Source organism: Argentina silus (assembly GCF_951799395.1).
Source record: "Argentina silus genome assembly, chromosome: Y".
In the NCBI taxonomy this organism is placed as follows: Eukaryota; Metazoa; Chordata; class Actinopteri; order Argentiniformes; family Argentinidae; genus Argentina; species Argentina silus.
In genome coordinates this window covers 8,991,881-9,063,969 of record NC_139654.1, presented here as the reverse complement: position 1 = coordinate 9,063,969, position 72,089 = coordinate 8,991,881, and the positions used below count along the sequence as shown (strand labels likewise).

The 72,089-nt window shown below is 44.7% G+C and overlaps 2 protein-coding genes and 1 long non-coding RNA gene across 4 annotated transcripts; 1 reads left to right on the top strand and 2 right to left on the bottom strand.

The window, feature by feature from the left end:
- Positions 1-2,026: 2,026 nt before the first annotated feature.
- LOC310823871 lies at positions 2,027-3,269 on the bottom strand. Its single transcript, XR_014554983.1, has 3 exons — positions 2,804-3,269; positions 2,391-2,693; positions 2,027-2,162 (listed from the first exon to the last, which is right to left on the bottom strand). It is a non-coding gene; the product is annotated as an uncharacterized lncRNA (long non-coding RNA).
- Positions 3,270-6,233: 2,964 nt separating this feature from the next.
- Positions 6,234-10,428, bottom strand: LOC310823870 (single-pass membrane and coiled-coil domain-containing protein 4). 2 transcript variants are annotated; one of them, XM_083696752.1, is made up of 2 exons: positions 10,302-10,428; positions 6,234-7,422 (listed from the first exon to the last, which is right to left on the bottom strand). In XM_083696752.1, the coding sequence occupies exon 2, from the start codon at positions 7,279-7,281 to the stop codon at positions 7,102-7,104; it is 180 nt and encodes a 59-aa protein (XP_083552878.1). In that variant the 5' UTR covers positions 7,282-7,422; positions 10,302-10,428; the 3' UTR covers positions 6,234-7,101. The 2 variants fall into 2 exon arrangements, with proteins under 2 accessions (XP_083552878.1, XP_083552879.1); XM_083696753.1 differs by having other exon boundaries at positions 10,306-10,324.
- A 38,746-nt stretch (positions 10,429-49,174) lies between these two features.
- LOC310823868 (protein phosphatase 1D-like) lies at positions 49,175-71,373 on the top strand. Its single transcript, XM_083696750.1, has 6 exons — positions 49,175-49,806; positions 63,150-63,378; positions 65,206-65,330; positions 66,263-66,444; positions 69,516-69,740; positions 70,513-71,373. The coding sequence occupies exons 1-6, from the start codon at positions 49,275-49,277 to the stop codon at positions 70,912-70,914; spliced, it is 1,695 nt and encodes a 564-aa protein (XP_083552876.1). The 5' UTR covers positions 49,175-49,274; the 3' UTR covers positions 70,915-71,373.
- The last annotated feature ends 716 nt before the right edge of the window (positions 71,374-72,089 follow it).

Sequence of the window (72,089 nt, the reverse complement as noted above, 5' to 3'; positions counted from 1 at the left end):
CTTTAATCTGATGCAAACTACTACTGGAAACCAGTGAAGGGTGCGGAGGAAGGGGGTGACATGGGGGAATTTGAGGAGATTGAACACCAGACGGGCAGCAGCATTCTGGATGAGCTGCAGAGGTCTGATGGCGGAGGCCAAGAGTGCATTGCAGTCATCAAGGCGGGAGATCACAAGTGCCTGGACCAAGAGTTGTGCTGCTTCTCTCCTGAGGAATGGACGTATCCTTCGGATGTTGTAGAGGAAGAATCTATAGGAGCGCGCTGTCGCTGTGATGTTCGCCGCACAGGACAAGTGGTTGTCAAGGATCACCACAAGATTCTTGGCTGTCTGGGAGGAGGTCACAGTGGAGTTCTCTACTGTGATGGAGAAGTCTTGGAGAGGGCAGGCTTTCCCAGGGAGGAAGAGCAGCTTAGTCCTGTTAAGGTTGAGCTTGAGGTGGTGGGCTGACATCCAAGCAGAAATGTCTGCAAGACATGCAGAGACACCCGTCGCCACCTGTGAGTCAGAGGGGGGGAAAGAGAGAAAGAGTTGAGTGTCATCAGCGTAGCAGTGGTAGGAGAAACCATGTGAAGAAATTACAGAGCCAAGAGATTTGGTATAAAGGGACCCCAGTGGTGAGGGCGCGTGAAGAGGACAGCGACCTTCTCCACATCACCTGATAAGAGCGATCGGCCAGGTAGGATGCAAACCAGGGCCCGTATCCTTAAAGATTCTGAGAATCCTCTCAGAGAGCTCCTAACTTAACCTAAAAATTCCTTGCCAGGAGTTTTAGCTTAGAAGTGATTCCAGAACATTTTCAGTGAACTCTGAGCCAGGAATGGATGAAAAATCCTATCTTAGTGAGGGGGTGTGGTTGACCCCGTTGCTAGGTATGAGTCATCATTTCAAAAGCCGTGATTGGTTGATCCTACAAGTTTGATGAAAATGAACTTTTGGTGATAATGAGCAAAGGATGTACCCTCAAATCAATAAACATAATTATACACTCTAATCTTATGCAGACTATAATTGTAAATAATATTTCACATTCAAGAAAATATCTGGAAAATGAATAGTAAGCTGTAGGGGTTATAGCCTAACATTAGAATCTAAAATATGTGAAAACTTAAGCTCATTACACCCTGTTCAAATAATGATTTGTGTCTCATTTGCTCATATTAATATCCTAGCTGGCATATTTTGTACTTTCACTTCCATATGGACCCCATTGAAAACAAGATGGCCTATCTCAAGGGGCTGTCCTTAATGAAGTAGAAATTGCAACGTTACAACTCAGTGTGAACTTAACGAGGGTAACACAGCTCAGCTTTTAACAATGTCTGTGATTGCTGGCTGGTCTATTTATGAAGGCTTGTTAACAAATATCCTACAAACACAGAAAATGGAGAAAAAAAGGAATCGCAAGCCGAACTGGACTGAGGAGCAAGGTTTGTTGCTGGCCCAGTTGGTGAACGAACATAAAGGTATGTTACGAGGAAAATTTGGCCCAACTGTCACTAGCCAAGGCAAGAGGCGCGCCTGGGACACAATATCCCAAACAATCAATGCCTCTTTTCCACTGGTGGTGCGGACAGGCGACGATTGTGAGAAAAGGTGGTATGTGCTGCAGTCCAAGGCAAAATATGAGATTGCAGCACACAAGCGGGAATCCTCACTCACAGGTGAGCAAAATACTATGGCCTACCACATAATCTGGCAACTTGCTCCTGCTGGCAAAGTTAATTTACATGCCTAAGTACTGTGTTCATTGACTGTTTCTTTCTAGGGGGTGGACCACCTGCAAAGCGGCTGTCCCAGGTGGCCGACACTGTCTTTCAAGTCCTGGGACACTCTGAGGTCAGTGTCACCGGGCTGCCAACAGGCATTGACACGTCAATGATGCAGGCCCTTGAAATGCAGCAAAGGTAGGACACAGGGTTATTCATATCAACAGTGTTTATTCATTGCAGAAGCCATTTCATGTGTTATCCATGCTCATTGTATTAAATTAATTTAATCAAAACAATAATTAAACTAGGCCTATGTATTTCTGTAGCATGGAGCCATCACAAGAACCGGGCCCATCAAGTTTGCCGCCTGAACCATCTGCAGCTGCTACTCAGGATAGCCCGGCGGATCAAACACCATTCCCATCCGCAGCACCTGCTCCGTCAGCATCCCTGCTGGAGAGAAGATTGCAACTCACAATTGATGTGTTTGAACAACAAAAAAAAGTCCTTTCCCTTCAGGAGGAGTACTACCGCCTTAAAATTGAACACCTAAAAAATAAACCATTTAGAGATTGTGTTCTGTGTCTTGCATTTAACAATTGCAGGTGATGTGCAGTAAAACTGTGGTAGTTCTTAATACCATCACAAGTTCTCAAATGACATGGGGCTACAGCTTGCCTGAAATGTAAATTTGTGAAGTTTGCCCTGTAAGGCAGTCCACTCTGGGCTAGGTTCCCCTGTGGAATGTGAATATCTTCTTCACCACCATCCTCATCGTTGTCTCCATCCTCATCCTCATCGCCATCCTCCAGAGGTTCTGCAATCTGTCTAACCTTGCAAATATTGTGTAATATTGCACAGGCTATGATGACTTTGCTGACTTTTTCAGGCCTCAGCCGCACCTCTCCGTGGAGAACATGAAAGCGCCTCTTAAGCTGGCCTATGCCACGCTCCACCACCGCTCTTGTTGTCTTGTGGGCCCTACAATAGAATACAGACCTTTAATTATTTGATGGAAATATTGCACTACTTGGATGCTCTAACATATTGCTTGCATTTCATTTCCATGATTTTTGTATTGTTTGGCTTACCTGTTATAGTTTAGTTGGGGCCCTTGGCGTGGCTGGAGGTAAGGTGTAAGGAGCCATGGTTTGCATGGATAGCCACTGTCCCCTAACAAGTGGCAATTAGCTGGCACATAGCGTCTCTCAAAAAGCTGTCTGATGCCACTCTCGGAGAGCATTCTCGCATCATGTGTGGAGCCTGGCCATTTAGCCACAATGTCCAAAATCTTCCAGGCCGCATTGAACACTATTTGCACATTGATGCTGTGGAAATTCTTCCTGTTAACAAAGACAGCCTCGTCCTCTGATGGCGCAATTATTCTCACATGTGTTCCATCAATTACACCCACAACGCCAGGGAATCCTGCAATGTCCATAAATGCCCTTTTATGTGTGTGTAAAGTGCGGGCATCCAGCGGGAATGAAACAAATTGTGTCACAATATTAGGTTGTGACAAAGCTGTCAGTGTTTGGGTGATGACTCTGCTGACGGAGGATTGGGACAGACCGAAGTCATCACTGTTGCATTTTCCCTGTTGCCAAATACCTCAGGGTTGTGATTACTTTCTTCTCCGGTGTAATAGCGTTGTGGCGTCGAGTTGGTGAAGTAATTGCATCTCTAAGGAGATCCACCACAAACATGATTCCTGCACGATCCAATCTGTAGCGTCTCAATAATTCCCTGTCATCCAGTGTTTGCAGGACATCTCTCCTGACTCCTCTGTTGGCCATTTTGTGCAGCTGCTTAGGGTAACTCCTAAGCCACTAAAAGTCCTCTTCCCTGCTCTTAGCAGATCTCGCCTTAGGAGCCCTTTTAAGCGCTAGGACTCTTGAGGAATAGCTTTTATATTAACTGGGATTTTCGTGTCACTTTTAGGGGAAATTCTAAGAAAACGTCATGCCTCTGAGAATTTTCTTAGAATTTGGCCGCTAGGAGCCACTTTTTGCACAAAAATTCTTTAGAGATACGGGCCCAGGAGAGTGCAGAGCCAGAAATGCCCAGCTCTGTGAGGGTGGAGAGAAGGATCTGGTGGGTTTACTGTGTCGAATGCAGCGGACAGGTCCAGAAGAATGAGAACAGAGTAGAGGGAGGAAGCTCGAGCAGAGTGGAGGGTCTCCGTAATAGCAAGGAGAGCAGTCTCAGTTGAGTGCCCAGCCTTAAAGCCGGATTGGTGAGGGTCAAGGAGGTTCTGAAGGAGATAGTGAGACAGTTGGTTAGAGACAGCACGTTCAAGGGTTTTAGATAAGAAGGAGAGAAGGGATACCGGTCTGTATTTATGGACAGCAGGCGGGTCAAGAGTTGTTATTTTGAGAAGAGACTTGACTCTGGCTGCTGGGACAGATCCTGAGGATAGAGAGGAACTGATTATGGTGGTAAGCAACGGAAGGAGGTCTTTGGAAATGGATTGGAGAAAGGAGGAGGGGATAGGATCGAGAGGGCAGGTGGTTGCACGCTTGGATGTGACCAGTTTTAGAATATCATCAGGGGAGAGGGGGGAAAGAGGTGATAAACCAGAGACAGAGTGTAGCGCAGTATATCCTCTCTTTGCATAAAATGGATCTATACAGCTTCTATAAGTGTTTTGGGGAGAACTGCTAAGAGGTTTAAATCATGCAATTCTGCTCTTAAATCCATGCAAGCACACATGCACACATACAAATACATCAATTATACCAGTGCAGAGCAGTGAAAGTAGATTGATAGATTGTGAGAGGAGGCTAATTAAGCCTGTCTTTCTTTAATGACGAGGAATGGGCCATGTTTTCAAAGGGCTCTCAAGAGGTTATTTTACATGAGCCCTGTGCAGTCTATCCGCTGAGAAATTAATTTTTACAGTACTTTTCTTCCGTCCATCTGTAACAACAGACAAACTCAATTTCAATTTACAGTAGATTGTCATTGTGTCTCTTATACCCTACAGAAGACCCCTTGCCATGAAGGACATCTCCATGATACCACAAAGTTAATGAGTTGACAAAGGAGGGGGAGCAAGTGCCGAGGAGTGAGGTACTCAAAATCACTGCTCATCCAAGGTAAGACCGTCTCCTTGGCAAATCGGGTGCACATCTGCTGGTTCTCTTGTCTCCTTTAGTCCCTGATTGTTCATAGAGTGCTTTCAGTCAGACAAGACACTTGTGGCATCCCCATTGGGTGTGGCCGAGGAATGCCCCCTGTCCTGGTGGTAGCTAAAGTCCCACCTCAGGAGCCATGAAGTCACATCGCAAGCTAGCTGCACATGTAAGTATTTACAATGATTTCAAATACTATTTGAACCCAGGTCTGATCACTACCCTCCTTGCTGCCACACTCTACACCCTGCTACAAGCTCTAAGACCTGTTGAAACTACCAGAGTGCTGTAAACTGAGAGGGCTCACTGATGGCTGTGGGCTCCTGTATTCAATCACATACCAATTAGCTGGGAGCAAACTGGGACAAGAGACCACCCTGAGGAACCACCATGGCGCCACGGTAACAGACACAGGGCAAAGGAGATAACAGCTGAGGCACATAGGAGTTGGAGTTTATGTCATGCCTTTAGCCACCAGGGGATGGAGCAACTGCAGGTGAGCAATGGAGAGACGATCCTGAAGTTATGATCATGTGGTCCGAGTGGTGTTTCAAACTTTTTTTTGCCCAAAAAACATAATGTGAGATACACAGATTATATGCAGGTCAGCACAGATCTTCTCAGTGCCTGGAGAAACATTTAACCTATCAATTTGCTATAATAATCAGATATTCTGCTGACCTACATAGAATTTCAACACACAAAAAAAACTCTCTTCCTTGAGGTCTGTCTCTACACCCTTTATTGGTGGTGTGTAGGTCAACTGTATTTGTGCTGCAAGTATAGAGGCCGTAGATATGAAGCTTATGCTCAAGAAAAGAAAGTTAGGGAAAGCCATGGTTGTAGTTACAGGTTAGTTTCTCAGTTTACTTCATCTTGCAATTCTCACCCACTCTTCCAATACCAGTCCAACCAAACCAAATTCCATACCGGTAAAGCTCTTTCTCCAGGAAGAGGACAGGAGGGCAAGGTAGCTTGAGAACTGCTTCATCTCCCACATCCAGCAGTTGCACTGGGACACGAGCAGAACCATAGAGCTCCATAGTGCCACTTAGATGCAAGTAGGGGCACTACATCCCCAAGGACTCATTCAACTCAAATAATGTATTATGTAATCATGTTGTGTCTGTCCCATCATGTCACCTGTGTTTGTCTAAGTGTGTTTGTTTGAAATCTTTTTATAATGTAGATTTTACTTGTGGGCATGAATCAAATTAAGTCATGGCTATGCCAAGGGGATGCTAAGGGGCACCACTACCCTACTAAACGTCTGCACATGGATGAAGGTACAGTACACAATGCAAACCAAAAAGAAGAATTAAAAGACTCATGGTTTTTTTAGCCTTTATTAACTGAAACAGGACATTGTCAAATGTTTTAAGGCACATTTTCACATCTGCACAGATGTCATACAAAGTCAATAACTTAATGGTACAAAGTGTTTCGCACTTGGATTGTACATGGAATACATGGTGTCATTGTATCCTGTGACGCATAAACATATTTCCAACACATTTACAAACATCCCATTCAATCAATCAGGATTAACTCCTGAGTTGCCTTGAATTATTAGACCAATTTCTACAGGACCAATTGCTAGCATGTTTGAATACTTTTTTCTATCGCACATAGTTTGATGTATACATTCCAAAGACATAGCTTGAAGAAGTGCTAGCCAGAGAAACCAGTTAAACGCTTGTGATAAGGCCCTTCTCATCTGACCATAATCTTAAAACACATTGCTCAACAATGCAGTCGATTCATTTGTTGTCACACTTTAAAATGCTTCGACCTTTCGCCTGATTAAACACATCCGTGGTCAAACTTGGCAAGCTGTCCATGTAGTCCTGGTAAACATGAAATTGAAACTCTTAAAACAGCACCAGAGCCAATATGAATCCTACTGCCATTAGAAAATGAAGGAGAGTAGGCTACTGTAATAGATAGTAAGTTCTGCCCTTGAGCCAACATGGCTCTCTTTGACACAAACATCTTAATCTATCAAAAGACACAGATAAAGCCACTAGTTGTTATTCAATTTGATTGTTTTGCAGTTAGGAGGAATCATCATTTAAGACAAATGGCTGGTGAGCTGATCCGTCTGGACCAAGCACACACAGAGGGGGAGAAAGGGAGGGATGGATAGAAGAGGGCCATGGGGATGAGGGGAGAGGGGGCGGTCATCCTTTGGATGCAGCGTATCTTGGTTTATGAGGACCCAGTCCTTGATTGAGTGTATACCCCTGGGGCCTATTCTACTCGATGGCTCCGGGCCTGGTGGCCACATAGACAAAGACCACAATGAGCAGCACCACCACGGCCAGTGTGGGCAGCACCACGGTCCCCACCTGTTGCCGGGCCTCCTGCATGGCCTGTTTGCGCTCCTTCTTGTCCTTAGATGTCTCCTTCTTCGGCTTGCCCTTCAGCTGCCTCATGGCGGCTCCCTCCCTGGGCCCCGGGACACACCAGCACACTCAGCTCAGCCCAGACCCTCTGCTCGGTCTTCCACAGGTTCACTTCTGCAATCCCCTCGGGCGGTCCACTCACTCGCCAAGACCACGGCACGAGGTCACCACCTGTGACCAGAAAAAGAACAAGAGTTCAGGCAAAAATGTGTTCGTTAAATCAGAAGAGAGTCCATTTGGATCACAATTATAAACAATCTACCACACTATCGGTGTGGTCAGTTCTTATAATGCATGAACTTTGTGTCATACATCCTCCCCAGAGTTGTATTGACATTTGAATGAACTAATAAATTACTCTCCTATCTTTCATCTCCAGCAGTGTTTCTTTCTGAGATTCTCTGAAGCAATGACAGCTGTCGCTATGGCAACAGAACACAGGACAGCGCAGCAGTATAGTACACAAAAAACAAGCTAGTCAGTGCAAATAGACTGTTATTAGGTAAAGTATATCTACGTGAAAATAAAAATCCACATTTTCAAAACCAAAACCAGTTATTTATTTTTTTCTCTCTTTTCACAGCCGTCCTCATGTAACCGCGTAACCGTCACAGCCCTACAGTCAGTACACATTTTAAAGTTGGATTGAGTCGTCAAGCTTTAAAGAGGAAAGAGGAGATACAGTGGCTTTGGAAAGTATTCAGACCCCTTCACTTTTTCCACATTTTGTTGTGTTATAGACTCAATTTAAAATGTATTAAAAAAAAATATATATTTTTGCCATCAATCCATACACCCCATAATGACAAAGCGAAAACACATCTTTTGAAATTTCTGCAAATGTATTCAAATTGAAATACAGAAATACCTAATTTAAGAATTCAGACCATTTGCTATGAGACTCTTAAAATTTGCTTGGATGCAAAAATGTTGCCAACAAATCACTCAATAAGTTGAATTGAATTGAGTCCATCTTAATGCAAGAATAGTTGATGTGATTTTGGAATTAATATCTTTGTTTTTATAGGGTCTCTGATTTGCATAGGAATCAATTACACACTGTGTGGATCAGGTTGTCATTACAAACTGAGCAAATGGAGAGGAACAAAACTGCTCAGGAATGCTACCCTGAGGCCTGAGGAGACTAAATCTACAAAGTTGAATGGCGGAGAGGAAAAAGCACAGTCGATGGGACAACATCATCTCAGTCACTCTATAAAATTGGTCTGTAACCAAGTAACCAATCCCTTAATGGAAAATAATTTTCTCATATCCATAATTGTGTTTGCAACAATGAATTCAAGTGATACAGCAAAGAAAGTGGCTGGAAATGTGTTTATTTGGTTTTTACTACAAAGCATTACATTTAGTGCAAATCCAGCACATGCAATGTAGTTTCCGCACCATCCGTCGTATGAAGAATAGTGGTAGCTGCATCACGTTATGGGTATGTTTGTCACTGGCAAGAACTGGGGAGTTTGTCAGGATCAAGAGAAAATTATTAACTTTATACCCGTCATTACCCGAAGCCACAAGAGAAAGCTCCAAACATGGCATTTCCACTTCTTCGTTTACAATTATGCCGTTTAGCCAATCACCCTCTGGTTTACCTGCACACTATGCGGAAATGCGGAGTGCCATGTTTGGAGTTTTCTCTTGTGGCTTCGGGTAATGACAGGTATAAAGTTAATTTGTATTAGTATTAAGCAGCCTTTTGGATATTTTATGCTGCCGGGGAAAATCTCAGAGGATGGAGAGTACGTGGACACCTTCAAAGCTGACATAAGTGACGCCGAAACAGGTAAGGGTACTCTTGGTTGACTTAAGTCGCAAACTCCGGCAAGCCAATACCATGACACTCGGAGTGTCGCATCTAAGCTACGTGTAGTTATGCTGGTTTGAGGGTGAAACCCGCCGGGAAACCAATGACAATGCGGGAAACGTGTTTCTGACGGCGTTGATAGTTTGCTCCACCCTGCTCTCCTCCAAAAATATAGCAGCAGAGTTATGACTGAATGCTCTACTACTGTGGTACAAGCCCAAGATCTTGTTTTGGATCTGCAGTGCATACAGACTAATTTGTATAAATTAGTAAAACATTTTAAATGTAAAACATGAATATGTGCACTATACAGTAGTTTGGGTGGTAACTCACCGTCAAGCATTAGTTGGATTATCCAACTCCATGTCTACTACTACTGACAAAGAGTTGGATGGCCTTCTCGACTCACCCATTACAGTTAAACTTTCAACAGGATTTACTCCAGACATTTGAGTAAAGCCCAATATTTACGTAAGTAAAGTAACCATGTAACCATGTCTGGGCATTTATGACGTTGATCTGCACATACATTTTACCACCAGAGTGGGGGGGGGGTAATCACATTTCAAGCGCCCGTCGTCTTCAGGTTGTCACGACAACTACAAGGTATCAAGTGCCGTCATATCGTCATCTTCTAGTATCAAGAAAAAGTGCGGACTGGTCTGGTCTGTCCGACTGCCCCCAGCAATTCCTGGTAACGAATAACACTAATAAACGTGTTAACCCACCTTGATTACTTTGCGTTACCCCTCTCCTCCCCCTCTGTTCTGTCCTGTCCACCACGAGACAGCATAGGCTGGAAAACAAGCCGGTGATCGCCTATACCTACCATTTATTGACATGTTCGCGAAGCATCAATACCAATACTGTCGTTCAAACATTAAACAAAGTGCCAGCCCACGACACGTCAGTGAAAACAGCGCAGGAAGCATGTCGGAGCGAGCTACTAGTCTGACAAGCGAAAATGTAAACAGATCAAGCTAGCAAGGTGAGGCTGGGTAGCAAGTATTAGTATACATTTGGAAATATCTGGCATATCTAACGATACATTTGAATTAGCTAGCAAGCCTGTCCAACGTCAAGAGGGGAGGCATGTTTGTGATTTTCTTGTTTTAATAATCCCTAACCATGTGGTCACGAATCCAAGTGCTCGATCATGTCATGGTCAATGCGCTGTACAACTCCAAAACGAAACTAGTGTTGGCTACTTCTCAATTATTTTACTTACCTACTAATTCAACAATATCCGCGTTTTCGTCAAGGTACTTGTCTGTTTCATACAAAGCTTTTACTCGTGTGGTTCCAATTGAGTTTCGTCAGGCTGCTGTTGCGCCGCAGACCGCCCTCTAAACAGCTATGAACTCGGAGATTACGTGGCAACAGTTCACTTAGTTTACGCACGGATTTAAGTCAAATAGACTCAACAAGTGCGCCCCATAGGGCCGGAGCGACATCACAGTCACAAGACTCCGCTGTGCTGCAAATGCACGTTTTCTTGCCACCTGCAGATGGAGTGAACGGTCAATTATGGGTCCACTTCACTCCTGAGCAACAGGTACAGAGTACGTATGACCATGCCATGTACATCTGTGTTCTCTGAGCTCCAATAGTGGAACTCCGCCCATTTACTTCCGGTTAATGTACATTTTTGTACACGAGGATGGCTCTTTACTCTGGCCATACAGCTCAAAGTGGCCTATCTGGCTGGAGTAAAGAGCCATCAACATTTGCAAAGACATCGCTTTAGACTCAAACTCACCTGATATTCATTCTAGAAGTGTTGCCGAGTAGAGTGGTACCAGAGATTAATTGAAATCTTTGAAAAATAGTTTTGTACAGTCCAGTTTATGCAAATATAAATAGGCATGTGCAAAATTACATGTAACTGTTAATACACTGCACATATCTGTACATACTGTACATATCTGTTTATACTGTTCATACTGCATTCCATATTTATTCTGCTTATTTACTCTGCTTTAATGTTACTGTTAATACATATATACTGCTTATACTGCACTGCTTATACAGCTCATATGCTGCTTATACTGTTCATACTGCATTCTATATTTATTCTGCTTATAATGTTACTGTTAATACATATACTGCACTACTTATACTGCTTATTCTGTACTACTTGTATATATTGTTCACATTGCTTTTTTTGCACTTCTGGTTAGACGCTAACTGCATTTCGTTGTCTCTGTACTTGTACTCTGCACAATGACAATAAAGTTGAATCTAATCTCGTGTAATTGCACCAATATGGAGCCAAGTGAAACTACTAGTATTGATGTGTCAGGTTAGAAGCGTAAGGCGTGGCGCGCAGCCATCGAACAGGTTATAAACGTACTTCCTGTTTTCATGTGCAATCCCTTTCTCCATTGTTGAGACGCTGTTTGCCTGGTTCTTGCAGCCCGTGCGAGTATTATATTGTCGGAAATCTATACCCCGCTCTAGGGTGATTCTCGTATTATGCCGAGTAAACTCAATGGCAGTTATTTTGTAGGAGTAACCTTAATTGGTGAAGGAGCAAAACGGACAGGCAGGGTATGCTTGATGCAGCGCTACACAGGTATTTTATAAGACTGTTTGAGAAGGTTTACTGTCATCATGTTTGCTGCTTTAAGTGTAATGTTTTATGGCAATATGCCATGCGCAGTGTAACTTACTGAACGTTGTTCAACTGCAGTGCCTGTGTGCGGGTCGTGCGTCAAGCCAATGATGTGATTGACCGTAGCATTGCCTTTCATAGTGGATGAGCTATTAGCTTGCACACACACTGATATTAACATGTATATTGTCTAAATTGAGTGGATGTCTTTAATATGCAATTGTTTCATCAGTTTCTGTGAATGTATTTTGTTGCTGGTGTTAATAACATGTAGTATCCAATCTTTGAGGTATATGGCAGCAGTAAATAGCCAGCAACATTTTCAATGACATCACTCTAAATTCAAATTCACTTGTTATGCATTCTGGAGGGGTTGAGGAGTAGAGTCGTACCAAAGACGTATTGAAATCTTTGAAAAATAGTTCTGTACAGTCCAGTTTATACAAATGTAATAGGCATGTGTAAAATGACATGCAATTCTACCAACATGTACATTTTAAAGCTCCAAATTGTATATACTTCTTATTGTGTAATTTGTGCTTATTTCAGCAAAAATAAGAGAAAATGTTGTGATACCATCACTTTCCATTCATGTTTTAACTCCCGCTTTTATTTTGAAGCCACGAAAACGGCGATAAGCGAAACCGGAAATCTTAATGGAGCTAGCTGGAGCTTTTTAGCGCTCAGGGAACACAGATCTGTTCCACACTCCATCGGAGGAGACGCATTGACGTAATCGCGTAGTTGCTCTGTTTTGGTCTGGAACCTGCTCGCGAGCATCACCCTTTGGCCAATCATCCAGATCAGAGTAGTACACTCACCGGCCACTTTATTAGGTACACCTGTTCAACTGCTCGGTAACGCAAATATCTAATCAGCCAATCACATGGCAGCAACTCAATGCATTTAGGCATGTAGACATGGTCAAGACGACCTGCTGAAGTTCAAACCGAGCATCAGAATGGGGAAGAAAGGTGATTTAAGTGACTTTGAACGTGGCATGGTTGTTGGTGCCAGACGGGCTGGTCTGAGTATTTCAGAAACTGCTGATCTACTGGGATTTTCACGCACAAGGGTTTACAGAGAATGGCCAGAAAAAGAGAAAATATCCAGTGAGTGGCAGTTCTCTGGGCGAAAATGCTTTGTTGATGCCAGAGGTGTGAGAAAACGTGTTCTTTATTTGAAGGAGAAGACAAACTACTTCTTACTTTTAGCTATTTATTTATATGTCAGAATTCCAAACTTGTACAAGGACCACTTTTGGCGAAGAAAATGTAGTAGAATTTAAGTAATGGTATTTTGAAATAACATACCGTTAACCAGAGCTGTTGATTCATTCAGAGACTTTATTCACAGAGAAAGAAGCCGGGTCAGGTTTGCAAAGTTGAACACCTTCCACTTTCGTTACCTGTCCTTTTATAAACATCACGCAGGTCAACGCCCTTCATTCAAATTCCTGTCTACTTACACCAATGTCTACTTACAACCATATTTAAGAACTACATTTCGTCATCCAGGGGCCACTCCCACCTGACGTGGCGTCGGTCAGTCTGTGGAGAGGTCAATTGACCTAGGCTGTTTACAAAAGCCATCTGTCCTGGCTGTTTACAACTGTGTTTATTACTCATCTATCCTGTTTCTGCAGCTTTGATCTATTGTACTCCATTGTGTTCATACCCTCTAGTCAACCCCCACTTATCTGATCTCACCCCTCTGAGATGTTCCAGGACCATCTGGTGTCCTTGTGACCTTTTCCCCTAGGTGTGGGATTACCAAGGCTAGTATTTGTCTTTAAATTTACTATATATTCCCCCCTTTGGGACTTAATAGTCCCACATCCTATATTAATGAGTTGTAAATGATACACTAATAAAACATACAAGTGATTTCAAGACAATATACATAGGCAACTCACAGAAGTAAACATAACCTGTATGGCATCAACAGTATGACATTCTATTAGCTCCTGGGGACACGGCTCCTTTACAGGTGGGGGCGAAAAACCCATCCTTGTATTTGGGAAAATTCCCCCACGGTTCTCACCTTATCCAATCATCATTGAGCAACCACTTTACAGGTCTGCAAATGAGCACCCGTCCCCATGAGCAACAACTTAACTACATTTAAATGATTACACAAATTGTTAATAAAAAGTAAAACAACACACAACACATCAATCTATAATGGGACTTTATGTCCAACACAGGGGACCATTCCCTGTCTCTGAACCATGGCCATTCCATTGTGCCTCTATGCATACATTCAACATGGTCATTCTATCAGTACTACACACAATAATTGTTACACATAACACCTTAAAACACATCAATGTCCATTCAAGTTGTCAATATTCCAAAGGGAATATAGTCCTTGTATGGCCAGGGTTTCGTCTTCCTTGATGATTGAGCCATGTTCCTCCCAAGTAGGTGTAGCTGTTAGTGCTTGCTAGTCCTGGCTGGGAGTCTAGACGATCTCGTCATCATCGGATGAGGGGCAGAAAACTCACTGCTGCCTCCCCAGTCGAGAACAGGATATAGGTCTTGTTGTCCTCTCATTCTGTTGAGTGCCATCGGAGCTATCTCTCTGGTTACACTCATCTGCTTAATTGTGCTCTGTATAAAAAAGGATCTCCAAACAGGCATTATACAACAAAATATTAATCCTAACACTATAATCACTATCACAACCATTATTCCCATTCTCGCCAACATTCCTCCCCATGATCCTAGGATGTTGTCAAACCAGTCTAATTTCCCGAAGTCTGTGCCCTCATTTCTTCTGTGCTCCTGTACGATCTCACCCATTCCTTCGTCTTCTTCTCTGGTTTGCCTGAGTTCTTGCCTCGGGACCCTGGTGCCGTGGTTCAAGTGGTACCAGGTTAGGCTACCTCGGACTTGTATTGCAGTGGGGGTGGCTCTCACTACCTCGTATGGTCCCTCTGTCCTTGGCTCGTTCCACTTCCTTCTGAAGACTTTGATGTACACCTGGTCTCCTGGAGTTCTCGGATTGGGCAGGGGTGTCTCCGGCTCCAGCTGCTTGTCTTTTTTCTGTGAACATATAACTTTGTGTATCTCAGTTAATCAATTCATATATTGTTTCAATTCTATCTGGCGTTGTTCAAGCGGTGGTCCTTTGTAAGGTCCTCGTATTGTTAGCACTGGCATGGGTCGACCCGTAAGCATTTCATGCGGTGTTAAATGCGTGTTTCTGTTAGTCTGCATGCGATAATTCATTAATACAAGTGGCAAGGCATTTACACAATTAAGCTTTGCGCTGGCATATATCTTATTCAGCTTTGTTTTGAGGGTACCATTTATTCTTTCTACCATTCCTTGTGATTGTGAATGGTAGACACAACCCAATCTTTGCTTTATTCTTAACTGCTGTATGACTTGTTTCACAGTTTTCTGAATAAATGCTGCACCGTTATCTGAGCTAATCTCATTAGTTATTCCAAATCTGGGTATTACTTCTCTTGTTAAAAATTTAACCCCTGTTCCTTGCTTCTACCCATCTGCTGAATCTATCTGTAACAACAAGCATGTATCTTTTCCCAATGACCTTTTTTATCATGTCTACATAGTCCATTACCAAATTTGTAAATGAAATGTTTTTAATTAATTAATCTATAAGTTTAAATGCATTTTCTACCATTGCCTGTACATAGGGTGCCCAATACCCTTGGATTTTTATCTTTCTCACAACTTCCCCCCTTGCGCAATGGTCAAAACCATGCGCACTAGTGATCAAAATCCCCAGTAGCATCGTAGGCGCCACTACAGTACCCTCATGATCTCCACATTCCTGTAGAGTCTCCCTTCGCCCCCCTTCGGAGCCACATGGATTGCTCAAACGGCACTGCAATCCGATGCATGCGTATCATATCCTCTAGCTGCGTTATTGGTTCTATTTAATTGATTATCTGACTTTTCTTTCATCTGAACCTGTTGTTTAACCAATATGGCTATTTCCTGTGGTATATATTATTTTTATGAATTCCTTATCCGCAGAATGTTTTCCCAATGGGTTACTTGTTTCTTTCCAATTACTTTTTAATGTGGTTCTCATCGTTGGTCCCAAGACTCTTGCTCTATACCCTTTATTTACCATTAATGACACATGAGGAGCAGCATTAGGTATATTATACCATTTTTGTACGAATTCTGATTCATCTATTTGTATAGCTGCTCCCTGTTTTCCCCCTATAATATATTGTGACATTAATGGGACAACCAGATTTTTGGTTTGCTCCTGCCAGATTTGTTCTTGGCAGGAGTTGTAATTTAAGTCAAATCGTGGTCTTTTTGCATCTGGCAATTGGGCTTCAATACATTTTCTCCATCTTAACCAATTTTGCTCTATTTCATAATTCATTTCCCCTAACCAGTAATCATTTGTGCTAGTAGTTATTGGTATTTCTTATTGCCATATTATCTACATATACACCTTCTGGGGAACACCAAGAGATTCACAGATGACCAGTCAGAGGTCAGTATGGGCAGGGTTGTGGCTCTGTCTCCTATCTTCTATTTGAACCTACAGCATTGGTTCTTGATCAGCTTCTGTGGTTAATACTGGAAGCTAGTAACCATAATTTAATCCCCTATATGGATTGGCCGGTCCTTGTGGAGGCCTCTGCTGCTGCTGACCATAGCCCTGTTTACTATTCTCCCTCTTCTTCCATGGATTAGTTGTACAATTCGTTCGGTTGTGTCCTGCTTGGTGACATCCCCAGCACACACCTGGTGGACTTAGTGGGTCTGTCCTTAGGACTCTTCCTTGGGGTCTCTGTCCGTCCTTCCCTGGCTTAAACTGCTGGGGCTGCTGGGTATACACCTGAACTACAAGTACGGTGGGTTGCTCTTGTCCCTGAGGTCTCAGCACTGGAAGTGGTTCTGGTGTGGCTCTGTATGGAACTGGTTTCTTGGTTTTGGCGCCCATTACGCCTTGTGCCTTCTTTTTGTTTCGTTTTGTGAGTTCCCCCAGCTGGAGCTGTGTTAACCTTTTCTGGTCCTCCTTTTCTTGCTCCTTTAGCCTTGACTCATCCTTGTGTGTTTTGGACGTGAGTCCCACCACATCCTCTAACCCAGTGTTTTTCAACCTATTTTGAGCCACGGCACATTTTTTACATTGAAAGAATCTTGCGGCACACCACCAACCAAAAATGTTACAAAATGACAACTCTGTAGCCTGATACAATAATATCCGTAGACTCATCAAGTTGCAACGCAAATTTCCTACTGATGCGTATCTTTCCCAAAACATGACTTTCGATGTCTGAAGACATGTCATCAATACGCCTGGCGATTGTGTTATCTGAGAGCGGGACTTTAGCTCTGTCTTTAACCGCGTCAGGGCCGAGCATCTCGTTGACAATGGCTTTGCAGGCAGGTAGTATTAACGTCTCTGCCACAGAGTGGGACTTTTTTGATTTAGCTACGAGTTCAGCAACTAGGTAACTAGCTTTGAGGGCTTTCTCATTTACCTTTGTGGTTTTTCCTCATAAAAGTTGCCTGTTTCTCTGTGTTTTCACGCAGGCGAACAAAATAGTCCATCGGCTTGTTTTGAAGCGACGGGTGTTTCGTTTGGAGATGGCGTTTAAGCTTGCTTGGCACCATGGCGCTGTTGGACAGCTTCTCGCCACACACCAAGCATAATGGAATCGGTGTCGTCTCATCCCCGGTGAAAGTAAATCCGAACGAAAGATAGCTTTCGCTGTATTGCCTCAAGCTCACCGTCTTTGCTTTCATTTTACCACCACTCATACTAGGGCCTTTACCTGGGTCAGAATCTTGTCCAGGGCCCAGTTCGGAGTTTGCATTTTTCCTTTTTAAAAACTTCTCCATCACTGTCACCATGACCTGTCGCATGCGTCACTAATTCTCTTGTGTCTAAGAAGGAACGAGGCAATTAGCTACCTGCTGCCACCCGGACGAATATTACATTACTCTGCCAGTCACTATATTACAGCACAGACACTCGACAATGGCATATTATTTGCAGATAATAATTAATAAATGTTAATTAAAAAAAAAAGTGAAATTGGATAATTTCTCACGGCACACCCAACGATCTCTCACGGCACACTAGTGTGCCGCGGCACAGCGGTTGGGAAACGCTGCTCTAACCTGCTTTTCACCGGAGGGGACATGGCATCTACCACTGCAGTTCTAAACAGAGTTGTCATCAGTGGGTCTCCCTCTGGGTATACTTCAGTCTCTAGTTTCCACTTCTTTGGTTGCTGGTGCAGGTATGTGGCAGGATCCTCAGTCTCTCCCAGTGGTTCTCCCTTCAGGGTCTTAATATCCAGCCTCTGTGGATACTCTTCTCTCAGGGTTGTCCACATCTCATTTCTGGTCTGGTCAAATGACATCCCATCGGCTCTGGTATTGCCCTTTGCTCCTTCCAGTCCACAGCTTATGAGAACGTCTTCCATCTTTGCCACCCCCAGTACCTTGGCCAACAGGGCTATGAGGTCTCCCACCGCCAGCAGTTTCCCTGCAGTCTCTTCCTCAAGGCTTCTAATCCCTTTACTTGCTCCATCATGTATGTTAAGTAATCCGCTAACTATTCCCTGCACATCCTGCATACCCCAGGGCGCACAGTGTCCTTGATTTCCTTTTATCAAGATGGGGCAATGATATCTATCTGGGTGACCTATCTTTCCCCTATCCCTCAACTCTCGTTCAGTAGTCCTGGATCTTTCCTCATGTCTTCTCCTAATATTTTCTTTCCAGTCACTAATTATTTCATCTATTGTTTGTACTTGGTCTATCTCCCTCTGGCTTATCCCAGACCTCCTCTCCTCCTGTTCCTCGTCACCGGACCTCGGGTCATCTCACGGGTCCCCAGGTGGTTGCTCCCTCATCTCTGGGTGTGCTGTATAGCTGTCTCTCTGTTCGGCGTGCGCTTGGTTTAGTCCTCTTGTCTTGACTCTGACCTCCACCCACCTTCTTCTAATCCTGCATAACAATCAAGCTCTATGGGGCTTCTAGATCCCCTTCTCACTTCACTTCTCTTCTTTTAACATTGTTCAAAACAGAAGGAGAAGCAATTTCAACATATCTATTTCTCTCTTTCTTGAATTTACTCGAGTTTTGGGGTTTCTTATCAGTGTTACCATTTCCTTACCCACTGCAACATCAAATGTCCCTTCTTTTGGCCACTTAGTATAATTCCTACTGGTTAGTTTTTCCCATTTTTCGGACATCTCTTTTATTTGGTTATTTAAAAGAGGGTTTTTATTCTCTAATACTTCTACTGGAGTTACCATGGTAATCCCTTTCTCCATTTTTCCTTTTGCAGTAATTATTTGTAGGGTTATTGTAAAATGTCTTAATTTTCACTCTTTTCTGTAATTTTGTCGAAAGAGAACAATATTGTATTATTGGTTATCGAGGATATCACTTTAAAATTAAAGAAATAAGTTAAGAAACAGCTTTGGAATCAGCTTAAGATATCCTAATCACAATTGATGTCTTACACCCTGGGAATCAAATATAGGTATAACCAACAACTTGTGTACTTGCATGTATGTATATGTGCTTGAGAATGTAGTTGTATGTATGACAATGTATGAATAAGTGTGTGTCTATATTGGTATAATTATGTGTATGTGTCTGTGTGTAATGTATGTATGAGAGTAGTATGTGATGTGTATGAGTATAAGATGTGTGTGTGGGTGTGTGTGTCTGTGTAATGTATGTATGAGTGTAGTATGTGATGTGTGTGAGTATATAAGATGTGTGTGTGTGTGTGTGAGTGGGGATGAGTGTGTGTGAGTATATAAGGTGTGTGTGTGTGAATTAAATCAGTGTGAGCTTAGACATGAATCTCTTCAACCAAGAATCACTTTCACTCAGCATATACTTATATAATAAAATATTCTTTTTCTATCTTATTTATTTATTTCATTATTTATTCATTCATTCATTCATCTTAAACCTAACTGCTGTGGAGTCTATTGTTATAAAACGCAGTCAACCCACTCAATTGGTTCCCTCCCCCTTTTTATAATAATATCGTCCAACTCGAATGACGTTTCAAGATGGCGGTTTTCCCGTTTTTTCTGTAAACGTCTCCCCAAAAGGGTTGTCGCTATTCTTACTCTTGATTATTTGGCTTTTACAAGAAGTATCTTACGTTTCCTTTAAGAGGCACCGATGGCTTTCTTCCAATTCCGTATACACAGATATACTATATATCATACTATATTCTCCTTATTCTGTACTTTTAAAAGTTCACACCCGTTCTCTAAAAATGTATACTCTCTATTCCTCTATACCTAATTTCTATAATATATCTAATTAATTAAACTTTTGTCTTCTCTCTTATGTTATATATTAACTGTAGTCCTCAATTCCCGAACAGTGTTTATACAGAATATCTCTCAACACAAGCCAGCACAACGAAATATCACACTCTCAACATAACTAAGCGCTTTTCACAAACACTCACAACATAGCAATTTTTACGAACATTTTCACAACACGACATAGCAATTGTACAAATATTATCACCACACGACACTGCGTTCTTACACTAAAACTACAAGCGGCACTTCTACAAAACTACAAGCGGCCATCTACATCCGTTACGTCACAATACTAATACACCGCAATATTTCCCTTAAACTACACAACAACGATATTTCAGCGGTAACCATGTAACAATCTGCCCGAGCTGACCTCTAATATTTATAAAATATGAGAGCGGTAACCACAGATTAATTTACACCCGATTCAGACCTGTAATATCGCTCTAACTCTTTAGCTTACCGTCCAGCCCCAAATCAATCAATTTCAATTTCAGCGGTAACCATGAATTTACATATTTTCATAACATAAATTCACCCGAGCAGACCTGAAATATTGATCTAATCTGGCGTTATCCTAAGCTCTTCCGCCCTAGCTGACCTGTGATATTTATTTAATATCACAGCGGTAACCACGGAATTTTGCACATGTGACCCACTCTTTGGGCTTTAACTTATTTACAGGTATCAACAATTACGGCACATTTTCTGAAATCCTCAACAGCTCTAGTTCAAATCCTAAATTTGGTTCTTTATGGGTAAGACTAATGCTCGTTTCTTACTGTGGAGGCTGGAAATCCAGAACGACTTATATAAATTTCCTATACTAAAGCAGGAATTCTGCTTATCTTGTTTTTTGAGCTCATTAATTTATATAAATCGTCAGAGTCCCTCCTCAACGATAATTCATGATGCGAGCCTTATTTATCCATCCTGTTCGTGACGCCAAATATGTAGTAGAATTTAAGTAATGGTATTTTGAAATAACATACCGTTAACCAGAGCTGTTGATTCATTCAGAGACTTTATTCACAGAGAAAGAAGCCGGGTCAGGTTTGCAAAGTTGAACACCTTCCACTTTCGTTACCTGTCCTTTTATAAACATCACGCAGGTCAACGCCCTTCATTCAAATTCCTGTCTACTTACACCAATGATATTTACGAACTACATTTCGTCATCCAGGGGCTACTCCCACCTGACGTGGCGTCGGTCAGTCTGTGGAGAGATCAATTGACCTAGGCTGTTTACAAAAGCCATCTGTCCTGGCTGTTTACAACTGTGTTTATTACTCATCTATCCTGTTTCTGCAGCTTTGATCTATTGTACTCCATTGTGTTCATATCCTCTAGTCAACCCCCACTTATCTGATCTCACCCCTCTGAGATGTTCCAGGACCATCTGGTGTCCTTGTGACCTTTTCCCCTAGGTGTGGGATTACCAAGGCTAGTATTTGTCTTTAAATTTACTATAAAAATCACAGTCAGCAAGCTGTTAATCTGTAACCAACCCTCCAAAAATGGATACATTCAAAATGTCAAACAAAGCATTTACAATATACAAAATGATTGTGATTGGCTATTTGGTTGGGGAGGAGCCGCGGTTTAGACTTGGCTGTCCTCTCGTTGGTGTTTTAGGCTGGTCCCAGCCCCTGACACTCGATCCGTTCCAGGTAGAGATATCGCCGGTCCGCTCCCTATGGGGGAACGAGTTGACCTGCTGAAGAAAACATACACCTACTCTGATTTGTCCTTTCCTAGCCTAGTATTTTTCCATTACATCATTCTTATGTTATGTGTGTGTTGCAGCATCCATCTTGAGGACCTGACCCTAACCTCTTCATGTATTAATCCAACGTACCATGGAACTAATGCTTGATTCATCTCTCATTTATCAACAGGCCATCACATTAGTAAATTTAACACACTGCAGTAATGTATTTTTTATAGCAATATTAAACTGTTTCTTATAATAATGATTTCCAACACTTCTCAATCAAGAGTTAATGATTATCAAACAAATGTTCCCTGTATCAGATGATTAAAAACATATTAATTCAATTGATTTGTATATGGAATATCAAATACAATTATTAACAACTTTTCAATCAAAAGTTAATGATTATCAATGATGAATATTTCCTGAATCAGATGATTTAAAAACATATTAATTCAATTGATTTGCACATGAAATATCAAATACAATTATTTTAATCACCTAAATAAAGAACAGAATAGCTTTATTTACTTGTCTGCTATTGAGCATTATAATGCAACTGTTTTCCTAAAAATAATTTCTAACAAATCCCTCCTTTCACACCTTTTTAAGGTGTGAACCAAACCACACCTTTACAACAAGGCCTCAAGTGCAGCCCTTTCCTCCCTTTCAGACTCCTCCTCCCAGTCTGGACCCTCATCCTTGGTCCTACATCCTTCAGCACTCAGGAGAGGGAGCTGATATGCAGGGGGAGCCTGTTCTTTGGACAGAGCAGTGGTTATTAAGCGATTCACTAGCTGTCTCCCGGCAGATGAGTTCGAATTAAAAATATAAAAATAATAAAAAGAACTCAAAGCCCCTTACAGGGCTCCGGTACCAACCCTCTAGTAACAGGTTTGGACCTCAGGTCCGGTGTAGGTCGGTGGCGGTTAGATTCACTCCGCTGTTAACAGTCTAAGAATCCCATAGTTCCCCCTTGGCTTCATTCACCCACTTCAGTTGTACTGAAAATTCACCCCTATAAAACCGTGCACAGAAGCGGGCAACCTCTATGGTTGAACGACTGCTCTAACCTTAACGAGTGCAAGTTGGGGGTTGCGGATAAAGAATTGATCGGTATGTATAATATACCCAAAGGAGGTAATAATAATGGGCCAGATATAACCATTCAGATCCTATGATAACACATGCACAGTAACCTATAACCTTTCACATTACCAGGAGGAAATATATGACTTGTGATGAGTTATACAATTTAAAGTAAAAATAATAAACCATTAAATTTCGTGAAACTGTTGCTTTAAATGCAGGATATGATCTTTAATAATAGTTCAAAGCATTACAGCATAGCTAAAATATCATAAAATAGGGTTACAGACAGTATTCTAAAATGTTAATCAGATAAAATATAGAAACATGATAAAAATCCTAAAAGTAAATAAAGCCATACCTCTATCCCTACTCTGCCTGTTCTACTGTGTGTGAGTGAAATTTAGAGAGGCTCCAGTTTTGAACCCGGTTCCTCCAGCTTGAGTTTCCTCTACCCAGCCAAGAGGCTCTGAATCCCCGCGGAGGGCCTCAGCTTTGCCCCTGACGAGTAAAACCTGGAAAATCCACTAACATATTAATTTTCTTTTGAATTGATTGAAGAATCCTGAAATCTAGAAGATCCGGAAATCTTGAAGATCCTGAACTCATGTGTCCAAGTATTGTCCGTGAAACTGTCGAAAAATCCGCTAATAATATTGTGGGGGGACATGCAGCGTTCGGCCTGTAGAGGGAGCTACAGGACCGTGGCCAGGGTGACGTCGGCGAGGCTCCGTTGCACACCTGTTGCAAATGAAGCCTCGTTGACTAGATGGTTTAAGATGTGTGTGCCTCGGCGTTCGAGAGAGAAGGGGGGCGACTGGAAAGTCGCCGAGTGTTGTGGTTGTACGAACTTGATGAAAGGATTACGAACATTTTATAAAATAAACGGGATTTCCCAGACCAAAGAACCTCGACTCCGCCTCTGTGTCACGGAACCTGTTACAGTGGCGCCCAACCTGGGACACAGCGAAGGCGGAGGAAAAGGGAATGGAGGCGTTAAGCGCGGCTATCGGAAGGATGGCCCTTATACTGGAGCAGCAGGCCCACCTCCAGCAGGAGCACCAGACCGCGGTGAGGGAGATAGTGACGGCAAGGGCTGAGGACCGTACCCTCCTCTTGGAGCTCGTCGGGGCCAGCGCCCGGGTCGGCACAAGGTCCCCCCAAGGTCCACCTCCAGAAAATGGGGGACCTGGACGACCCGGAGGCGTTCCTGGCGGTGTTCGAGGGGACGGCGAGGATCTCAGGGTGGCCGGATGGCGCGTGGGCACACCATCTGCTGCCCCTCTTGTCAGGTGAGGCGCAGCTCGCTGCCCACAGCCTGCCAGCGGCCGCCCAACGGGACTACCCGTCCCTGGCCCGGGCAATTCGAGACCGCCTGGGCCTCACGCCGGAGGAACACCGTCAGCGGATCCGGGCCCTGATGATGGAGGAGGGGAGCCGGCCCTTTGCCTACGCCCAGCGGCTGCGGGACAGCGCGCGGTGGTGGCTGGACCCAGGGAACAGCTCGGCGGAGGAGGTCGGGGACCGGGTGGTGTTGGAGCAGGGAGCAGGGGGCGGGGGGCCGGCGCCCAGAAGGAGCCATGGTGCCGGAGGAGGAGAGACCGGCGCCCGCCCCGAGGACGAGATGGCAGGAGCAGGCATGTCGAGAACCAGCCCTGGCCCCACAAGAAGCACCCCGAGCGACAGGGGGGGTGTGTTGGCGATGCGGACGGCCGGGCCATGTACAGGCGGAGTGCCCAGTGAGGGAGGTGGGGCAGGTCGTCCGCATCGGCGACATACCGGGCCCTCCCCCCGGACCAGGAGCGGCGTATCGTGTTCCGGTAAGGATACAACATGATACGCACCAGGCGTTCTTGGATTCGGGCTGCATGCAGTCCATGATCCAGGAGCGCCTGGTTGGGCCGGGGGCATTGTTAAAGGCATCGAGGGTGTTGGTGAAGTGTGTGCATGGGGACATTCACGAATACCCTGTGGTCGCTATCGAAATTCATTTTGAAGGGAAAAACCATAGTGTACAGGCGGCGGTTAGCCCGCGCCTCACGCATACCCTTATTCTGGGTGTAGATTGGGAGGGGTTTCCTCAAGCGGTAAAGAGGGCTACCGGGGTGCGTGCACGACAGAGAGGGAGGTGTGAGGCGTGTAATGTGCTCTGTGCTGAGGCGGTGCCTCGCGACACTGCCGAGGAGCCGGAACCGGAGCCGGCGGCAGGGTCTCAACCCGAGATTTCCCCGCGGAACTATCCGCTGCTAGGTGACTTCCCCCTCGAGCAGTCTCGTGACGAGACCCTACGATCGGCCTATGACCAAGTGATAGCGATTGATGGTACTTTGGTACGGCCGGACACAGTACGCGCCCACCCCTATTTCGCGATTATCAGCGACAGGTTGTACCGAGTAAGTCGTGACTCACATAGCCAGGAGGAAGTAACCCAGTTGTTGGTTCCCCGTAGCCGCCGGGAAATGGTCTTCCAGGCGGCTCATTTCAACCCCATGGCGGGCCATTTAGGGTACGATAAGACACTAAACCGTATAATGGCTCGATTTTATTGGCCGGGAATTCGGGCAGAGGTGCGTAGGTGGTGCGCTTCTTGTCGCGAATGTCAGTTGGTAAATACCCCAGCCATTCCACGGGCCCCCTTGCGGCCCTTACCATTGGTCGAGAACCCATTCGACCGCATAGCCATGGATATTATCGGGCCATTTGATCGGTGAACACAGGGATATCGATTTGTGTTGGTCTTGATAGGTTACGCAACCCGATACCCCGAGGCAATACCGCTGCGCAATATCTCTGCCAGGAGTGTAGCGCAGGCATTGTTTCAAGTAATCTCCCGCGTGGGAATCCCGAAAGAGATTCTCACCGATCAGGGCACTAATTTTATGTCACGCACCCTCAAAGAACTGTATGGCTTGTTGAACATCAAGGCGGTTCGAACCAGTGTCTACCACCCGGCCACTGATGGCCTTTGTGAGAGGTTCAATCGGACCTTGAAGTCAATGATCCGGAAGTTTGTACACGAGGATAGTCGGAATTGGCATAAATGGCTAGATCCCCTGTTGTTTGCGGTACGGGAAGTCCCGGGGTGTCCTAGACCTTCTTAAAGAAAATTGGGAGGAAGGGTCTAGCGACAGTAAGAATGAGATTCAATACGTCCTGGACTTGCGCACAAAGCTCCACGCCCTAGGGGTTATGTTATGGAAAATACATTCATAGAACTATTTTCCGGTTATACACTTTCATATGACTGATACAACTTGTGTAACTACTGTGATGACATTTTCTCTTGCCACTCCTCTAAAGTTCTATAGCCATTGTTCTGAGAAGCACTGTATGATTTACCATATGAACAGCGGTGATCTCTGAGGGGGTGGTAGGAGAGAGCAATAGTGGGGGGACAGGCGCATCCTGTCGATAGGTGTGAAATGTTGAACGGCGATTAATCAATAAGAAAGTCTCCCCATTGTTCATTCTTTCCCGCCCTTTCTCACGTAAGCACAGGCCCATCAGCCGATAGCCGTGGCGGCGCCTGTATCATGTTTAAACTGTATAAAAGACGAACCTGATCATTGTCTCTTTAGACTTGTGCTGAACGAACCCCGGTTCTACGCTGGGCTGCTGTTACGCTCTTGTCTCTTGTTTGCAAGCAATAAATACCGGACTCAGATATTGTGGCTACTCAGGACTTGTTTCTTGATTCTTACCTCCGAAGAGCTAAAGTACAGAGTGGTAAATCCTAGACTTCCACCACAATTTGGGGGCTCGATCCGGGATCGCCTGCTCTGACTTCGTCGTCTCTCTGCCAAGAAGGTCAACTCGTATACGGTCAGGATATATTCCTGGAGCCGAAATCCTCCCTTTGAAAGTTCAGAACGCAAAGGTTGAGAGAAAAGGCGCCTGAAAGGAGAGAGGCGGCGTTTTCAGACACGGCGAGTCCAGAAAGACATTGAACTCGGAAGAGGTAAGACCACAATATTTGTAAAAAAAAAAAAATCCTAGGTCTCGTGGCCTAGGTGCTAGCTATTGGGTTGAAGTCCCGCACGTTTAAAGTCCGTGTAAAGATTAGGTTGTAGTCCCGCACGTTTAAAGTCCGTGTAAAGATTAGGTTGTAGTCCCGCACGTTTAAAATCCGTGTAAAGATTAGGTTGTAGTCCCGCACGTTTAAAATCCGTGTAAAGATTAGGTTGTAGTCCCACACGTTTTAAAGTCCGTATAATTTTATTTAGGTCCCACGTTTAAAGTCCGGGTGAATTCTATTTAGGTCTGCAGTTTGTTGTTTGTGTGTGTTTCTGTTTTTGTTTTTAATCTAGATAAACTTGTTGCTAAGAGCCGACGGGCTGATTGACACTTCGAGAAGTGGTGTCGAGGACACTCAACGTGTGGAAGGCACACATATATGAATATATATATATTTTCTATTATAATTTTTGGTATACCTAATAGTTAGAATTTGTATGAAACGCGTAAAGACCGATGTGGAGACACGTGAATAAAAGGTAAGGAACTCACCTATTGTCGTTGACGACACTTAACCTTTTTAAATTACCTGAAAAAATTGCTACACTAATTGATAATGGGGGAAGCGGCCAGTAAAGCAAACCCGCTGCCTTCGAGCACGGAGGGATGCGCTAAGATAATGATTGAAAAATATGGTCGATGGACATGCGAACAATTGCCTATGTGGGAGATTTTGGGTTTTCCATTGAACGGTAGCTTTAGCCAACAACAGATTAACATGCTAGAAGACAGGCTTGAAGTATTAAATTATTATGCTACAGATAAAATTAAGAAGTTACAACAAGGGTCACGCCGAGTAGATTGGAAGGCGTTTTGGGCTTGGAAAATGGAGGGGGCAGTTAGACAGTCACAACAAGAACAGGCTGAACAGTTTAAGAAGGTAAAACAAGTCGAATTAGAAAAGGTAAAGCCAGGAAAGGAACCACAAGTTGAGTCAGATAGGCCAGGGCTTTCTAACCAGTGTCCTATAGTAGTCTTGTCCGAACAGGTTGATGCGGATCTCGACTGCTCCTCTGTCCGTCCTCCACCCTACAGACCCTTGACAGCACCACGGGCAGATCTGGCTCGCCCGAACCCAGCGTCGACTTACGGACGCAATCGAGGGCGAGGAAAGTTCGGAGGCAGGCGCAACAAGAACGATCATTACAGGTACAAGAAACGGCATGGGTGTTTCCGCTGCCTAGCGGAAGACCACTGGATAAAAGACTGTCCCGAGCCAGCGGAAAGAGAGAAACAAGGGATTACTGTCAACAATCCGAGGGGAACGGAGAAAGAGGGCGGTTGACGGTCAGAGGAGGCGGGAGAGGTCCCATCGACAGCATAACCCGGTGAGATAAAACCAATACGCAAGCACACGTACACCACAACTAGACATACAGGCTATTAGGAAAGAAAGTGCATATGAGGTACTACCTAGAATAACATTGAAGGTGGCTGGCAGATCGGTTACATTTGTTAATAGATTCTGGAGCAGGGTACTCTGTCTTAAGAACAGAGGATTGGCAACCCCCACCGAAACTCAGTGGAAGGGTAATCACCATAGTCGGAGCAGAGGGAAGAGGGGTAAAAGAGAGATTCACAGTGTATGATGAAGATAGTTATCAATATAGTAAACATTCATTCATATTATCTGACTGCTGCCCAATTAACTTACTAGGTAGAGACTTGATGTGTGGGATAGGACTAAATCTGTGGTGTTCAGAAGATGGGATTAGAATAGAAAGACGTGTAATGCAAACTATATCGTTGGGTAAAGCACCACTAAATTATTTTTACGAATGGAACTTGCCCGTCTCTCGGCTGAGATCAATTGCACAGAAATTGTTGGCGGAAGCCGAGCTAAGAATTAGAATTATTAAGTATGTTCACGGATAAAGATAATTTTCATTGTATAGCTACGGTCTCGGAAATTCAGGATGAGTGTTGGAAAAGTTGGGTTCAGAGAGAAGCCATAGATATTTACACTAGTTTTTTAGGCATTATTGGGAAGAGGCATTATTGTTCCATGTCCTGACAGCCGTTTGTCGTACTCTCATGTTCCCCGTAAAAGAGGCCAAACAGGAAGGCCAACCACAAACCTGGCGCTTTGTTCGGGATCTTAAAAAGGTTAATGAAGCAGTCCAAGCGCGCGCCCCTATTGTTACGGATCCATATACTAATTACACATATACGAAGTAATGCTACATATTTCTCAGTGGTCGACCTAGCTAATGCGTTCTCCAGTATTCCTGTACATAAGGATTCCAGTTCTGGTTCGCATTTCGCTTTAAGGATAAGTGATATGATATATATATATAGATAGGTATAGATATATAGATAGATAGATAGGTAGGCTGATTGATTGATTGATTGATTTATAGATAGATACATGGTCTAGAGCCCCTAGGGGCTACGTTGAAAACCCAGCAGTATTTGGGCAGCTATAAGAGATAACTTTAGTATCTATTCAGTAAGAATTTGGTGTTGAAAGGGGGTAGGCACCCTTAACATATTTGGCAGAACAGAGCCACAAGGCAAGCCTGCAGAGAATACTATTTGTAAAGGTGTTGCTGTTGTTGTTGTTATTGTTATTTGTTTTTGGGCCATAAGCTCACCAGGGAGGGCAAAAGCCAGAGTACAAACAGAATAGACACATTTACTAAAATACCTAAGATAATTACTCAGAAACACCTGTTATATATTTTTTAGTTTTTGTTTTGGGTTGGCCTAAAATGATAACCCATGTTTACCAAATGTTTATTTTATTTTTATGAAGTGTTGTCACATGGAGAAGATCATGTGTCAAAAGGGGGGATGACGGATATTGTAAATAAGCATTATTCACAGAATTTGGCATAGTGTAGAAAGAGGGCAAATGGTTCCCCAATCAAGCCATCCTCCCCCTGATGGCCCATTTGATCATGTTATGATGAACTTTGTTGTTTTGTTGAGTTAAACCCCTGCGAGGGAAAGAAATATTGTTTAGATTTTATGGGCATGTTTTCTGTGAAGAAGTTGGACTGAACTGGGTTAAAGCTTTTCCATTGATCCTCACAGCTAGGCAAGGGAGGCCTAGAGCAAAGAACGGCCTGTCTCCTCATGGGATCCTGACTGGTAGACCAATGCTACGTGAATTACTCTATGCTAACATGCTGTGCTAACTTGACCAGAGTTTTAAGAGGCATCCACAGAACCATGAAGGAGGCACTCCTCACACCACTAGGGGGACATCTCCACGACATCCAGCAAGAGGAGTGGGTGCTGATCGAGAACTGCAGGAGAAAACACTGGAGCAGTCCATGGTGGTTGGGTCCTTTCCAGGTACATCTCGTCACGCAGTCTGCAGAGAGAGGCACGTGGGTACATGCCACACACGGCAAGAAGGCAGACCAGGAGTGACCCAGTGGGACCAGCCATCAGCGGGCAGACCAGGAGCGACCCAGCGAGACTAGACATCAGCGGCCAGGACCAGGCATGACCAGAACACGACAGGACCAGGCATGACCAGCCAGGAGGAGAGCAGCAGCAAGGCCCAAGACACGGACAACACTGAGCCACCGCAGGGCTCCAACAAGAATCACGTGCTAGTAACCTCTGATCCCAACATAATTGAAACACCATGAAGCTGCCGAGACGATTGCGGCCTACGGAGTGGCTGTATATGAGCTACATAATGTGACATACTGTTCTCTAATAAGACGAGGCAAATTTTATCTGGGAAAGAGTGATTGTTCATGATAACGCAGGAAACCAAACCCAATTCGACCTCACCGTAGCTAAACCACTGCCAGAGCAAGTGTACTTAGTCTGCGGTCCAAAAGCTTACAGTTGTGTACCTAAACATGCAGGTGGAACTTGCTATTTGGCCTATGTGACGCCCTTAATCAGGCGTGCACTTATCGCTTTCTTAATAAAAAATAGTTGTATAGTGATGTCGGTGGTTGGCAAGGCATGTATAAGGAGGGCGGCCACCCATATAATGACAACTAACATGGTGCTCGAACGAATGGAGACAAGGGATGACTTTTCTAACCTGGATCCCTTTCCCGGGTTTAACTTATTTGATGAGGAGGATATGAGAACCTCCGTCCAGTGAAATATGATATTTAGGCTGAAGTGTTGTTAACATTCAAGGAATTAAATGTTAAAAGGAGGGATTGTTATGGAAAATACATTCATAGAACTATTTTCCGGTTATACACTTTCATATGACTGATACAACTTGTGTAACTACTGTGATGACATTTTCTCTTGCCACTCCTCTAAAGTTCTATAGCCATTGTTCTGAGAAGCACTGTATGATTTACCATATGAACAGCGGTGATCTCTGAGGGGGTGGTAGGAGAGAGCAATAGTGGGGGGACAGGCGCATCCTGTCGATAGGTGTGAAATGTTGAACGGCGATTAATCAATAAGAAAGTCTCCCCATTGTTCATTCTTTCCCGCCCTTTCTCACGTAAGCACAGGCCCATCAGCCGATAGCCGTGGCGGCGCCTGTATCATGTTTAAACTGTATAAAAGACGAACCTGATCATTGTCTCTTTAGACTTGTGCTGAACGAACCCCGGTTCTACGCTGGGCTGCTGTTACGCTCTTGTCTCTTGTTTGCAAGCAATAAATACCGGACTCAGATATTGTGGCTACTCAGGACTTGTTTCTTGATTCTTACCTCCGAAGAGCTAAAGTACAGAGTGGTAAATCCTAGACTTCCACCACAGTTATCTCACGCGAGCATTTGCTGCAAGCCCAGGAGCGTCAAAAGCGACTGTACGACAGGGGAACTACCCTACGAGAATTTACACCGGGAGATAAGGTGCTCGTACTGTTACCCACCTCCAGCACGAAATTACTAGCGAAGTGGCAAGGCCCGTTTGTGGTCACACGTCGCATGGGGGACGTGGATTACGAGGTAGTACGCTCGGACCGGGGGGATAGCTTGCAGGTGTATCACGTAAATCTCCTAAAAAAATTGAATGACGTGGTCACTGTTGCTCTGGCTACAATAATTCCAGAGAGAGATGAGTTCGGTCCGGAAGTCCCAAAATCAAAAGTTAGCACTCCGGTCGGTATTAATAACCATCTCTCTGCTACCCAGGCCACGGACGTTGCAGATTTGCAAGCTAAGTTCGCGGACGTGTTCTCTCCCCTGCCCGGTCGGACTACGCTTGTCGACCACCACATAGAAACGCAGCCGGGTTTAACGGTGCGCACGCGTCCCTATAGGTTGCCGGTACACAAACAAGACATTGTGTGCAGGGAATTGGAAGCCATGCTGGAGCTGGGTGTGGTCGAGGAGTCCCGCAGTGACTGGTGTAGCCCCATCGTGCTTGTCAACAAGCCGGATGGGGCTATACGGTTCTGTGTGGATTATAGATGGGTTAATGCGGTCTCCAAATTCGATGCCTACCCGATGCCCCGGGTTGACGAGCTCTTGGACCGGCTTGGCACGGCCAAGTATTTCACGACGTTGGATTGCACGAAGGGATATTGGCAGATTCCACTCTCGCCGGTATCCCGGGAGAAAACTGCATTCTCCACTCCGCTCGGGCTATACCAGTTCACGGTGCTCCCTTTCGGGTTGTTCGGAGCCCCAGCCACTTTTCAGCGCCTCATGGACCGCATTCTGCGGCCGCACTCTGCCTATGCTGCGGCCTACCTGGATGACATTGTCATTCACAGTGACACCTGGGCGCAGCATGTGCAGAGTGTGGCTGCTGTTCTGCGGTCCCTGAGGCAGGCGGGGCTGACAGCCAACCCGAAGAAGTGCGTGATCGGGCGGAGGGAGATCCGGTATCTGGGGTACCACTTGGGTCGGGGGGAGGTGCGGCCGCAGATTGAAAAGACTGCGGCCATCGCCGCCTCTCCGTGGCCCAAGACGAAGAAGGAGGTGAGGGCCTTCCTGGGGCTGGCTGGCTATTACCGGCAGTTCGTGCCGGGATTTTCAGAGCTGGCTAGTCCCTTGACGGACCTCACCCGGAAGGGTGCCCTGGATCCGGTCCAATGGTCGGGCCAGTGCCAGGGGTCGTTCGAGGCCCTTAAGGGAGCTATTTGTGGAGACACGGTCCTGTATGCGACTGATTTTAACCTCCCTTTCTCCCTACAGACGGACGTGTCGGATAGAGGCCTGGGAGCAGTGCTGACCCAGCGGGTGGAGGGGGCTGACCGGCCGGTGCTGTACCTGAGCCGCAAGCTATCGGAGAGGGAGGGCCGGTACAGCACGGTGGAGAAGGAGTGCCTGGCCATCAAGTGGGCGGTCGGCGCCCTCCGCTACTATCTGCTGGGTCGCGCTTTCACCCTCTACTCCGACCATGCTCCCCTCCAGTGGCTCCACCGCATGAAGGATGTGAACGCGAGGATCACCCGGTGGTATCTCGCGTTGCAGCCCTTCAACTTTTCGGTCGTGCACAGACCGGGGGCGCAGATGGTCGTGGCAGACTTCCTCTCCCGTGCAGGGGGGGGGGGGGGAGTAGGTTGTCGGCCGTCGTGTCCCCGGCCTGTGTCGGGCGGTGGGGGTATGTGGGGGGACATGCAGCGTTCGGCCTGTAGAGGGAGCTACAGGACCGTGGCCAGGGTGACGTCGGCGAGGCTCCGTTGCACACCTGTTGCAAATGAAGCCTCGTTGACTAGATGGTTTAAGATGTGTGTGCCTCGGCGTTCGAGGAGGAAAGTCGCCGAGTGTTGTGGTTGTACGAACTTGATGAAAGGATTACGAACATTTTATAAAATAAACGGGATTTCCCAGACCAAAGAACCTCGACTCCGCCTCTGTGTCACGGAACCTGTTACAAATATGTCTAAATGTGATCCAGGAATTTGTGAAAACCTATAATAATAGCCCCCAGTCTTCCTCACTGCCACAGCCACAGAATTGCATCATCACCAGATTTCAGCAACACCAGATTTCGCAACACTAAAATTAGGAAAGTTTCTCTGTCCCTCAATAAGTATGGCTTTCAGGCCCCATCACATCAACACATTCTCTAACCGTATAATAATCAATCTTTTTAAAGGATCTAAAACCAGTAAAACATTCTATTCTTCATATCATTAGTATTACACATTTCTTAACAGGTTCACACTTAATTTTGGACGCCATGGTACTTTTCAGTTGGGGACTTTCCACCACCTGACCTGCCTCTCCCGGCAGGCCTTACACAATATCCCCTTTCTTGCAGTGATTAATCTTTGTACCCTTGACTACAACTTTCAGTAATATTGTATCTTACTTCAGTGATCATCAAGTAAGATTACACAATCAAACATGGGTATTCTCATATTCTTAGCACTTTCTTTGATAGCGGGCCGTCATCACGATGAGGCCTAAGCAGATATGGTGACACGGGGTCATACACTCACATTCTAGTTATGTCTACGCAGTTTTAGGCTGTTACATATGTTTGAATCAACTTATCACTTCAGTCACATTATCTTTGATTTCTACTCATCATCTGTATGCAATTATGCAGTTACACAATGTGTGAATCATTTTATCATCTATAAGCAGTTATGCAGTTGCACCTATTTGAGGGATAAATCAAAGATAAAATGTGTTTCAGGAACATCCGCAGCCGCGGTGTCCCTCGTCAGGTTGGGCCCCCAGCTGCTAAGCTTTTTCTCTTTCTCGCAGTGTCGTGGTGATTCACCAAGGTTGCTCTCAAACCTCGGGCCAATCCTGCTGTGCTTAACTGGGTAACGTTGGGAATGGTGTTTAGGCCGGGGAAAGGCCATACTAGACTCGCCCTCGGCGACATAGCGTGCGCACACATGGGATACAACAACAACCACAGCATGTTAGTATAGCAGCAAAAGTGGCTATAGAAACAAACATAGACATGAAAAGAGCTTTATACTTCCCAAACGTAGAGTTAAACCAGTCTCCCAACGAATCATCAATACCAGAATCCTCTGCCATTTGATTTGACAGGGTCCTCAGCCCTTCCAATGCCTTTGTGACTGACCCATCAGGAGCTGTGTTATTGGGAATAAAGGTACAGCATGAAGAACCAAACATAGCACACACCCCTCCCCTTTCAGCCAACATCATATCTAGGGCCATCCTATTTTGAACAGACATAAGGGATGTGGCTGCCAATTGACTAGATAGACCTCCCACAGAGTCTCTAGTGAGGTTTGCCAACCTCTGAACATTGAAATGTATGTAGTTGATCAACGTTTTTATTAGTAGTTATCCATGGGAATATTGATTCAAACCCGTTGGCAACAGGGCTGGCCAATTTGAATTCATCTGGAACTCCGCGGGGAATCCCAATTGCGTCAATATAAGTGGGAGAGTCTTTAGTCAAATCAAAACTGTCTGGCGTGGACCTTCTCCTACGGTAGTCGCCCACTGTGAGTGTCAAGTTTGCTTTGTGGCCAATCATGGTTAGGGGTAAAGCTAGCCTAACAATTGTACATGTGCCTGCCTCCACAGAACCAATGAAGGTCTGCTCTGGCTATGAGTAGTCTGGAGGCATTGGCCCATGTTGTGACATCAATAGTGTGAGTGCACCATGCAGGATTCATTTCACCCACCTTTGTACAACTTTCTCTGGTTAGGCAGGTGTAGTTTCCTTTTCTTGGCTGAAAGGTTGGTGGTGTGGTGTGGTTGGTTGTGGCTGGGAAAAGAAGACTCAGGGTAGAGCAATTAGCAGGATCAGGTTCCATATGCAAGCGCATCATGCAATTAAAGCCATCTTTATCTGTATCATACAATAGTGGAGCGGGGGTGGTATATAGAGTTGGTCTTGCCGTTGAACAAACAATGCAATCGGTCATATTCATGCTTTTGGCAGTAAACCGGACCCAAGTCAACCAAGTGTTTGAGTCGCTATAACCAGTTTCTATGGCTAGGGTTTCTTTTACTGTCAAATTTGTGAGATATTCGATCCTAGGGTCTACCTTGCCAGGGGGTTCTGGGCTAGGGATATTCTGCGCATTCTGCGAGTTATTAGTCATTGGGGACTGACATTTTTTTGTTACTGTGATCATAAACTGACCCAAGGGGTCAGTACCAGATTCATATGCCCCCAACACATAAATATCAGTATCTGTGGTTAGGGGTCTTTTTAGAGTGATTATCAATTGGTTGCATGCACCTTTCTTACAATCATCTGGGGAGGATTCTTTAAAGATGGTCAGTCTATTTATGAGGGGGTCTAGCCCTTTGGATGATTTGGTTGGTTTATACCCCCAATTCTTAGTGCCTGAATTAGCTATTACATAGGACCAAGAGGAACACCACCTATCATTAGTGTATCCGGTGTTTCCATAGTATTCACACACATATTTCTCAGACAATTTATGACTTTGTTCATCTGATCCACACATGATTACTGAGCACAGGTCAAAACGTGCCACTCCATCTCGACCTTCTACGAACTGTAGGTTAAGTGGAGTGATACTGCTTCTCATTGATCTTTTGGGTCTAAGTTTAGTAGTGTTAGATGTTTCTTTTAGCTGTTCAGTTTCCTGACACAGCAAGATTCAAGATTCAAGATTCAAGATTCAAAGTGTTTATTATCATTGGCACAGTAGAAAACATGTTTCCCTGTACAACGAAATTCTTACTTTGCTGTCCGCAGAATGCCAACCAATGTAAAATATACAATACAAAAGAATATACAATATATACTAAACAAATGTACAAGACAGCAAAATTTAAGGCATAAAAAATAAGAATAGCAGCAATAATAATAATAGACAGTGCAAACGTAGCAGTGCAATTATGCAAACTGGTTATGAGGTAGTAGGGTTATATTAGTCTTAATCTCCTATGGGTTGTTTAGGAGCCTGGTGGCAGTGGGAAAGAAGTAAAGACTAAGTTCTTTAGTCTGGTTGTCCTGCATTTAACACTTCTGTACCTCCGGCCTGAGGGTAGAAGTGTGAACAGTCCGTGCTGGGGGTGGGTGGGGTCCTTGAGGATGGAGGCGGCTCTCCTGTGGACTCTGCGGTGGTAGATGCTCTGCAGGGAGGGCAGTGGAGTCCTGGTGATTTTCTCAGCGGTCTTCACCACTCTCTGCAGGCGTCTGCGGTCCATAGCAGTAGTGCTGCCGTACCACACAGTGATACAGCTAGTTAGGATGCTCTCAACAATGCAGCTGTAGAAGTTGCTGAGGATCTTGGGCGACATGCCAAACTTCCTCAGCCTCCTCAGAAAGTACAGCCGCTGTTGGGCCTTCTTAACCAGCTGAGTGGTGTTAAGTGTCCAGGTGAGGTCCTCGCTGATGTGGACGCCCAGGTATTTGAAGGGAATGGCAATTAGTATGTACAGTACAGCTAGACAGCTCAATGCTGTCCCTGAACCACGTCTGCTGAGCTCAGAGGCAGGCATTTTCCTGCTGCTGTCTCCTGTTCAGCCAAATCAGTTCTAACTTCTCTTAATGTGCGGGAAGGTGGTGAGGCGGGCACACAATGTGTCAGGTGATGCCAAATTGCTCCTGTTTTACCTTTTACTTGGACTGCATGAGTTGTATACTCTACAACCTCATAGGGTCCAGTCCACCTGGGATCCGGCCACTTTCTTTTGTGGACCTTCACTCGTACCCAATCCCCTACCTTTACCACAGGAGTCTCTGGGGTGGTTGTCTCGGGCTTGGGCTCAGGCTCAGCCTCCACTTCCCGCACCTGTTTAGACAGAACTCAAGTCAGGTTAGTTAGTGCAGTCATGTATTCATCACAGTGAATTTGCCATACGTCAAAGGACGGCAAGTGGTCCCCATCCCTTGGAGGGCCAGGCATTGGGCGGCCAGTCAACAACTCATGTGGTGATAGGTGTGTTTTGCTACTGGGCGAGTTTCTCATAGACATTAGAGCCAGTGGGAGTGCGTCTAACCACTTTATGTTAGGGCCGTGGCACACCTTGGCAATCTTTCTCTTAAGGGTTTGATTAGCTCTTTCTACCAATCCTTGTGAAGCAGGATGATAAACTGACCCAAACTTGTGTGTTATGCCTAGGGCTCTCTCTACCTCTTCTAGGTGTTTGTTTTTAAAGTGCGAGCCATTGTCTGATTTGATAGTTCTGGGAACTCCATATCTGGGGATCAGTTCATTCTTCAGCCACTTTGTGACGCAGCTGGCGGTTTCCTTTTTGCATGGGATAGCTTCCACCCACCTTGTGAACCTATCCACCATTACCAGTAGGTACCTGTAGCCTCTGACGCGGTTTTCTGCGCCCATGTCCGTAAAGTCAATGGTAATGTCTTTGAATGGTGCATCAGGAACTGGGAACTTTCCCATGGGGCACTTGTAGACCATTTTTGGGTTGTGGCTATTGCATGTGTCACATTCTGTCCCATAGTTTTCCACTATGCTAGTCATGTGGGGATGCCACCAGAGAACTTCGATATTCTGTTGGGTGATTTTTCTGCTCACATGGGTGGGGCCATGAGCTTGCTTCAGTAGGAGTTGACAAAGCTTAGCTGGAGCTACTATTCTTCCATCATGGCATCTCCAGAGTCCATACTCTCCATCCTTGCCTGGCACTAGTTTAGCACCTTTCCTGAGCCATTCGCTCTGCTCGTAGGCGTCTGCTTCCTTTTGCATGTATCGGATGTCATTTTCAGTTAGTTTTGGAAGAGGGTCTTCTATGTTTGTCATCATCATCATCTGGCCCGTGTATCCTCCTGCTACTTTGGCTGCTGTGTCAGCGGCATCATTTCCTTGGGCCACTTCAGTGGTGTTTTTCTGGTGTCCTTTGCATTTCATTACTGCAATTTCTTTGGGTAGTAACACAGCTTCAACTAGTTCTTCCAATTTCTCTCTGTGTCTTACTGGAGTGTTTGCCGTAGTCAGGAAATTTCTTCTCACCCATTGTGGTCCATCCACATGAACTGCCCCATGTCCGTAGGCAGAGTCAGTGTAGATGTTCACTTTTTTTCCTTCGCTGAGTTGGAGTGCCTTGGTGAGAGCGATGATTTCTGCCAATTGAGCAGATGCTGGCTGAGGTATTTTTCCTGACTGAAGTGTTTTGTGACTGATAGTGTACCCTTCTCCTTTTTGTTCCACTACTGCATATGAGGCAACATTTCCATGTTCTCCTTTGTAGCAGCAGCCATCTGTGTAGAGTGTTAGGTCTGGATTTTTCAGAGGTTCTGAGTATAGATCTGGCCTGAGTTTGATGTCTTTGGCAGCTTTTTCGGCACAGTCATATGAGGTATGTGAGTTTCAGTTGTCATTCCTGACACCATGTTGACTCCTTCTGTAACAAAGGTGATGTGTGGCTGGGTGAGTGTGTTTGAGATTTTCACTTTCCTTGATGGTGAAAAGGTAAATGCTCTTGAGGACATAAATGCCACCACTCCATGAACTGTGTTGACTTTTAGTGGATGGCACATCACAATGTGGCTTGTTTTGTCCACTGCCTTAGTTAGGGCCGCCAGGTATCGTGAGCATCCGGCTTGACCTGTTTCAATGTTGTCAAGTTTTGAACTGTGGTACATTAGTACTCTTCTTTCTCCCTCCTTTTTCTGAAAAAGGACACCATTTACTATCCCTCCTTTTTCAGAAACATCCAGGTAGAAAGGCAACATGTAGTCAGGGGAAGCCAGGGCGGTAGCCTGAGCAAGAGCCTGTTTGGTAGCCGTAAAGGCATCTTCAGCGTCTTTTGTCCACGTGAGAGGTGCAGTGAGGTTTCTGTTGCCAGCTTCAGACACAATGTCACGTAGCGGTTTAGTTAAGTTGACATATCCTGACACATGAGTTCTGCTGTATCCAGCAAGCCCCAAAAAGGCTAGCATGTGTTGCACGGTGTTCGGTTTGCCATGGCTGAGAATGGAACTGCGCTGTGTCGAGGTGAGAGTACACCCTTCAGGTGAGATGAGCCTGCCCAGGAAGGTAACATGTCTTCTGCAGACTTGGACTTTCTCTTGTTTGATCTTATAGCCTGTCTCAGAGAGGACCATGAGGAGGTCATAGGTGGCCTGGAGGCAAGAAGAGACTTCAGGTGCAGCCAAAAGGAGGTCATCAACGTACTGTATCAGTACAACACCTGGTGGTAACGTGAGTTGTGTCAGTGTGTTTTTCAGAGATGCATTGAGAAGACCAGGGCTGTCTCTGTAGCCTTGCGGGATGCGGGTGTACGTGTACTGTTGTCCCTTGTAGGTGAAAGCAAAAATGGGTGGTAGTGGTAGGCAGAAGAAAGCATTCGCCAAGTCAATGACAGTAAAGTATTGGTGTGTGGGGCGGAGGTTTTGTAGAGCCAGGTAAGGGTCTGGAACAGGCTTCTCTGCAGCAACAGTAGCATCATTGACAGCTCTGAAGTCCTGTACCATTCTCCAACCCTTGCCCTGTGCTTTGGGCACTGGCAAGATAGGTGTGTTCCACTGGGAGAAGCAGGGTGTCAGGACTCCTGCTTCTAGAAGGCCAGTAACTGTCTCTTCAATCCCAGCTTCCTGGTCTGGTTTCAGTCTGTACTGGGGTCTCCACACAGGCGCTTGATCAGGCTGGGTTTGGATAACGAGCGGCTCATCATGAACCAAACCAACATCATAGGGGCCCGTTGTCGACAGTTCAAGGGGAATGTGGGCTAACATAGCGGCTGCGTCTGGGTGATCAGTTTTTTCTCTGCCATGGAATCTGGGGAGTTCTTGCATTTCTAGGACACCGTCTTCTGTGGTATGCTTCTTTATTCTCCACATGTTTGCGTTGGGAGCATGAAGTAGAATGGGTGAGTCTGTAGGTTCCCAGTTGAGGGTCAGGGCAGTCTTTATCATGGGTCCCAATGACCAAGCTTCATGGCCAATTCCAACAGCGAGGGTGATGTGTGGCTCCGCATCCTTTTGCAAAGCATACCATGAGTCCTGTGAAGGTGTGAGTAGGCATTGGGCAGCCACACCCTCTTTCTCGATGTAGATGTCTTGGACTGTGATCTGTTTTCTCTTGCCCTCTTGTTCCTCTTCCCATGCCTCTTCATACACTTCATCAGGGTTGATAATGTAATTGTAGGTGCAGTGTAGTGGGTCTGTCGGTTCCCTGATAGGAAACTGCGTCTGGATCCAGGGTTTCCATTCCATATAAGCAAACTGAATAGAGGGAGTTGCTTCTTTTTCTGAAATGAGTCTTGTCCAGAATACCTTGGTGAGATTCTCATCAGGGGTGTTGACAGGGGCCATATACAGGATCCTGCATGGCGAAATAACAGGTGTGCTGGGGGCAGAACAGAGACGGAGGCCTGCTGTATTGCAATAGATGGTGATGCCCAGTTTGGTGAGAAGGTCTCTGCCCAGTAGATTGATGGGGCACTGTGGGGCGTAGAGAAACTCATGTACTAGTGTCTGTGTCCCAATTTTGATAGCCAATGGTTTTGTGAAATGTTGGGTTTGAGGTTTTCCCGTATATCCAACAATGGTGAGTTGTTTTTCAGACAGTGGTAGTGGAGTGTTTATGCTGGATATTGCTGCTCCTGTGTCTGCCATTAGTTGATAAGTCTCACCATTTATACAGCAGGTCACCATTGGCTCTTCTATGGGTGATGTTACCGAACCTGCTGTGGACATAGGGCCTCTTCAGAGGGGTCCTCCAGAGTGGGATTGGTCATGGTCCCATGCATTCTGGGGCATCTGGTTTTGGTACTGAGTGTAGCCTCTTCACCTTCCTCTCCATGCTCCTCTTCTTTTCTGGTATTCTCCTGTTGATTGGTAATCTGGAGTGGGCTCTTGATAGGGACAATAACGTACCCAATGGCCTATTTCTCCGCAGCCATGGCATGGTTTGGCCCTAGAGTTTCCACGTCCGCGATAACCTCGGTAGTTTGTAGTGGGAGGCCAGTCAGGGTTATACGTTGGCATGTAAGGACCTGGGTATTGTGGGGCAGGGTTGACTGGAGGAGTTGTTGCTGAGAGCCTTTGGTGATCAGGTAGAGGAGCAGTAGGCAAGGGTGGGCCCGCAAGCTGCTGGCTGGCTAGAGCCGATTCCACAGCTTTCTGGATTTCTGCCATGACATCTACCTGAGCTGTTATCATCTGTTTGATCTTGGGCTTATTTTTATTAGCTTCATTATCTTTCTCAGCTAACTGGTGTTTCAGGAGTCTTTTAGTCATTGCTTTGAATTCCTCATCTTCTTTTTCCTTCCTGGTCAGGTAGCGCTTATGCCAATGGACAATGTTCCCTCTCCAGTCTTGGTCAGACATGTTTCCTAACCCCACAACGTCTGAAAGTTGGTCTTGTATGGACTGGGGTAGTCCCTTGATACACTGAACTCTCCAGAGAACCTTGGAGGTGTTGTTGCCGTCATGTCTTGAACCAATCTGGTTGTAGTGACTAAAACATTTCCTATTGTATATCACTCAGGGTCTGGCTAGGTAGGCTGTAGTAGACGCTTGAACAAACGGAGACGAGAGTTACGTTGAAATAAAATGATCTTCGGTTTATTGTTCCATTTTCCACAAAAATGATATTCAAAATGCAGGCTATCAAAATTATAAAGCAATCTGGTAAGCTAAAATATGCTACCATTTGCGAACAAACAAACAGGCTGTCAAGGTCAAGATCAAGGTCTAAAGACTGTGTGCTTTCCTAGCCAAAAACCCCTACTGGTAGCCTTGGCACTTCCTATATAATAACGGACCTCTCCACCTGCAGGGGGAGCCACTAAACAGAAATCACCGTCACACATATCACAACATAGAAAATAAGCACTTTATGTCCCAAAAGAAAAATATAGAAATTGGCTCCTACACTGGTCTTCCCAGCAAGTCGCTGCTCTCTTCAGGTATTCACATACAGTGGGGGAAATAATTATTTGATCCCCTGCTGATTTTGTTAGTTTGCCCGATTACAAAGAAATGAGCGGTCTATAATTTTTATGGTACTTTTATTTTAACAAATAGAGACAGAATATCAACAAAGAAGTCCAGAAAAAACACATTGTATAAAGTTATAAATTCATTTGCATTTGATCGAAGGAAATAAGTATTTGATCCCCAAGCAAAACATGACTTAGTACTTGGTGGAGAAACCCTTGCTGGCAAGCACAGAAGTCAGACGTTTCTTATAGTTGGTCACCAGGTTTGCACACATCTCAGGAGGGATTTTGATCCACTCCTCTTTACAGATCCTCTCCAAAATCCTGAAGGTTTCAAGGCTTTTGCTTGGCAACTCGAAGCTTCAGCTCCCTCCACACATTTTCTATAGGATTAAGGTCTGGAGACTAGCTAGGCCACTCCATGACCTTAGTGTGCTTCTTCTTGAGCCACTCCTTTGTTGCCTTGGCTGTATGTTTTGGGTCATTGTCATGCCGGAAGACCCATCCACGACCCATCCTCAGTGCTCTGGCTGAGGGAAGGAGGTTCTCGTCCAAGATCTTATGGTACATGGCCCCGTCCATTGGCCCCTCAATGCAGTGAAGTCGTCCTGTACCCTTAGCAGAGAAACAACCCCAAAGCATAATGTTTCCACCTCTGTGTTTGACGGTGGGGATGGTGTTCTTGGGATTGTAGCATTCAGCATTTCTCTCCCTCCAAACACGAAGAGTCGAATTTATGCCAAAGAGTTCAATTTTGGTCTCATCTGACCACATCACCTTCTCCCAAGCCTTCTCTGAATCATTTAGGTGTTCATTGGCAAACTTCAGATGGGCCTGTACATGTGCCTTCTTGAGCAGGGGGACCTTGCGGGCACTGCAGGATTTCAATCTGTTACGGTGTAGTGTGTTACCAATGGTTTTCTTGGTGACTGTGGTCCCAGCTGCCTTGAGATCATTACCAAGCTCCTCCCGTGTAGTTCTGGGCTGATCCCTCACCCTTCTCATGATCATCCTTACCCCACAAGGCAAGATCTTGCATGGAGCTCCAGGCCGAGGGCGATTGATGGTTATTTTGTATTTCTTCCATTTTCTAATAATTGCACCAACAGTTGTCTCCTTCTCACCAAGCTTCTTGCTGATGGTCTTGTAGCCCATTCCAGCCTTGTGCAGGTCTACAACTCTTACCCTGATGTCCTTTGAATGTTCTTTGGTCTTGCCCATGGTGGTGGAGAGGTTGGAATGGAAGAGATTGATTCTATTGACAGGTGTCTTTTATACCCATAACAAGCAGAGATTAGGAGTACTTTTCCTAAAGTGACAGGACTAATCTGTGTGCCTCATGGGCATATAACCGGTCTGTATGAGCCAGAATTCTTGCTGGTTTGTAGGGGATCAAATACTTATTTCCTTCGATCAAATGCAAATTAATTTATAACTTTATATAATGTGTTTTTTCTGGACTTTTTTGTTGATATTCTGTCTCTATTTGTTAAAATAAAAGTACCATAAAAATTATAGACCGCTCATTTCTTTGTAATCGGGCAAACTAACAAAATCATCAGGGGATCAAATAATTATTTCCCCCACTGTATATGCACGCAAAAAAAATAAAATGTAACTGATTGAATAGATGACTGAAACCCATAGTGATGAAGACCACATTTTAACAAAGAGTACTTCAAGTCCCTCTCCCCCTTGTCTATATCTTGCACGTCCCATATACCACAGCTGTTCTGGAGTGAGATCGATCTCAGTCCGTAGAGGGTGATAATTCCATCCTCCAATGAAGGTATCAAGGTCTGCTCGGAGGCGAGGAAGAAAGATGGAGTGCACACCAAAGAGATGGAGGGTGTTGAAGATGTCAAGCAGACCATCCTCTTCAAAAGTGTGTAGAATGTCATGGTACTTGCCGGTGACAGCAACCCAGACGTCTCGCCAAAGGCACTCTGTCCTAAAACGAAGTTGTTATTAGTTGACTTTGCATAAGCAGTTATTTTTATGTTTGGAAAACACACTCTGATTCCTAATAATCAGTCAAATGATCAAGTCTCAACAACGACACAGGACAAGAGAAAACTAGAATGTAAAGTTTATGAATAAACTTTGGTGTGATTGCTTGACACATAGTGAAAAGTCACAGTGTGAGGTAGTTAGCTGTAGTGTGCAGTAGCATTTTGAAGTTTGAATGGTGTGTCGAGTAAATCATATCTTAAATTTACAAAAGGATGTCACAGATGATATGTAATTTGCCTAATGTCACCTAGTGTTAAATCTAACTAGCTACCATGTATAACAGAGCCATGCCAAGCTCTGGCCATACCTTGATAGCTAGTGAGCAAGCTAGGTTACTGGTTGAATGCATGGTACCTGCCTGCTTCAAAACATCCACCATCATCCCCATTCCCAAAAAGCCGAGGATCACAGGCCTTGTAGTGGAATTTAAATCATGGTATTGTAAAATGAAAATACCGTTAACCAGAGCTGTTGATTCATCCAGAAGACTTTATTCACAGAGAACAAAGCTGGGTCAGCTTTGCAAAGTTGAACCCTTTCACTTCCGTTACCTGTCCTTTTATAAACATCACACAGGTCAACGCCCTTCATTCAAATTCCTGTCTACTTACACCAATGATATTTAAGAACTACATTTCGTCATTCCGGGGCTACGCCCCCTTTGACTTGGCGTCTGTCAGTCTACTTGAGAGATCAATTGACCTAGGCTATTTTCTAAAGCCTTTTGTCCTGGCTGTTTACAACTGTGTTTATTACCCATCCATCCTGTCCCTAGATCACTCGATCCTGTTTATACAGCTGTGTACCATTTTACTTCAAAGCATTCACACTCTCTAGTCACCCCACTTATCTGATCTCACCCCTCTGAGATGTTCCAGGACCCTCTGGTGTCCTTGTGACCTTTTCCCCTAGGTGTGGGATTACAACCCTTATATTGTCTTTAAATTTACCATAGCCTTAATGACGACAGACCAGTCGCCCTGACCTCTGTGGTAATGAAGACCTTTGAGCGCCGCATACTCAACCCCCCCTCCTCGACCCACTGCAGTTCGCCTACAGAGCCAACAGGTCTGTAGACGACGCAGTCAACATGGGACTCCACTTCATCCTCAAGCACCTAGACTCCCCCCGCACCTACGTCAGGATCCTGTTTGTGGACTTCAGCTCCGCATTCAACACCATCACCCCAGCTCTCCTCCAGTACAAGCTATCCCAGCTGAGCGTGCCTGAGCCCACCTGCAGGTGGATCACTGAGACAGGAAGCAGCACGTGCGGCTGGGCAAGCTTGTCTCGGAGCCCCGGACCATCAGCACTGGAGCCCCACAAGGCTGTGTGCTCTCTCCTCTACTCTTCTCCCTCTACACCAACAGCTGCACCTATAGCCACCCTTCTGTTAAACTCCTGAAGTTCGCGGATGACACAACCCTCATTGGATTAATCTCCAATGGGGATAAGTCCACCTACAGAGAGGAAGTTGACAGCCTAGCTTCCTGGTGCAGCCAGAACAACTTGGAGCTGAACGCCCTAAAAGCTGTAGAGATGGTAGTAGACTTCAGGAGAAGCCCAGCCCCAACCGCCCCCCTCATCATGTGTGACTCCCCAGTTAACACTGTGGAGTCATTTAGATTCCTGGGGACAATAATTTCACAGGACCTCAGGTGGGCGGAGAACATCACCTCCACCATCAAGAAGGCTCAGCAGAGGATATTCTTCCTGCGGCAGCTGAAGAAATTCAACATGCCGCAGAAAGTGATGGTTGAGTTCTACACGGCCATCATTGAGTCCATCCTCAGCTCATCGATCACCATCTGGTTCGCTGCCTCCACTGCCAAGGACAAAGGCAGACTGCAGCGGATCATTCGGTCAGCCGAGAAGGTCATCGGCTGCAACCTGCCATCTCTCCTGGACCTGTTCCACTCCAGGACTAGTAAGAGAGCAGGAAAGATCATAGCTTATCCTTCCCACCCTGATCACCACCTCTTCCATAGACTCCCATCTGGCAAAAGGTTCCGGTCTATCAAGACCAAAACCTCGAGCCACCTGAACAGTTTCTTCCCCATGGCAGTGTGGCTCACAAACAAGCTCCCTGCCTCTCACTGACTCTGGGACTTCCACCCCCACCCTGTCACACACACACACAATGCACTGACAGTGTAATTTATAACTATTTAAAATGATTCTAATTTGTAGTGTACATGCCCCATACCCATTTCACAGCCTCTAGCCTCATTGCCACTTAGCCTTGCACAGCCTACAAAATGTATTGTTCTATTTTGTAAATTAGTTTTTGCTATTTTGTTAAAATTGTGCTATTTTGTTAATATTTGCTTATATATTGTTTTTGTTTTTTGTTATGTCCCATTCAACAACCTCACCAAATCAATTTCCTGTATGTGCAAATATACTTGGCCAAATAAAAATAATTGTGATTCTGATAGGTTAATTATGTACGACACATCAAAAAATTGTTCATAAAAAGATTTCATAAAGGTTCATTTAAAGTAGTCTAGTTATGTAATCAAGGATTAATTACTCATGTGGCTGTAGTGTGCTGTGTTGATGTGGCCGTTCAGACGACGTTGTAGCTAGCTGACAGTTATCCGCTTCTTCTTCCTGCTCAAATTACTAGCTAACGTTATCTAGCTAAGTTAGCTATGCCTAGCTTTTAGCATTGTAAAATCAGCTAGCTAACTTGCTATTAAGGTTACCCGACTCAGTAAAAAAAAATAACTGGCTAAAATTTGATCATTCAAATTCCCACGTTTTCATCAAGAACATCCTCCAATCGCCATTGGTCCAGAAATGTTGTGATTGAAGGTCAGGCCAGCCAATCAGAAATGTTGGCACAAATTTGAGGCAAAGCTTTGAGTGTGCACAGAACAAGGATGTGGAGCGAGCACGTTGTGCGTGCATATATGGACTTTAGCAGACATGCAAATAAACTTTTATTGAGCACAAAATAGATTTTCCTTTGCTCAAAATGAATCATTATTTGCGCATGTTCTGTTTGTGAAACTTCTGGAATGCTTTCAGGCTTGTTGGGTCATAGCTGGGATAATTGGGACAACTGGGACCAGGGGTTTTGTCAGCCTCCCATCGTCTAGGCTGTACTTCAGCCCTTTTGGGCCCATCAAGCTTATGCCTTAGGTTCGTGACCTCTGGGGCCTTAGGCTCTGGTATTGGTTCGACTGATGCCACTAAAAGGCCAAGAACACTCCCAATTATGCAGTGCCACATGATATGACAGCATATATTGATTCTACAGACTCTACTCAATATTCCCGACAATGTTTTTGCTTATAAGGGTGTGGAAAATATAGTGTTGCTGGATGTACGACACAGTGATTTTATTTGATTAGTAGAGATCCTAGTGAATATTTTCCACCCCAGTTTATTTGAGACAGGTAGGAACATTTTCTCTCTACAGTCCAATATGTATCCCATGTACAGTGTACTGCCCTCTAAGGAGGTATAATATAGTCCTCCACAGTCCTCCTCAAAAACTAATGAGCAGCAGCAAATTAACAAGAATAATACCATCAAAATAATGATTTCTAATTTAATTTCTGTGTATATTAGCTTTGTTCTCTACATTCATTTACTTAAGATCCAACCATTTTCTCAATGTCCTCCACCTTTATAATACTCAACAACCCTTCTAGTATACATATCAAGTGAGTTTTTACCATGAAAGGTCTCATACCAATAATTCTTGGCCCTTTACTGTGGCCCAACAGTTAAAAGTGCCACCTCTAGATTGCATAGGGAACACATAATGTACTGTACAAAATATTTTCCGATATGTATACTAGAAGGGTTGTTGAGTACAGCAATAGTAAAAATCATGTTTAGCCTTGGAATATTATTTGTGTACAGTCCATTATGTGTCCACCATGCAGTGCAGCAGTTTTTCATAATATATGTGTGGGGGGACATGCAGCGTTCGGCCTGTGGAGGGAGCTACAGGACCGTGGCCAGGGTGACGGGGCGAGGCTTTGTTGCGCACCTGGTGCGAATGAAGCCTCGTTTAACGAAATGGTTAAGATGTGTGTGCCTCTGCTTTCAGTAGGTGGGCTGGGAACGGTGGAGCAGAGAGAATTTCATCTGAAAAGCTAGCGAGAAGAGACAGAGAAGTCCTCAGCGAACTAAAAATAAACAAACAATTCCCTCATACCGACACTGCGTCTGCCTCTGTGTGTCACGGACCTTGCTACAATATGCCATTTAGCTGACTCTCTTATCCAAAGCGACTTACATTGCAGTGAGTGCATACATTTTTCAGTATATATGGTCCCAGCAGGTCCATATCAGGGTAATTTGGATATTACCAAATTATTTGGGTGACCTGAAAGGCGCCTCCAAATAAAATGCATTATTATTATTATTATTATTATTAGAAGAATTACACTCTTAAAAACACATAATAAACTGAGAGGATTAAATCTTTACTCCCAGATATAGTTACATATAATTTGTGGTTCCTTTATCCATATTTAGTATTTCTAAATGCTTAAACAAGTTTAACGTGGCGCTTTTATTTTGAAGAAATCCTAATTTACATACATTTACATTGACCGGAAGTAAGTAGGCGGAGCTCCACTATTGGAGCGCAGAACACAGATGACAGAAAGGGGGTGATTGAAATTAACTAAACTTAAAATACTGTTTAGACCGTCTACAGGTAACACTACTACTCAACATCCCAATCAAGACGTTTCTACAGCCATGGAAAACGCATTGTTGATGCGAGTGAGTGTATTTTCCGACCAGGGAGGCAGAAAATACATGGAGGATGTAACCGAGGTTGAAGTGGAGCCCGAGCCGGGAGAAGATGAGCTGAACTCGCACGAACAAGACGAAACCAAAGATGATACCTCGACGGTCGACACTGTGCCTGAAAACGTGCACCAAGAGCGGACTGCAAATATCGCACTGAATGATTCGTCTGCATCCAGTACAGTTGCATGCACACACATTGTACAAAATGACCAAAGTTGTGCAGTGGCGGCAACAGCATTATGGACGCAGGACAGTTCGCCGGCCGAGAGCGACCTCGATAACCACCCCCACCGCTCTGTCGCTTTTTTCGCTGTGTTCGATGGCCACGGTGGCCGCGAAGCAGCGCAATTCGCACGGGACTATTTGTGGGAATTCATCAAGAAACAACGAGGATTTTGGTCTAAGGAGGACGAGGAAGTGTGTGCAGCTGTTCGGAAAGGGTTCGTTGCGTGCCACGAAGCGATGTGGAAAAAACTGCGTAAGTTGAACAACCACTCACACGGCTAATCGGCGAGCTTGCTGTATTAGCCCGAGCTCCGCGCTAAATATGGATTATAGCTACACAGATTTCATACATAATGCTCCCCGCCATCACGGGAGGTGCGTAGTTGGTCCGTGTACCTCGCGGCCATCCGATTTGCGTGTTCAAAACGGAAATCCACTCATCTCGTTTTTCGTTTGTGGAGTTAGACTGAGAATTGGCTCATTTCCCGATTGCTGCCTAAGTTGTGGAATCAAATAAGTCATGTTTTCAATCTGCACCAAAAAAACGAAAAATGGCTTGTTTATCTTTTTGTTTTGTTCAGTTTTGCAAAATCTAATAACAGGAATAGAAATAAGTATTTTCTATGCTGGTGAAGGGCGGTACTAGCTTCTAATGTGGGCCCACCCACAACACTAGCCTACTGTTACGAAGTCTGGTAGTCAACCAGATTCAAGATTATATCATTATCATTGCTTGCCTGTGAGTCCAACATTGAGACGTGCTGTGATGGCCGATGTGCGGCAGTGCAACACAGCCACTTATTTTATTGATGAACGGAATTGTATGTGCCTACTTAATGCCGAAATAAAAAAAAACCTGTGTATGTTGTTGGATTATTGCAGCTAACCTGCTTTACCAGTCAACTCGGTGACAGACAACTAGGATGCAGTGTTAGCCACCCCAGCCGCTTGATCACTTTTGATCAATCTTAGCTGTCATCTGCTCATCCTGCTGCTCACTTCTGCACCCATGATGACCCCCCATCCCAGTGATGTGCAGTGATTTAATTAATGGAATTGCAGTCAGGGACGTAGGAAGTATAGTTCACGAGGGGGTGCTGCCTAAAATTTTGCAAGGGGGGTGAAAGGCCCCCCCTGAGAAAATGTTGCATATCACCGGTTAAACAAGCAATTCTGTGAGAATAACATAGTGGTTAGTGCGAGTGAAAGGCATGAAATAATTGGGTCTTAGGTAAATTACACTACAGCTGATTTACCCGAGTGCACCTGTCCTTACCCGATAAACGGCTCTGATCACCAGATTGTTAAATATATTTGTCAGTATATCAATCCCAACTCATCCAAAGCTGTGCTACAATCTAGCAGGCACCTGTCAATGTGCACCACCACACAAAGTGATAGCATATAGTGAGAGAGAGCAACGTAATGTGAGATGGAGTAACGTGAACAACCTTGCATGTTGGCTATTTGTCCTGATTCCGACAATGACAGCAGATGTCCCCCCTTTTATGTACCCAGCGAAAATGTTGCCCATCACCTGCTAAACAAGCAATTCTGGTGACTTGATGGGATAATAACATTGTGGTTAGTGTAAGTGAAAAGTGTATAATCCAACAGCAGTCACACAATGTAACCAGTAGCCTAGATGATGCACAGACTTCCACATATTGTCACACACATTAATTAATAATAATTTTTAAAAAACACCCCCACAGCCCCCCTTGCTACGTGCCTGATTGCAATGAATGCGTTATTGCCGAAATGTCACGTCTCTAGGCTATAAGTTATTCACTGCAATTTATTTTCAGATAGCTTCCCTTCATTGTTTGACCTTGGTTTAGTAAGTTAAGGGGTGAGCTTTTTATGACAAATTCAAAACATGTTTATGAGCAAGAACAATAGTTGAGTTTTCTGAAGCAAGACTTATCAAGTCCTTGAACACATGTATTGCAGGAGTGCGCAAAATGTTGAGCCTTTTGGCCCAGGCTGCTGATTCAGTTTTCCCCAAATCAAGGAAGAGACTATGGCTGGGACGACGGAGACGCATTATTAATTGTAGTCTATTTGGACTTTGAATTATGGTCTGTCATTTGTGTGTGTGTGTATATGTGTATGTATATTACATTACACGCACACACACACACACATTCACCGAACACTTCATGAGGAACACCTGTACACCTTCTCATGGTGGAGGTGGCGTAATGGTGTGGGGAATGTTTTCTTGGCACACTTTGGGCCTGTTAATACCAATCAATCATCGCTTGAATGCCACAGCCTATTTGAGTATTGTTGCTGACCATGTGCATCCCTTCATGGCCACAATTTACCCATCTTCTAATGGCTAGTTCCAGCATGATAATGCACCATGTCACAAAGCAAAAGTCGTCTCAAACTGGTTTCATGATCATGACAATGAGTTCAGTGTTCTTCAGTGGCCTTCCCAGTCACCGGATCTGAATCCAATAGAACACCTTTGGGATGTGGTAGAACGGGAGATTCACAGCTTGAAAGTGTACCTGAAAAATCAGCAGGAATTGCTTGATGCAATCATGTCATCATGGAGCAGAATCTCAAAGGAATATTTCCAACATCTTGTGGAATCAATGCCACGAAGAATTGGGGCTGTTTTGAGAACAAAGGGAGGCCCTACCCAGTATTAGTATAGTGTTCCTAATAAAGTGGTGTGTGTGTGTGTGTATATGTGTGTGTATGTGGCCTAGCTAGTCTCCAGACCTTAATCCTATCGAACATTTGTGGAGGGAGCTGAAGCTTCGACATGCCAAGCAAAAGCCTTGAAACCTTCAGGATTTGGAGAGGATCTGTAAAGAGGAGTGGACCAAAATCCCTCCTGAGATGTGTGCAAACCTGGTGACCAACTACAAGAAACGTCTGACTTCTGTGCTTGCCAGCAAGGGTTTATCCACCAAGTACTAAGTCATGTTTTGCTTGGGGATCAAATACTTATTTCCTTCGACCAAATGCAAATGAATTTATAACTTTATATAATGTGTTTTTTCTGGACTTCTTTGTTGATATTCTGTCTCTATTTGTTAAAATAAAAGTACCATAAAAATTATAGACCGCTCATTTCTTTGTAATCGGGCAAACTAACAAAATCAGCAGGGGATCAAATAATTATTTCCCCCACTGTACCTCATGTACATAAGTATTCAGACCCTTTGCTATGACACTCTTAAAATTAGCTAGAATGCAAACATGTCATCAACAAATCACTCAATAAGTTGAATTGAGTCCATCTTAATGCAAGGATAATAGTTCATGTAATTTTGGAATTATTATCTTTGTTTTTATAGGGTCTCTGATTTGCATAGGAATCAATTACACACTGTGTCGATCAGGTTGTCATGACAAACTGAGCAAATGGAGAGGAACAAAACTGCTCAAAATCTACAAAGTTGAATGGTGGAGAGGAAAAAGCACAGTTGATGGGACAACATCATCTCAGTCACTCTGAGTGACTCTGACTGAAATTGGTCTCTAACCAAGTGGAGGCACTATATACATAGGGCCTTGGACTCACAGGCAAGCAATGATAATATCATCTTGAATTTAGTTGACTACCAGATTTAATACTTTCGTAACCATATGCTATGTGACAGCATGGCTTGCCCTTGAGTGAAGCTTTGGCCAATGAAAGTGTTGTGGGTGGGCCCACATTGGAAGCTAGTACCGCCCTTCACCAGCGTAGAACATACTTATTTCTGTTCCTGTTATTAAATTTTGCCAAACTGAACAAAACAAAGAAAAACAAGCCATTCTTAATTTTTGGGGTGCAGGTTGAAAACATGAAAATTACCCTTGTTTCTCTTTTTTTCCCCAACTGTGATTTGATTTCACAACATAGGCAGCAGTCGGAGTCAATTCTCATTCTAACTCCACAAATGAAAAACGAGATATGAGTGGATTTCCGTTTTGAACACGCAAATTGAATGGCCGTGAGGTACACGGACCCTAATTCTAGGAGGGCACGAGACAGTCAACAGTCGTTTTGAGAGCCCTCGAGCTTCCCTGATTCGAATGCCTCATGATACAGTTAGGTCCATATATATTTGGACTCTGACACATTTTTTGTTATTTTAGCTGTTTACCAAAACATATTCAAGTTACAGTTATATAATGAATATGGGCTTAAAGTGCAGACCCTCAGCTTCAATTTGAGGGTATTCACATCCAAATTGGAGGAAGGGTTTAGGAATTACAGCTCTTTAATATGGAGCCCCCTCTTTTTCAAGGGACCAAAAGTAATTGGACAATTGACTCAAAAGCTGTTTCATGGACAGGTGTGGGCAATTCCTTTGTTATTTCTTTATCAATTAAGCAGGTAAAAAGTCTGAGTTGATTCTAAGTGTGGCATTTGCATTTGGAAGCTGTTGCTGTGAACGCACAACATGCAGTCAAAGGAGCTCTCAATGCAAGTGAAACAGGCTATCCTTAGGCTGCACAAACAAAAAAATCCATCAGAGAGATAGCGGCAACATAAGGAGTGGCCAAATCAACAGTTTGGTACATTCTGAGAAAAAAAGAACGCACTGGTGAACTCGGCAACACAATGGAGTGAAGAACACTCTCCAGGAGGTAGGCATATTGTAGGAGCCAATTTCTATATTTTTCTTTTGGGACATAAAGTGCTTATTTTCTATGTTGTGATATGTGTGACGGTTATTTCTGTTTAGTGGCTCCCCCTGCAGGTGGAGAGGTCCGTTATTATATAGGAAGTGCCAAGGCTACCAGCAGGGGTTTTTGGCTAGGAAAGCACATAGTCTTTAGACCTTGACCTTGACAGCCTGTTTGTTTGTTCGCAAATGGTAGCATATTTTAGCTTACCAGATTGCTTTATAATTTTGATAGCCTGCATTTTGAATATCATTTTTGTGGAAAATGGAACAATAAACCGAAGATCATTTTATTTCAACGTAACTCTCGTCTCCGTTTGTTCAAGCGTCTACTACAGCCTACCTAGCCAGACCCTGAGTGATACAATAGGAAATGTTTTAGTCACTACATTAGTCTAAAGACTTGCTTGTGGATCCGTGGATTACTGGGTTTTCCAAGGAAACGTGGAGTTTGGAGGAACAGCGTGGCACCAAACAAAGGACCAGGAGGAATCAACGTACGCACGGCTAATGCTAAGCGCGGAGCGGTATGTAAAATTGCAAGATTGGATGAGATTTCGTTCAAGATGGATGTAATATGGATTAAGGATCACTAAAGGAGTGGATTTGTGACAAAGCCAGGAGTTATAAATTGTTTGGTGTGCCACGCTTGTTTGAATTTGGACCGCATTATTGTAATACGGAGCGCCTGGTGCTAGGACTGGGCTGTTCGGAGAAATTAACGAACGCGAACTTGGCATGATACAACAATCCCGTTTTGATAAGAAGTAAAGTCAGCTTGTGTCAACATGACTGATGGCGAGGCAAAAGTCCGCTCAGAGGACATCGCAAATGTTTTGGAGGAAAAGGAAATGCGTTCATCCAGAAAAGCCAAGCTTGGGCAGTTAACGCGCAGAAAGAACATAGTCCTTGAATTGATGAAGGATGTGGCAAATATTGATGAGGTGAAGGAGAATATGTTCAGATTATGCCTTGGTCGGAGAATTTAAAGATGCACATTCCACCTATCAAAAGCTGTTGAATGATGACGACAGAGACAATGACACTGACAATTGGTTTAAGCCCAAAATAGCCTCTGTTGATGAATTTAACGCTCATGTGAATAACTGGCTGTCAAATCCACCCGAAATGACTGATGATGATGATGATGGAGATGTCACTAATGGTAAGGATGCTAAAGCTGTTGTTGATGTTGCTCCCCATGAAAGTGCATCTCAAGTCAGTTCCAAAGTCTCTTCTACAGCATCTTCATGCACCCAGGCTGAAGCGGAGAAGGCCGCCTTGGAAGCAAAATTGAGTGCGCTCATGGAAAAACATGCCTTGGAGGATGAGGAGGAAATGCTCAATAGGCAAAAGGAACAAATCAGGAAAAGAAAGGAAGCATTGGAACTGAGAGCTGAGTTGGAAGCTGCTTCAGCTAAAATCTCTGTTTTCAGCAAACGCATGGAGACTCAGGCGAGAACATCAGGAGATGATGGGATGACTGAATATTTTGAGGAGTCAGGAACACAAGCTTCTGGAATGGAAACCGGAACAAGTTCAAAACAAACTGAACCAGTGCAAAGGAGCACTGTGGACACATCAGTTGTGCCCCCAAAAGGACCTCATTTCAGCCATCAAAGCCTTCTAACATCACCTGCCTCACCCACTTTCCTGTATCCCGCTGTAACGCCTAGAGCACCACCTCATGGACATTCAGCTTATGGGCAACAACAAAGTGCACAGTCAGGTGCACACTCACAGCCAGCAAGTGGAAATGTAACACAAAGTGGAACCCCTATGCACACCCAACCACCATTTAACCTTCCAAACCCTTCATTCTCTGTGCAAGCCCCAGCACAACAAGCACCACAAACAAACCCAAGAGGTGCAGCTCTGTATAACATCTTACAGAGCCAAAATGACATCACTGCCGCTCTCATCAAACAACAGCAACTGTCATCTCTGCCGCCAAAGGACATTAAGGTCTTTGAAGGTGATCTGGTTGAATATACATCATTTATCAGATCCTTTGAGCACATCATAGAGACCAAGACTGACAGTGCAAAAGACAGGTTGTGCTACCTTGAACAGTACACCAGGGGGCAGGTTAGAGAACTAGTTAGGACCTGCATGTACATGGATCCAAACAATGGCTATGTGAAAGCTAAAGAGCTGCTTCAAGAGCATTATGGTAATGAATTCAAAATTGCCAATGCATATATGGAAAAGGCCCTGTCCTGGTCCCCCATCAAGCCTGAAGACTCCAAAGCATTAGAGGCATTTGCTTTGTATCTCAGGGGCTGCTGTAATGCAATAGCTGAAATTGCATACCTAGAGGAGCTTGATTTATCATCCAATCTACAATCACTTGTTGCAAAGTTGCCCTTTAAACTCAGGGAAAGATGGAGAACAGAAGCATACAAGCTACAGGAAAGGCGGCACAGCAGGGCAAAATTCAGTGACTTGGTCAAGTTCATTGAAACACAAGTGAAGATTGTAACAGACCCTGTGTTCGGCAACATTCAGGATGCTACAGTCAATCCACGCAGCACTACAGCAAAGAAGCCCACAGCCTTCAAGTCACAAAAGCCGAAGGTGACTGGCAGCAACTTCGCCACCGGCGTGGCGTGCGTACCCCAACCTCAAGATGGCAACTCACAAGCCACACCTCAGCTCACGAAGGAGCAACTCTGTTTGTTCTGTTCAAATGAACACATGATGGAGACATGTCCACAACTCAAAAGGAAAATGCACAAAGAAAAGATTGGTTTCCTAAAGGAAAAGGGAATCTGTTTCGGGTGTCTCAAACCAGGGCACATGAGCAAAGATTGCAACAGGCGCCTCTCATGCAAAGTGTGCAATAAGACCCACCCAACTGTGCTTCACATAGGAACATTGGACAAGGAAAAAGGAACGGTGCAAGGAACAGCAGAGGACTCAACTAGCCATGGGGTGAAGCTCTCTGCATGTGGGCATATTGGGGCCGGTGAAGAGGAGTGTGCACTGGCTATCGTGCCTGTTAAGGTGAAATCCAACAAAGGGAACAAGATCATCCATACATATGCATTCCTCGACCCTGGCAGCACGGCCACATTTTGCACAGACAGACTCATGCACCAGTTGAACATCAGAGGAAAAGAGACCAACATTCTGCTCCGCACCATGGGTCAAGAGAAGACAGTAAACAGTCATATTGTCCCAGGTCTGGAGGTGAGTGAGCTACATGGCAACACATTCATACCCCTCCCAGTGGCATACACCCACAAGACCATGCCCGTCACAAAACAGAACATCCCTAACCCAAGTGATATAGTCAAGTGGCCATACCTCAAGGACGTCAGACTCCACAGCATCGATGCTGATGTTGACCTATTGATTGGCACTGATGCACCAGTGGTAATGGAACCATTGCAGGTCATCAACAGCCAAGGGGAGGGTCCATATGCAGTTAGGACAAGGCTGGGCTGGGTGGTCAATGGACCACTGAGAGGAGGAAGAGGAAAAGGTCACTCAGTCTCTGCCAACAGGATTTCATTGGTCAACATTCAGGAGCAGCTGGTCTCACAGTACAACACTGACTTCAGTGAAAAGTCATATGAAGAGACAAAGGAGATGTCCATGGAGGACAAAAGGTTCATGAAGATTGCTGAGGACTCAGCCAAGATTGTGGATGGACACTACAGTCTCAGATTGCCGTTCAGGAGAGATGATGTGTCACTGCCTGATAATCGCCATGTGGCTGAACAGCGTCTGTCAAGCCTGAAAAGGAAGTTTGAAAGGAACGAGACACACCATGAGGAATACACAACATTTCTCTCTGATGTCATAGACAAAGGCTACGCCGAGGCAGTTCCGCAGGAGCAGCTGAGGCGCAAGGATGGAAAGGTCTGGTACATACCCCACCATGGGGTGTACCACCCCAGAAAAGGAAAACTCAGAGTTGTTTTTGACTGTGGAGCATCCTTCAACGGCACATCACTTAACTCTGAATTGCTTCAAGGTCCAGACCTAACCAATCGCCTCATAGGAGTGCTCCTCAGATTCCGCCAGGAGCCAATCGCAATGATGGCTGACATACAAGCCATGTTCCACCAGGTAAAGGTTTCTGAAGAGGACAAGGATTTTTTGAGATTCCTATGGTGGCCTGGTGGAGATGTAAGTCTGACCCCTGTGGAGTACCGCATGACGGTGCACCTGTTTGGCGCTGTATCTTCACCCAGCTGTGCAAACTATGCGCTAAGAAGAACAGCTGAAGACAACAGGAAACATCTGAGACCTGAAGTGGTTGACACAATCCTGAACAATTTTTATGTTGACGACTGCTTAAAGTCTGTGTCTACAGAGAACAATGCCAGTCTACTCATCACAGAGCTCACGTCTGCTTGTCAGAGAGGAGGTTTCCAACTCTCCAAATGGATAACCAACAACCGTCAGGTGCTTGCCACCATTCCTAAAGCAGGAAGAGCGAAGGAGGTAAAGGAGCTCAACCTGGACAGAGACAGACTCCCAACTGAAGGTGCACTTGGAGTGCGATGGGTGGTGGAAGAGGACAATTTCACATTCAATGTCACCATCAAGCCACAACCACCCACTCGAAGAGGGATACTGTCAATGGTCAGCTCCATTTATGACCCCTTAGGGTTCCTCGCTCCCTTCACCCTTACAGCTAAGCTGCTACTACAGGAGCTCTGCAGCATCCAGTGTGGCTGGGATGAGGAAGTACCTCAAGGGTTCTTGAACCGGTGGATCAAGTGGATTGCAGATCTCCAGCAGATCAAGGATTTCAAAGTCCCACGATGCATCAAACCAAGCAACCTTGGCTCATACAAGCAAGCGCAGCTGCACCACTTCTCAGATGCGAGCGAGCTAGGATATGGTTCAGTGAGCTACTTGAGACTCGTGAACGAGGAGAACACTGTTCATGTTGCCTTCATGACAGGAAAGGCCAGAGTGGCTCCCTTGAAGAAAATGACGATCCCCAGGATGGAGCTCGCTGCCGCAGTGCTCGCCACTAAAGTGGATAAAATGCTCCGCTCAGAGTTACAGCTACAGCTGCAAAGCTCAATGTTTTGGACTGATAGCCAGTCAGTACTCAAGTACATCGCTAATGAACACACAAGGTTCCACACATTTGTCTCCAACAGGATCTCTGCTTTTAGAGAGGCCACAAAGGTGGCACAATGGAGATACGTAAATACAAAGATGAATCCTGCCGATGCTGCCTCTAGGGGGCAGAGAGCTGACGCCTTTTTGAAGAACACAGGCTGGATTCATGGCCCAGAAATGATCTGGAAGTCGGAAGAGGAGTGGCCACAGTTCCCCCTGGTCTCTATCACACTCTCTGTTGATGACTCAGAGGTCAAGAGAAACCCAACCATTGCAACTATTGGCAAAGGAGGTGACAAGCCCACAGACATGCTGATCACATACTTCTCCAGCTGGAGAAGACTGAAGGTTGCAGTGGCATGGTTTCAGAAGCTAAAGGAAGCTTTGAAGTTGCTGGCTCAGAGAAGGAAAGTGCTTCAGTCCACTATCAACCAAACCACAGTTACTCGAAACGCTCAGAAGGCCATCGACCAGAAGATGGTGGATGTCAAAGCCACACAGGGCAGACAAACGGTCTCTCTGGAAGATCTGGAGAAAGCAGAGAACTCCATTATCTCTTACATCCAACAGCAGAGCTTTCCAGAGGAAATAGCAGCATTGCAAATGGCACCATCTGGTGTCAAGAGGACGAGCGGCCTCTACAGACTTGACCCAGTGTTGAAGGAGGGAATGCTCAGAGTGGGAGGACGTTTGAGCCGGGCAGCTATGCCAGAGGAGATGAAGTTCCCTGTCATTCTCCCTAAAAGCAGTCACACTTCCACACTCATTCTACGTGACATTCATAAAAAAACTGGACATGGAGGGAGAAACCACATTCTCTCAGAGCTGAGGAAAAAATACTGGATAATCAAGGCCAACTCTGCCTCAAGGAAAATAATAGGAGATTGTGTCGTGTGCAGGCAGCACAGAGCCAAAATCGGAGAGCAGAAGATGGCTGACTTGCCACAGGAAAGGCTCCAGCCAAACTTGCCTGCATTCACCAATGTAGGTGTTGATTATTTTGGCCCTATCAACGTCAAAAGAGGACGCACCACATTGAAGAGGTACGGGGTATTATTCACATGCATGACTAGTAGGGCCGTGCATATTGAAGTCGCCAACTCTCTTGATACAGACTCCTGTATCAACGCCTTGAGACGGTTCACCTGCAGGAGGGGACAAGTGAAACATATCCGGTCTGACAACGGCACCAATTTTGTCGGGGCCGAGAGGGAGCTCAGGGAAGCTCTCTCAGCCCTAAACCAGAAGAAAGTAGAAGGAGCTCTTCTTCACAGGGGTGTACAGTGGAGTTTCAATCCCCCTGGAGCATCCCACCATGGAGGAGTGTGGGAGCGGCTCATAAGGTCGGTGAGAAAGGTCCTCCATTCTGTTTTGAGACAACAGACTCTGGACGATGAGGGGCTGCAGACCATCCTGTGTGAAGTGGAAGCCATCTTAAACAGCCGTCCAATCACCACAGTCAGCAGCGACCCACAGGACTTGGAGCCTCTTACCCCAAACCACATCTTGCTCCTAAAAACCAAACCCATTCTACCACCTGGGATCTTTGAGCAGAATGACCTGTACGTAAGGCGTCGCTGGAGACAGGTGCAATACATGGCCGATTTATTTTGGAAGCGTTGGAGCCAGGAGTACTTGCCTCTCATGCAGGAGAGACAAAAATGGTGCACGAAGAGGAGAAGCTTCACTCCTGGAGACGTGGTGATGGTGGTCGATTCCTCTGCACCACGCGGCTCATGGGTCTTAGGAAGAGTGTTGGAGGTGAAGTCGGATTCCAAAGGCCTGGTGAGAGCCGTCAAAGTCAAGACACAAACCAGCGTTCTGGAGAGACCCATAACAAAGCTCTGTCTGCTGCTAGAAGACACAGAATAGTAGCAGCCATCCGGCTTCAGGAACCCATTGAGGTCTACCTAAAGGTCAAGTAGATCGTCACACCTCACACAATGTTTATTATTATTGAAATCATTGATATTTCTAAGTTTGTTAATGATTGAAGTAACATAGGCTCCTTTAAATTGATATAAGTAATTGTTTTTGTGATACAATTAGGGGCCGGTTATGTAGGAGCCAATTTCTATATTTTTCTTTTGGGACATAAAGTGCTTATTTTCTATGTTGTGATATGTGTGACGGTTATTTCTGTTTAGTGGCTCCCCCTGCAGGTGGAGAGGTCCGTTATTATATCGGAAGTGCCAAGGCTACCAGCAGGGGTTTTTGGCTAGGAAAGCACACAGTCTTTAGACCTTGACCTTGACCTTGACAGCCTGTTTGTTTGTTCGCAAATGGTAGCATATTTTAGCTTACCAGATTGCTTTATAATTTTGATAGCCTGCATTTTGAATATCATTTTTGTGGAAAATGGAACAATAAACCGAAGATCATTTTATTTCAACGTAACTCTCGTCTCCGTTTGTTCAAGCGTCTACTACAGCCTACCTAGCCAGACCCTGAGTGATATACAATAGGAAATGTTTTAGTCACTACACATATCATTATCCAAGTCTACCATAAAGAGAAGACTTCACAAGAGCAAATACAGAGGGTTCACCACAAGGTGCAAACCATTCATAAGCCTCAAGAATAGAAAGGCCAGATTAGACTTTGCCAAAAAACATCTAAAAAAGCCAGCCCTGTTCTGGAACAGCATTCTTTGGATAGATGAAACTAACATCAACCTGTACCAGAATGAAGGGAATAAAAAAAAGTATGGAGAAGGCTTGGAACTGCTCATGATCCGAAGCATACCACATCATCTATAACACGGTGGAGGCAGTGTGATGGCATGGGCATTGCATGGCTTCCAATGGCACTGAATCACTAGTGTTTATTGATGATGTGACGGAAGACAGAAACAGCCGGATGAATTCTGAAGTTTTTAGGAATATACTGTCTGCTCAGATTCAGCCAAATTCAGCTAAGTTGATTGGACGGCGCTTCACAGTACAGATGGACACAATGCGAACCCAGGAGTTTTTTGGAATATTCTGCAATGGCGAGAGTCAATCACCTGATCTCAACCCGATCAAGCATGCATTTCACTTGCTGAAGACAAAACTAAAGGCAGAAAGACCCACAAACAAACAACAACTGAAGACAGCTGCAGTAAAGGCCTGGCAAAGCATCACAAAGGAGGAAACCCAGCATTTGGTGATGTCCATGGGTTCCAGATTTCAGGCAGTCATTGCATGCAAAGGATTCTCGACAAAGTATTAAAAATTAACACATTATTTATGGTTAGGTTAATTTGTCCAATTACATTTGAGCCCCTAAAAATAGGGGACTCTCTATAAAAATGGTTGCAATTCCTCAACGTTTCATACAATATTTTTGTTCAACCCCTTGAATTAAAGCTGAAAGTCTGCACTTCAATTGCATTTCGATTGTTTCATTTCAAATCCATTGTGGTGGCGTACAGAGCCAAAATTATGAAAATTGTGTCAATTTCCGGACCTAACTATCATGCAAGACAAACCATGAGTCGTCCATTATGTGCTGAATGTGTGATTTAAGTTGAGAGTGGATAGAATGGCAAATCAGGCCCAGAGAGAGAGGGCCTTACAATTGATCAAGAGTTTCCTTCTGTTCTGTTACACCTAGACTTGTCATCCGGCTGTATGATAGACCTTTGATCAACAGTTTAGTGAAGTCAATCTGTGCTGTATAGACGTCTGTAATTTCAAAATATATGTGTTGTATCCTGAATGCCTACCTCCCTCACCGGCCTGGTCTGCTGATTGCATGCCATTGTGTGCAGAAAGTTGTGATAAGCTACACAGTTCAAATGAAGGCTATACGCAACCCGAGTGGTGAAAGCAGTATGAAGGGTACTGTGACGCTGCGTTTACATTCTCCTTTCTCAACTCTTTTGCAGCCGAATGGCCCAAGACACTAACAGGACTGCCCAGCACGTCGGGCACTACAGCCAGCGTTGTGGTCATCCGGGGAAACCGCATGTATGTAGCACACGTCGGGGATTCCACAGTGGTCCTGGGGGTCCAAAACGACCCAACAGACCAGTTCATCAGGGCGGTGGAGGTCACGCAAGACCACAAGCCTGAGCTGCCCAAGGAGAGGGAGCGCATAGAGGGGCTGGGGGGCAGGTAAGGCTCACTGGAACCGCAGCACAAAACAACCCAGCATAGGAGGCTGGTGGAGGTAGAAATCGAAGGACGGGCTCATTGTAATGCACAGAACTGAATAATTCTGTTCCATGCATTACAATGAGTCCGTCCTCCGATTTCTACCTCCACCAGCCTCCCCCGCAACCCAGCTATGATCAGAGAACGAGTCGAGCCAAACAGCATATCTCAGACTCTTACACAATAACACAATCAAACTCTTATCTGCCTCAGTGTATACAGGCAGTCAGCTCACTGATAAAGCATTGCAGTACCCATGCCGACACTTTGGGTTTGAATGCAACTAAAGCTTTCTGACAGTGGTAACCTAGAGGGATAGGCATAACAGTGAATAACAGCGAAGAGAGATTGCCTTAAAGCAGGGGTCTCCTACCCGTCTACCAGTAGCTCACCAAGCAATTTTGAAAGGACATACATTTTTTGCACTGAAACACAAAAATTTGCACAACTAATCTGAAAGCTTGCGGCTTCCATCGGGTGGTAGCCACAAGCCACACTTATGATCAACCATGGTTGGCTGAAACACATCTGCCAATCATTGCACACCTGTCAACATCAATGGCGTACTGTGCAGTCTTTTGAACTTGAAGCTGATAAAGAGCAGTGTGAGTGCCGTGGAGCAGTTTTAAGCTAACTAGCAAAAGACAATTTTGTTTGCCTCGCCTTCATGTTCAGTGGCAGCCAAAAGGCAAAAAACATAGTATTTTCATCAGGAGTGGGAGAATGAGTTTTTATTTTGTTGTGTCAAAAGAAAGTGTCTATTGAACTTGGGGCGAACACCATTGCTCGGAGGATTTCTGCCCTTTCAGGAGACATTCAACAACAGCTACAACGGGATCTAAGTACATGCTCTTGGTCAGTTGATGCAACACGGCTCACTTAGGTTTAGTCGGGAGTTTGAGGAGCGGTTCAGTGACTTTGACAAACTGACACACAGGGCTCCATTCATCAGCAATCCCTTCATGGAGGTGGACACATCTGAAATGTCAGAAACATTGAGTGAAGCTTTTGATGTGGATGCTACAGTCTTAGTTGGAAATAATAACATTGCAAAACGACATTGTGCTCAATCTCATCACTCTGCCCCTAATGTTTGGAGCCTTGTTGATAATGGAAAATACACCAACATCTGCATAGCTGCACAGAAGTCAGCTGGATACACTCCAAACTACAAAGCTCTGGTGGACAGCATGCAGTGTCAACCCTCTCACTAGCAAGGTAAATATACATTCATTTCATGTTAATATCTGAATTCCTATACAGATGAATAGTTCATTTGGTAGCCTAAAAGGTGTTTATTAACTATTATTTCCCCTTGTCTGCCACTTGTCTTTTACAGAAAGGGGAGAGGAGAGCAGAGCATCTGGTGTCAACCCTCTCAAAGAGGAGAGGATAGTAGGAGAATGTGTTTTTGGAAGCTGAATATGCAGTGTCATTAAGTCTGTCATTAAAATCAAAGGGAAAACATTAGTAGCTCTTGACACCTTTCATTTTTTTAAAGTAGCTCTCATGGTAAAAAAAGGTTTGAGACCCCTGCCTTAAAGGCATTCACCAGATACCCACAATGGGAATGAGCTCAAAGCAATTTCTAGGGACATAGAGATGCAGTATTTGCCAGATTATTGGTCGCACCTCACTGCCAAAAAGATGTGCTCACTCACTCACATACCACAGCAGTGTTAACGAGGCCGATCCATACCGAACAGCTTGTTTTTCCCTTGTTGTTTACTTTGTGGTTGATTCTCTTCTCTCACTTTATGTAACCATAAATGTGTCTCTCCCTCCCAGTGTGATAAAGAAGTCCGGGGTGAACCGGGTAGTGTGGAAGAGGCCCAGGCTCACCCACAACGGGCCGGTCCGAAGGAGCACCATCATCGACCAGATCCCCTTCCTGGCTGTGGCCAGGGCTCTGGGTAGGTTCTCTTCAAAGGGGTACTCACACTCGAACCTTAAATGAAAGAGGCAGGAAGTCGAGATTGCTAAAATAAACATCTTTACTTGAAATGTATAAAGTGCAAGTGCAAGGTGATAAGAAAATGAAAAGCAAATGTTTTGACGTCTTTGCCATTATCAGTGCTGTACAAACAGAAAACCCTGATAGCACAGATATTGTGAACAGTGTAAATAAACAACATGGATGACTAGTTCTGACGACGTTGTACAATGTCTAAATAGAACCGTATTCTTGTTTCAGTCTGAAAGACATTTTTGACATTCTTGCAGCCGGTTTGGTCACTTTCCAAAAGGCTTTCCCTGCATGAGATCGAAGCCCTGATAGAGAAACACTCACCGAGCACTTTATGAGGAACACCTGTACACCTTCTCATGGTGGAGGTGGTGTAATGGTGTGGGGAATGGTTTCTTGGCACACTTTGGGCCTGTTAATACCAATTAATCATCGCTTGAATGCCACAGCCTATTTGGGTATTGTTGCTGACCATGTGCATCCCTTCGTGGCCACAATTTACCCATCTTCTAATGGCTACTTCCAGCATGATAATGCACCATGTCACAAAGCAAAAGTCGTCTCAAACTGGTTTCATGAACATGACAATGAGTTCAGTGTTCTTCAGTGGCCTTCCCAGTCACCGGATCTGAATCCAATAGAACACCTTTGGGTAGAACGGGAGATTCACTGCTTGAAAGTGCACCTGAAAAATCAGCAGGAATTGCGTGACGCAGTCATCATGGAGCAGAATCTCAAAGGAATGTTTCCAACATCTTGTGGAATCAATGCCACGAAGAATTGAGGCTGTTTTGAGAGCAAAGGGCGGCCCTACCCAGTATTAGTATAGTGTTCCTAATAAAGTGTTCGGTGAGTGTATGTCCCCTTCATTTCCCATAGGAGACCTTTGGAGCTATGACTTCTACAGCAGGGAGTTTGTGGTGTCCCCGGAGCCTGACACCTGTGTGCTGACCCTTGACCCCCGTAAACATCGCTACATCATCTTGGGCAGCGACGGGCTGTGGAACATGGTGCCACCACAGAACGCTGTGTCCATGTGCCAGGACAACGATGAGGCTATGGTAAGCGTGACATAATAATTGATTGGATCGATATTCGATTGGAATGATATGGCTGATTTATAGGGCTTGGCGATATGGCAAAGCATATCTCAATGTTTTCTGATTATTCAGATATTCCGTATTTCTTTCCTTATAACCTGTATGAGGCTCATGGGTTCAAATACACTTCTTGTTCAAAGAAACAGTCTGCATTTACTGGATTTCTTTGTTTTTGCCTGAAATAAGAACAAATATACACAATTACAGTTTATTTCTATGAGAGGCTAGCCTATCTTGTTTTGAGTTTTGCCCTAACAACATAACTACTGAAGCTGATTACTGAAGCAAGCACACAGTTTCTTTAGAAACTCCCATTTTCTATGAAAGTAAAAACAGTTACATTTATGTGCCTGTAATGATGATTTTCGGATGTTGAAGAATGCAGTCACCAGTGATGTGGATACTCCGAATAAAAGTTGGATCAGGATAGTTTAATTCAGATCGATCTGGGCTCACAATGGAAGATACATGGTCAGTGCATAGTTCCACAAGAGAGCACCCAACTTGGGGTTTCCCTCATATTTATACAGGGAGACAAACAAGTCTCAGGAAGTCTGCCCCATATCATACGTGGCATGGTGCCAGCAAGTCTGGAGGTAGAGGGGCCCAGGCTATGCTATATGGTTATTATTACAACAGAATCTTATGTAGTTTGTACCCCAGCTAAAATTCATTATAACAGTGCCAATGCCTAGGTCTGTATTACTAACAGAAACCAAACCAAATCCTGACAGTAGACGTAAGCGCAAAAGCGCGATAACAGCTTTCTCGTGTATTTTTAAAAATATATATATTTCTATAATTTTATCAACCAGCCCTAGCTGATTATCAGTTCCGTCTGACTGTCTTTATGTCTTTAATTCTTTTGTCACACTTCTGACCCTCAACAGCTAATGTACACCTGTTCTAACAGTCACCGGAAAGGGTCGAGTTAGGGTATTCCTTTATGAATGAATGAAGGGATGGTTTGATATCCATCTCATGAAAACATATTATTTTTTAATTAAATGCTTTTGTTGTGTCAACTTGGTGATCAGGGTATTGGCAAGAACTGCATATGCATACGTATCACCATACATACAGTGCCTATAGAAAGTCATCATACCCCTTTGAAATAGTTACTATATTTGTCATACAGCCTGAAATCAAAACCCATAAAAAAAAACTTTTTCCAGCTTTATGTACAAATTTAGCCATACAACATCAAACTAATGAAAAAAAAGGCAACAGTTCTGAAAATGTATAAAAGATGAAAAACAAGAATAACAGGGTTGGAAAAGTCATCAGTCCCCTGATTTAATACTTTATAGAGCTACCTTTTGCTGCAATTACAGCCATCAATCTGTTTGGATATGTCTCTACTAGCTTTGCACACCTAGATTGGAGAATATTTGCCCATTCTTCCTTGCAGAATTGTTCAAGTTCAGTCAAATTCCGTGGTGAGCGGCGATGGACTGCTCTCTTCAAGTCCATCCACAGATTTTCTATCGGATTTAAGTCAGGGCTCTGACTTGGCCACTCAAGGACATTCACCTTTCTATCCTTAAGCCACTGCGTTGTTCTTTTGGAGGTATGTTTAGGATCGTTGTCGTGTTGGAAGGTGAATGACCTGCCCATCTTCAGCTGTCTAGCAGAGGGACGCAGGTTGTCCTCAAGAATTTGGGTGTACTTGGCAGCATCCATTTTCCCTTCAATCCTGACCAATTGCCCAGTCCCCGCTGAAGAGAAACATCCCCACAACATAATGCTGCTGCCACCACCATGCTTCACAGTAGGTATGGTGTGTTTTGGGTGGTGTGCTGTGTTTGGTTTTCGCCAAACATAGCGCTTTGGAGTTCAGTCCAAAAAGTTCAATCTTAGTCTCGTCTTACCATAAAACCTTTTTCCACATGGCAACAGAATCTTCCAGGTGTGTTTTTGCATAGCACAAACGAGACTGATTGTGGCACTTTTTCAGAAAAGGCTTCTTTCTTGCTACCCTGCCATACAGGCCAGCTTTGTGTAAAGCTTGTCAGATTGTTGTCACATGCACAGACAGACCAGTCCCAGCCATAAAGACTTGTAAGTCCTTCAAAGTTGCCTTTGGCCTCTTGGTAGCTTCTCTGATCAATATCCTCCTGGCTCGGTCATCTAGTTTGGACGGACAGCCTGATCTAGGCAAGGTGTTGGTGGTGCCATACGCCTTCCACTTCTTAATGATGCTCTGAACGGTACTCAGAGGGATAGCTAAAGCCTTCGAAATCTTTTTGTAGCCTTCACCTAACTTGTGCCTTCCTACAACTTTATCCTGGAGGCCTTTTGAAAGTACTTTTCCAACCATGGTGAATTCTTTGCAGAACCATGCACTTCTAGTAGTGGAATCCTCAAGAAACAGCTGGTTTTATTCTGAAGTAATCAAAACCACTACAATTGATGTCAGGTGGGGGCAATTAGCCTGGTGTTTGATCTGGAAGTTGATTGGTTGCACCTGAGCAAGTTTACAATGGTATACTCTAAGGGGCTGATCACTTAACCAAACCAGGTATTTCACTAATTCATTTTTAATAATTGTACAGAATTTTTTAATTTTTAATTTTCACTTTGATGATGAGGGTTATAATGTGTACATACAGCTCAAAAAAGTTAGATTTGATTTATTTTAATTTCCAGGGTGTAATGTGACAAAAGGTAAAGATTTCACAGGGTATGATGACTTTCTATAGGCACTGTAGGTCATGATACAATGCTATTGTGATACAATACATATGGCGATACATTGCGATACTCTACATGTATTTACTGAAAATGTTGCCACTGCGTGTGTACCACCTTGGTAGTGTGTACAGTATGTATACCATTATCATGTAGAGATTAGGGCTGTGCAATAAAATCGATGCAGCCAATTATTGCAATATGATTTTTTCACTATACTGCATTGATAATCCAGGCCTTTTTTGGGGGGGCGGCGATTTGTTCCCTGAGCTATATCAATAATGTATGGAATCATTATGGGTATGGTCACATCACACGTGCTCTCCACCTTTACCCTACAGGCGCCGTGCGGGGTGTCCAGCGCCCGGCAGCTGGTGAGCCACGCCCTCCTGAGGTGGCGCCAGCGAATGCTCCGCGCCGACAACACCAGTGCCATCGTCATCGCCCTGCAGGAGCCTGGGGCGCCCCAGGAGTCGCTCCACCACGAGGAGGTGCTGCTGAACCTGGCCCGGTGGCCCCAGCGAGCCCCCGCCACGCGCTCCCACGCCAACACGCCCATCATCAAAGTGAGAGTGGGGGGTGAAGCATAGATAAACGCTAGATGCTAAGTAGGGTCCTTGAGACTACCCGAACATTAATAATAATGCATTTATTTTGAAAAGCGCTACATTTCATGGAGAGAACAAGAATAGATCAATTTTACAAAGTAAAACAAAAGCACAGTCAGTAAAAAACGACAATAAAAAATAGTAAAAGATTAAAGGCCAAACTGGTATCGATGCATTTTTTGGATGCTTAAACACATTCACTCAGCTTCATAGTATGGTAATGTAATATTGTGTAGTATAGCCATACAAAATAGTAGTACCTGCATTCCGATTTGACTTCACTTTTTTTTTTTCTCACCATAAAAAAGCAAAAGAACAACTTTTGACTGTGAAAAATGACTGTGCTGACGGTACATTTACCCCTTAGCGCACACTACATCCCGGTCTAGCAGATAGCTCTGTTTTTCACAACGTAAATAAGGGCGCACTCTTTTTCAATGTACTTTTTCGAAAGTCAGTGTCTTGTGATTTGTTTTTAATTGCCATATCCCCCCCCCCCCCCCCCACCAAATAAACAACTGTGTGTAATGTGCCTCTGTTGATATGAATTGAAAAAGTATTTTCTCTTTCTGACCTTTCACTCTCCTGGATTATCTGCAATAGGGACACAGAGGCTAGAGTATGAAAGCAGCTGTTAGGCAGTATTTGCAGTGGTTGGAAACTCTGATGGCTTTTTGTATTGCATGTATTGCAGACAGTTACTGAGCACTACTGTCTTCTCTCTCTGCAGGTTCCTGACCTGGAGATGTCCTCTGCCGTGTGTGAGCTCCTCCCCACCCTGGAGAGGCAGAACGGCCTATCGGGGAGCAACCTCTACACCCTGGCCCTGTCCAAGCCCTTCGGCACCCCGCCCCTCACAGACTCCGACGAGGACCACTCCAACAGCGGGTCTCCCCCGACGGACAGCGCTTCCACGGGGGAGGGGATTAGCGATGACACCCTGACGTCCAGCAGCAAAAGGACACTGGAGGGGTCGTCGTCGCCCGCACTGTCGGCCAAGAAGGTCCGATGCAGGAACGGGGAGAGAACGCCGTCTGTGAGACTTGGTAGTGAAAAAGGACAGGAACAATCGTCCAACGTCCCCACGCTACTCCAGCAGCATGCCGGGAAGACCACTGTGTGTGTATGCTGAGACACACACAAACATGCTGCCTCTTCCACAAACCACTGAGGGATCCATTTCAGGACCTTCGCTGTGGGTTTCATGTTTAGTGTATACATAGATGGCCATTTCAGTGCACATTTTGAGATTTTGGGAACACTACAGAACTAGTTACTGGGCTTTGTGTAACATCTATGGCACAGCACTAGGTCAGGTCATCATTAACACAATTAAATTAATGTAAAAGTTCAGGCAAACATCGGCCTACACTCCTCCCCCCCCCCCCTAAGAGAGCTAATAATCTCTCAGCATGATTTGCCTCATTGTTTTTTTGGTTTTGGTTTTTTGTATAGGTGGAGATTGATTTTACGTGGTCATTGGATGTTTTGGATGTTTTTAACCCTACTGCTCTACAAAAATAATTAGTTATGAATTTATCCCATCTGTAACTATTCTAAAAAGCTGATAGTTGTTCATTAATAAGTAAGTAAGTGCACATGGGTTACTTTCAATAAAGCAATATATATTTTATACATTGTTTTATTTGACTTATAGAAGCTGAAGAGGATATATACAATTTTAGATTTTTTCTGTGAACCCTTCCCGGATAAATTAGTTGTCACCATATAGCTTCAATCAACAGCCTTTTCATAGGTTTCAGTGACGCAACAGCTCTGTCATATTGGGGACCAACTGTTTTTCACAGCCTTTCCTTCACCTGCACTGATATCTCAGTTGTTAGAAACATGACTCCTCACGACCTCTTCTCCGTCCTCCACTCGTTTCCTCCTCCAATGTGTTTTCAGTAGAAGATGTAGGTTCCTCCCCTTAGATATTCTCCTCTAATGCTTTTTGAGGTCTACTCAAGTGGAGGACGGAGGAGAGGACGCGAGGAGTCGTGTTCCTAACAACTAAGTCAAGGATCAATATGTGGGGCTAGATCTCTGTCGACTTCATGGCTGAATCTCAAAATGATCTCCTTGATTCCTTGTGTCCTCACTCACAACAAGTCAGTTTGTCAAATTTCTGCCCTGCTAGAGCTTCCCCGGTCAATTGTAAGTGCTGCTATTGTGAAGGGAAAACGTCTTGAACAGCTCAGCCGCGAAAGCGGTAGGCCACACAAGCTCACTGAACGGGATCGTCTGGAAGCAACGTCAGCAAACGTTTTTTTTTACACTTTTGACATTTTTATCCAAAGCGACTTG

Bases quoted from the DNA above. Each gene is read 5' to 3' on its own strand.
- LOC310823870 (XM_083696752.1), bottom strand. From the start codon at position 7,281: ATGAGGCAGCTGAAGGGCAAGCCGAAGAAGGAGACATCTAAGGACAAG.
- LOC310823868 (XM_083696750.1), top strand. From the start codon at position 49,275: ATGGAAAACGCATTGTTGATGCGAGTGAGTGTATTTTCCGACCAGGGA. The intron at 49,807-63,149 runs GTAAGTTGAACA...ACTCTTTTGCAG, and splicing joins AGCGATGTGGAAAAAACTGC to CCGAATGGCCCAAGACACTA. The intron at 65,331-66,262 runs GTAGGTTCTCTT...CATTTCCCATAG, and splicing joins GGCTGTGGCCAGGGCTCTGG to GAGACCTTTGGAGCTATGAC.